Source organism: Pimephales promelas, chromosome 25 (assembly GCF_988280905.1).
Source record: "Pimephales promelas chromosome 25, fPimPro1.hap1.1, whole genome shotgun sequence".
NCBI classification, from domain to species: Eukaryota; Metazoa; Chordata; class Actinopteri; order Cypriniformes; family Leuciscidae; genus Pimephales; species Pimephales promelas.
Genome location: NC_142793.1, coordinates 22763804 through 22835892, shown reverse-complemented (window position 1 = coordinate 22835892; position 72089 = coordinate 22763804). Strand labels below are relative to the sequence as shown.

Below are 72089 nucleotides of genomic sequence, written 5' to 3'. Positions count from 1 at the left end.
GGAGTAATATATTAGGGGTAATTATGGACTCTGGATTTAACTTAACTTAGGATCAATTGCTAAAGTCAAGCACTTTCTTTCCAGGGAGGATTTGTAAATTGTGGTTCGTTTCATCAAGGATAGATTACTGTAATTCGTTATATATTGATCTCCCCCAGATTGCAGTTGGTGCAAAATTTTTAACGGGAGAGAGAAAGAGGGACTATGTTACCCCTGTGCTGCATCCTTACACTGGCTTTCTGTTAAATTCAGGATTTATTACGAAATTCTCCTTTATGTTTCCAAGGCACAATTAGATATTAGTGATCTTCTTATCAACTGCTTTTAAAGGTCCCTCGCTGTACTTTTAAATCGAAAGGAGATTGTGTTGTTTTCTGTGGTAGACCCAAACTCTTGAATAGTCCCCCATTCCACATGAGGTCAGCTTCATCCATTGGCACTTTTAAGTCTTATTTAAAGCTGCAGTCCGTAGCTTTTTTGGGGGGTTAAAAATTATCCAAAATAAATATTTGAGAAAATACATAACCAGCCAGGGTTTCAAAACTCGATTCAAAGCGGTAAGCTTCTAATAATGTTGTTTTCACCTTAACCCTAACCCTAGCATTTGAATTAGTTGTTTGCTAGGTATCGTGTAATATTACATCTTGGTTTCAAATCAGTCATTGTCATAAAGCACTTTGGCAACGTTTGCTTATTCTGTTCCTTTGCGTGTTTTATTTATAAATGAATTTAGTTGGAATCATGAAACTTTTGGCTGACAATAAATCACATTTGAGAGTAGGCATTGGGTCCACCCTATTTCACCACGGTCCACTACACACTAACCTTCCTGACACTTTTGTTATGAGAGAAAATGGAAATGGCTCCTGGTTCCATCTGGGATGTGCTTTCCTTGTGCACTCATGAGGAATATTGTGTCTTTATCTGAATTGAATTCAGATTGAATCTACATGCTTGTATACATGTCAAGGACCTGCGAGGTTTATACGTAGAGAATACTGTACCCTGATCCCACGACTTTACCTCTGATGGAGGGACAGCTTCACTCGGATGAGTGCGGTCGCCATGGAGAACGGCTAATGTAATGTTTTCCAGTCTGTACCGGTCCTGTTTCCATTCTGGTCTGGCCTGAGTGACCCTCCGTAATTCTGTGATGCTTGGTGCGCAGGTGGAGATATTGTGCTCTGTTTTGTCTGTCTTCATTCTTACTTTTTCTATGTATTATATGTGTTTGAGAGCCCATTTTTAGTTTAAATATAGGCTATGTGTGTGTGAATTTTAAGTAATAACAAACCAGATCTTTATCTTTTCTAAAGGTACCGTCAGCGCTAAGGTGTTCTGGATGTGTGCTTGCTTTACACATCAAAAAAGCCAGTCCCCATGACCTCTAGATATGGCTGGGGCTTGAATGTGTGAGTGAAGGAATGTTTTTCTCTGGCCGTTTTATTGCCTTTTCTACTCAAGCCGCAACATTTTAGGTTTTGTGCTTAAAGACACCAACCAATTATCATTTTTGCAGTTCTATTTGGTGCCACCGGAGGCACAAAAAGGTACTTCATCTTGAACTCAGTGTTATGTTAGGCCTGCATGATTTTGGCAAAAACATAAATTGGGATTTTTCTGATATAATTGCAATTTAAAAGGTGATGTGCACAATTTTGGCCAAACTTTTGTAAATATATATCAATATTACCTTTATAAATGTAAATATAATTAATAATAATGACAATAACGACAATACATTTAATTGAAATATGTGAGTGTTCAGGATGAATTATTTGGGGGGGAAAGCTAATTGTGAATTTTCTGGTAAAATTGCAATTTAACATGGAAAAAAAAAAGTCTAGGATTGCTATGCTTGTTTGTAGTGATGCGTAATTTGGCCAAAAAAATGTGTGATTATATATCAATAAATAATAATTATTATTATAATAAAATAAAGCAAAAATACTTTTATTTTTAATATTTCAGTCTAAAAATGTAAAACTGAGAGAAAAATACCAACTGTATAATTACAATAATAATTTTTAAGTCCCTCTAGCGTTCTGAGCACTGTTGAATAGATTCTTAAACACCTCTGATTGGCCGTTGATTCGCTCAACATATGTCTCTGATTGATTTTAAAATGTTAATGTTAAAATATTTGGCAATTTTGGTTTCACTTCACTTCAATTGGAAATATTTTTAAGTGAAATATCTTGAGAAATGTCCAAACTAATAAAAGTAATGTAAAAATGCTGGACCATTTAAAAATGTGTGTGTGGACATACGTGCCTGAGTGCGTGCCGCATGTTTTAGCCTTTAGGTCGCCGTGTCTAATGGGAAAAGACCGGCGCTAAATTGGAATCAGAAGGTGCTCTGAATGTTTGGGTGGGTCTGCCCATCTTCAGCACTTAGACTCACTGTAAAGATAACAGATATTTAAGTAACCAAACGCATTGAAGCCTGAACACCCTGATTTGCTCGACCACAAACGACTCGACTCACTTTTTGTCGTTAAACAAATGTCGAACCCTCTCACAGACAATTACGGGAGACGTGCACAGGAAGCGTTTTAGACAGTCGCCGTCAAATTTACGCTACATCAGAGATGGTTTGTTTGAAACGGGCGAGAAAACTGTAAACCGACGCTGGGATCAGTGAGAAATTGACTTCTTTGAGAGGTTGACTGAAAGGTTACACAGTGTGTGTGTGGCGTGGTTGGATGAGCCACAGGAGAGCGAGAAGGTGACAGAGACTGTTTGAAGAGTTCACTGAGGGTATTGCTTATGGAAGGTGCTGTTTGATAGACAAAAGGAGGGTTGAGTGAGGAGTGCTGGATCAAGTGTGTGTGTTGATACTGTAGCTGAGTGACATGTTTTGTTGGGGGAGGTGAACCGGTGGCTTCGAATCAGTCAGTTGCGAAAAAGGAGACCGTGTGTGAGAGAGAGAGAGAGGAGAAAAGAAGATGATCACGATGCCCCCATCTGTTTGCCACATGCAAACCCCTGCAGCAGATCCATAAATCTCAGATACGCTCAACAACCCGAGGTCACATTCCGCTGGTCTGAACGTGCGAGGATCCCTCACTACAAATGTGCTTTACTCGTTTGTCCTCATTGCACTGAAACATCACTAATTAGATCTTCAATGGAGTTGTCTACTAAGATTTTTTTCTCCTGAGAAAATGCTCGAGTGTTTCAGAAGAGATCTCAATGTCTCAAACTGTGCTCAGGTTTACCAATATACCCAATTTATGCAATAAGATCAGTCAGATAAATACTGTATAAACCAAAAAAATATTATTATGTGCTCTGTATACTACATGTTATTTCCCTTTACTTTTGTATTGTAGATGCTATTCACATATCAAGTTTAGATTTTTCTTTATTTAAAGAAAGTAATATTTTTTAGCAAACGAGACATTTTTTTAAATCTTTCTATTCATCGAATGGTCTTAAAATATTAAGCAGCACAACTGTTTCAACATTAATAATATTAATATACGTTTCTCGAGCGGCAAATCGTCATATTAAAACGATTTCTGAAGGATCATGTGACACTGAAGACAGGAATAAATTACATTTTAAATAGAAAACAGTTCATTTAAATTCTAATATCATTCACAATATTACTGTTTTTACTGTAGTGTACTCAGCCTTGGTGAGCAGAAGAGACTTGACCCCAACCTTTTGGATGGAAATATGAAATGGATTATATTTATATTTAGCCTAGGGATGTTAATTTAAACAAATTCGCATGATCGATCGTCGTTTAAATGTATGATTAATTAATCGTTAGCCTTAATAATGCAATGTGTGTCCACTGCAGTGGCATATAGACAACAGCATGACAGGGTGTGCAAATGCTGCTCAAAACGCATGTACAGTACTTCACCAAATGAGTGAAAAAAGGGGTTTTAGTCTAAGTAAAAGGTTTAGTGGTGTTTCCCGGGTTGAGCATGGCCTTGCTTAATCGATACGTTTTATCAGATAAATTATAATTGAAAATTGATTGATCGTTGATTTAGTCTGGTCTTGTTTTCCTGCACAAAGACCAGGGAATCATTTAAAATAAGATCAGTATTTTTATTTATTACACTTTGAAGGGTTCTTGAGTGACGTTTTTGTCTTTGTCGTTTATCGTTTATCATTTCTTCAGATCAGTGTTTTGGACTCTGGTTTCTTGAAAGCTAATATTTTCTATTTCTGAAAAACTAGAGAAGAAAAAGTTCTTTGTGGAACATCAAACATTGATTTTTTTTTTCTCCTCACATTCTCAAAACTGTTTTGGAGGTGTATCCCATAACCCCCTGCTGCTCTGCCACACTGTACACCCCACACACACACACACACAGCCCCGGGGTCAAAGAGGTCGTCACCCTTTCCTCCAGCGAGAGTGTGCGGGTGATTTGGCTTTTCCTGCAGCGCACTGATGGCTGCTGGCAGTCCCCCCGCGAGCACGTCTGTTTTGACAATGGCGTAATAATGCCAGCTGTTTTGTTTCTCTCTCTATCTCGCTCTCATGTGATCGGGAGCCTCTGTTGACAGCTCAGACGTTTCTGTCGGTACTGACACTCTCCCCGCTGCCACATGTTTACACACATATCCAGCCATAATGACAGCGTGCCAGCGGATTCCTGCGAGCATGTGCGCACATATGTGCATCAACCGTCTGCTGCCGTGCAGGCCACAAATCACGCCTGAGCTGTGGTTTCCCATTACTTTTATATTGTAGATCCGTATCAGTGAAACTCTTCTATGAATACGGTTAGGTGATATCTGTATCTTAAGATGGATCTGTGTTGGTGATTGTAATCGGTTAATTGAAATAGACACACTGGCCGTGTTCCACATCCTTAAAGTTTTCCTTTCTAAGGTAACTCTTTCCTCAGGGGAAAAAAAAAACAGTGTAAAGTGTTTCAAATAGCTTGTCTTATAGTTTATAATGCAGAGACAATTATAAATATAGCCTAGCTGCGGGCAGCAATTATCGAGGTTAAGCACATGCATAAAAATATATTGTTTTATTTAAAAAGCATGTAAATCTTAGAAGTAAAAGATCATTTACAGCCAATATAGGCAATTTACCATAGGAAATATATGGTTTTTGAAGATTTTTACTATCCCAAGATATGGCATAGCCAAACTGAAACAGAGACAGTTCATGAACCCTTTGCCCTTAAAGCGCAAATGCTTTCTCACTTGAAAGCAGACACATGGCAGTTTATTGTAGAGTAATTAATTATTTTGTGAAGATTTGTGAAGTTATTAGATTAAAAAAAAATCTTTATGGACATAAAATTGCAGTTGGCATTGTTTTAATCTAGAAATGCACTGCAGCTTAAGCCACATTTCAAATCTGAAGATGATGCGTCTAAGAGTTTTCTGGAATGTTTTCATGTGATTTTATTTTGAGAAGACTCTAAAATGCTCTCTGATGTTTATTGTACTCTTCTAAGCACCCGTTCAGTGAATTGTCTCTAATGTTTTGTGGTGCAAATTCAGTTACAGTCTTCCCTGCACACATTCACACCTCTCCGGCCTGGTTATTATAGCTCTAATTAATCATTATAATCACTGACAACTTTCTATCTATTCACACTATTTTAATCCCTCATTTCTTTAATCAAACTTCTCACTTCTTTGAAAATGTATCCAATGCCCTTGGAAAAAATACTATTCATAAAAATAACATAATTGCTCAGCTATGTGACAGGTGCATCTTAGAGCTACCTAGCATCTTAGCATAGCACACCATCAATACATGACAATTTATGAGATTAAACCCATGTTTTTGCTCCAATGTTTTGTTCGCAGTGACTGAAAGTTAATGACACAACAAATCATGTTCTCCAACTTGAAATATTTTTAATAAGCTTTTTTGAAAGCTTGTGAACATTTAAGTCAGAAACAAAATTGTTGTTTTGCCTGGAGATGAGGTTCAGATGTCTGCTAACCATCTGTAAAATATTATCTGCAGTATGATAGGGCTCTGAAAATTGAGCGTGAACAAACGCTTTATTGTTTTCAAACCTCAGCTGGCATAAGCCGAAGTGGACAAAATGTTACATCTCTAACGTACAAGTCGGAATGAACACTATAGCTGACTTTTAGAAGATGTTTTTAGAAGTCTAATGCTTAATATGTCTCTCCAACGGACCAAAAAATGGGAACATCTCTCCATGCAATTTTGTGGGATGTGCATCTGAAAAATTACAGCTTTACCACCAAAGAGAGACAGACTGAGGGAAAAAAAAATCTGAGGCCTAAAATTTTGTTAGATGGTAAGTTAGATATCCTGTCTTTAAGATGTGGAGCCATATATTCCAGACTTTGGTTTGATTTCATGGAAATGTAGATCAATTGAAATCATTTTGGTGAAAAGGGGGAAGAAAACTATATAATAACATGGTTGCCAGCGCTGATTCACCTCTAATTTCATGTTCCCATTTAAAAGACAAAGTTCTCTTGGTTGCAGTTTGAGTTGTGGGTGAGAAACCTTATCCAATGAGGAGACCCAAACCTGACGTCACGGCCCTGCTATGGGGTCGGACGGATCTACAAATGCAACGAGTTGATTGAGCGCTAGTGAAAATTTGAAGGGTTATAGGAAAATTCTTGTTATATTTGTTCATCACGGGCAGATGAATGGACAGTTCGGGGTCTGGCCCGAGACAGAAGAAAAGACGCTCTCGCCAATTAGCTCAACATGGCAGATCTTCAGGGAAAATGCATTTTTAAGGACAATTTAACATGGAACAAGGAGCTATTTTGTCCTCATTTGTACAAAATGGACGCCATTTAAGATAATACAAATTCTGTCGTTATTTACTCACCCTCATTTATTTAATTTTTTTTTCAACACAAGAGACAAATCTTTGTAGAAAAGTTCAAGATCTGGGAACTATTCAAAATCACATGACCCACATGAGTTCAGTGTGTTGTTGCTTATGCATTAACTGCCAGGCCACATCTCCGCCAAGCTTACATTGTCAAAAAAATGATTTATGTTGCATATTTTGTCCTTTCAATAATTCATCAGATATAATTGACACACAATCTGAGAATACTTCACATGCTGTATCAGTCAGGATGGATCATGTCAAGCTAAGCTGTGGATTCAATTATTACATTACTTTAGTCAGCCCAATTGATCCTCAACACTGCTCGCATTCACACTTTCATTACAGGCCAAATGTAATGTAGACCACAACAAATAGTTTCTGAACCTCATCAATAGCATCTGCCTCTAGATTTTACTGTGAGTTACAAATATGAGGCTAACTTACCCTCATGTGCTGATGAATTTCACTTCCCTTATGTTTGAGGAGCCAGTGACTCCAGTGATGTATGTTTTTGAGCTACTGAAAGAAAATCTCTAAACAGAGCATGTTAGTAGAGGAAAACAGTGCAGATAATGGGTTCCTTGTGTGAGAACCGCAAAGTGATAAGGTGCAAAACATGCTTGCATTTAAGTGGTTTGACATTGGTGCATGCTGTCATAATGCTAGCTGTCAACTGAGATATTAGAATAATCACAGTTGGAGTATTTTGATGAGAGCGGTAATAGTTGTGACCAGGATGTGTTGTGTAACCTTCAAAAAGACCAGTGTTCATCTCTTTTCTTTCTCTCTTGGTCGCAGCCTCTGTCCTCCCTTTCATCCTGAGCCAAAGAAAGTCTTTGGACATGTAAGATGAAGGGGGAGAAAAAAAAGGGAATAGTTTCTACAGGAATATGGCTTGTATTAATCTAGAAATATTACTTTACCTCATCTGAACCAAATTATAGAGTTGAACTCGGTGTCCTTTACGAGCCTCATTCGGGCCATCTGGGCAAGGATGTGCCGGTCCGCTAAGACTGTCGCCGGAGAGCGTGGAAAACCTGCGGCACTGCTTTGGGAAATGCTCTTTGGAAAGGATGGAAGTCAAAGAAAAGAAGGTTTTTGTTGTTGTTATTTCACGTGGCCTCAAGGGTAGTGTAACTTGGGCATTTTCCAGATGATTTCACAAAGTTTCTCGCAAGTAAATCATATCTGCTATCACTCTGTATGTTGCCTGACTAGAGGCGTTATTATAACCCAATTAAATGATGGCATTGTTGTTATGAGCAGACTAACTAAATACACATGATGTCAGTTATGTGTTATGACATCCGAGAGTATGTGTGGATGAATCTCTCAAAAAAGTCACATTTTACCCCCTAAGTGGAAAATAAAACCTTTTTTGTAAATTAAATTAGCATGAATTAAAGCAAGTACTATAGAAACACTATAATGGCACTGATTCATTGTAATAATTGTGCTGAGCACAAAATAATATATGTTGAAGAATGTCGGACTCGGTAACCAGACAGTTGATGAACCCCATTGACTTCAATGGGGCCCATAAACTGTTTGGTTACCGACATTCTTCAACATACATTATTTTTTGTTCAAAAGAGGAAAGAAGTTCATACAGGTTTTGGACCAAGTTAAGGGTGAGTAAAAAATTACAGAATTTTTATTTTTTGGGGTGAACTATCCCATTCTCCTTTGTTGGTTATTCTTTTTCACGTTATCCCCTATCATCATCCCTGTTCACAACCTACAATAGAAAAAAGTTATCCACCAGCATTCATTCAGAAACTGTTTATGTGCCATTTACTCACCTGAATTGTGCCATTCATCCATTTGTTCAATAAACAACTGTTTTATATTAGATGTCTTTAACTACTTGCATAAAAACAATTTTTGGTACAATATACTTATTGTCTTCATGCTGTAATCAAGGTGGGATACGGGTAAGTTTAGAGACAGGTTTGGTAGTATTGGTAGGTTTAAAGGGTTAGTTCACCCAAAAATTAAAATTCTGTCAGTAACTATTCACCCTCATGTTGTTCCAACCTCGTAAGACTTTTGTTCATCTTCGGAAAACAAATAAAGATTTTTGATCTTAGAGCTGGTTCACTCCTCCATAGGCTTCTATTGTAATGGAAACCTGCCCGGACCAGCAAGTTAGTAAACACATTGTTAAAATAGTCCAAGTGACTACAGTGGCTCAACCTTAAGTTATCCAGCAAAGAGAATAATGTTTTGAGCACAAAAAAAGTGAGTTCACATAGTGTAAAAGCGCAGCGCTACATCAGAACGTAGGCTCACTATTGGCCAGCATCACACTCATGACCAGCGTCGGCCAATAGTGAGCCTGCATTCTGATGTAGCGTCATAATTTTAGTTTTTGGGGTTTTTTTGCGCACAGAAAGTATTGTCCTCGCTTGATAAACTTAAAGTTGAGCCACTGTAGTCACTCGGACTATTTTAACGATGTTTTTACTAACTTGCTGGGCCGGCAGGTTTCAATTACAATAGAAGCCTATGGAGGAGTGATCCAGCTCTCAGATTTAATCAAAAATATCTTCATTTGTGTTCCAAAGATAAGACACTTCACATAAAGTGGGACCACAGGTGAATAGGCCAATATTTAAAGTAATAGAAATCAATAAACACTTAAATGTGTATTTAAAATGTTTTCTTTACACAGGTCTGAAAGATTGACCAGAGCATGAAAACCCCCAATGGTTTTGCACTTTATTTTGCAGGATGTGTACTTACACATGAAAGTTTGAAAGAGTAATATAAGTTAACTACATGGGTTAAGGTTAGGTGTAGGGGTAGGTTCAGGGTTAGTACACAGTTTATTGTAATTACTATAAGTACACAGTATGTACAAGGGGAATAAGACTGTAAACTAAACTTCTACCGTTCGGCCAGTGGTGTCTTGTCTTGGAGGCTGTAAAGGGGTTTCATTTTCTTCAAAAAATATATTTAAGAGTGAAATTAATTTTGGTGTGAAATATGACCCACGCCTGCTTGCTTGACAGGTTTCGTGAGATTCACCCAGTTATTAAATCTTACTTGTACACAGTGATGTGCTTCCAATTTTAAATGTATAAGCTGTTCCACAAATTATGTACTAGAGAATAATATAACGGCCTGACAGAGAAGCTGTGGAATTTAAGGTGTGGTTAAAGGCCTTTCTTGCGCGATGGAAAGTTAAAGACCTTTTTGTCTCTCACAAATATGAGGTGTCTCGTTCACACATGCCGCGAAAGAGATATGAGACTTGAACTGACCTTTACATTGCCTCCAGTGCCCGTGAGAAATGAATAGTCGTCTACTGAAATGAAGGGTTGACTTATAACTTCAACGGTTTGATGAATTTAACTCTATAGACGTGGTGCCCCCATACGGGAAAATTCAGGAAGAACACGGGCGGTTTTATGCACAAATGGGCATTATTTGCACGTCTCTTGTTCCCATTCAAAGGACAGGGCACTAAATATACACTCCTATGCCTTCCCAGGCTCCTCTGGGCTCTGGAAAGGCAGCCACTGCATGGGCCTTTGGCCAATGACATTGCCTCCGACCTCTTCAGAAAGTATTTTTAAGGTCAATTACAGGGTGCAGTGACTTCAGATGGTAGATTGCAGCTTAAAGGTCTCATATTAAAGGTTTATATGGATGACGAGGTAAAGCAGCCGGCAGGAACCCACAGACCATTGTTACCACATACCCACACACAGACCTACTGGAGGCGGTGTGTGAGTTCATACACATCCTGTAGGATTCACATCTATATACTTCATGAAGTTTTTCGGGAGCATGATGCCACAATGAATCTGTCATCAGGTGTGATGTCACAGTATTACTCGCGTATTGTCGATAAAAAAAAAACTTGGAGCAAATTCACGATTTTTTAAGTAAGTTGAACATAATTATTTAAAGTTTAAAAAACAATCTTTCTGCAATAAAAAGTACACATTTGTAGCTCTTCCACTCAGTGTGTAATTGTTGAATGGGTCTGTTGTCTTGTCCTTAAGTTCACTCCCAACAACAGGCCGTTTCTTTTCACCCTCCGACTTGTGAGTACAGCAGATGGCAAATTGGCTCAATAAATGTTTTGGGGTATGTATATTTGGGTGTGTGTATGTACTTGTCTGTCATTCAGAATTTTTTTCCTCTTGTGAAGGCACCCTCTTGATTTGACTGCAGTGGGTGTGGTGGCATTCAAAGACACACTGTGTGTCTATTATTTCCGTGGGCTCTAATAAATCCAAGAAAACTTGAAATGGATCCAAAGGTTAACACGCTCCTGGCTTACTGCTCACAAATCCCATTCTTTCTCTTTGCATGTTAGGCCACACACACACACATCTGCAGTTTACAGAGCTAAGATTAGCAGCTTTTACAAGCCCAAAATAAGAACCAAACTGCTTAAAATTATCCTGAAATCTCAAGTAGTAATGGTTTCACACAGATGATGCAGCCTAGACTTCACTAAACGAGACTGAAGGAGTTAAAGAATGCATCATTGTTGTTGTTTTTTTTCATTGTCATGGACCGTTAGTAAGGATCCCCTCATCCCCATACAGTCAGTCATGAATGAAAATAATCCAATTCTTAAAGGAATAGTACAACCAAAAATAAAAATCCATTATTTACTGCTCACAAAAGGCTAAATCTAGTAAATTACCCAGTAATCATTGGTTGCACTTTCAAAGGTCACAGCACGGCAACAACTGGGTCAAAGTTGAAATTATTTGAACTCTGAATGATTCCATACAATGCTTGACCTGCGACCCACTGTTGATACTGCTGTAGCTTGATCTTTTATTGGCATATCGGAAACGTGATGCAACAATGAATATATAATGCATTGACTTTTGTGGGTTTTTGTCCATGTTTATTAGCTATTGAGGTGTGTAGTGTACTCCTAATGTATTTTAGCATTTATATGCATTTAAATGGTAGGTTGACTCATTCCGCACTCATGGGTATGTCCAAATTGCCGTCCAACCAAATGCTGCCAAGAATGAAATGCCCCTCCACCTCATAACTCAGCTGCCTTGGTTGAATCTTGCTTCCTAGCGTTATGTAAAAAATAATAATAATAATAATCAATCTTGGTGTTCTCAGTCTGAAAACAGACTGCAATTTCCATCACCAAGACTTTGGTGAATGCAACCTTTAGAATGTGTTCCTATTTGAGTCACGCTTGAGTGAACTTTTTCCAATAATGCGATGGAATTATGGGTAGTAAAGAGAGTGGGTCTGTCTCCTCTAAGCATTATTGACATTATGGTTTGGTTAAGTCTAATATCCACACTACTGAGACTAAACTGATCCTGTATGGAAATAGTGCAGTGTGTCTGTGTGTGTGCAGAGTGCTCTGGAGTGAGTTTGCCGTCGGGTGAGGTTACTATGAAAACGCCAGTGAAGACAGGAGAAACCCTGGACTGTTGTAAATAGCAGCAGAATGCAAGATGGTCTGTCATGAATGGGCTCTTTTAGAGGGGGCAGTGTTGACTCAACACCCTTTCCCAACTCTCAATCTCACCGACTCTGTACAATATGCTAACATGTAAATGACCCTAGAAAACACTGTACTGTTGTGGAATGGAAATGCCCTGGTTAAGTTTAAATGATGCATGTCAAGAAGTCCAGTGGTTTATACCCTGTAATACTCTAATAAATGAAAATCCAGAGTAATCTCTATAATAAAGCAAAATTCATGGCTTATTAACTTTAATATTGATTTTACTTGGACTGCATCAATAATGCATTTGCTTTGCATCAACTCTTGCCAAAACAAGCTGGGCAGTTTTGGCACTGGCCAAACCAAATCATTACTGTGTATTAGAGGTCCTGGTTTTCCACTTGAATGTGTTATATTTGAGCAAAATTTAAATTAAACTGAAGTGTCAGAGAGGGTAAAATGTGTCCAATTGTTGTAGCTGCACTTCAGCTGCATAATCATTGGATCCTATGTCAGCTCTTAATTCTTATTTTCTTTAGACAAAACCGAAATGCTCCAAAAGAAACTCGTGTGTTGTGGTGCATTAGCGGACTTCTTAAACTTTAGCTGGAGATTAAGGTGGAATTTCCGTATTACTATGTGTATATGCACAGGATCATTCTCTCTTCAATCTTGTTTTGATTTTTTTTTCCACGCCTACGAAGAGCCTCTAGAATGTCAATAAAGCTTCACCTTTTCTTATACTACTACTCATTTGGATTTAATGAGGCCTACGAGTATGATTTCTAAGGTATTCTTAAAAACACCAGGAAAGCAAAATTAGATATTTTTTCTCTCATGTCGGTTAGCCCGGAGGTCACCTGTATTATGTGGTAATGTACTAAAAATTGACAGCAATTTAGGGTAATGATCATCAACAATATGAATATCCATTCTGAAAAACACAGCAAAAAATGCATTAATTCCACGTTGGTCCAGGCTTGTTTAACAGCAGTCGTGCCGTTCTCAAGTTAAACTGAGCTGACTTGATAATCCACCCGCTAATTCCCGTTTCCCATGCTGGAGACCAACAAACAAGCATCCCAGCATGGTCCCAGCATGCAAAACATATGCTGGTGACCAGCAATGCTGGATTTATTTTTTAAGAGGGATGATTTCTTGGTAACATTTTACAATAAGGTTCATTAGTTAACATTAGTAAATGCATTAACTAACATGAACTAACAATGAGCAATGCATTAGTTACAGTGTTTATTAATCTTTGTTAATGTTAGTTAATACAAATACAGCTGTTCATTGTGCGTTCATGTTAGTTCACCGTCCATTAACTAATGTTAACTAATACAACCTTTGATTTTAATAACGTATTAGTAAATGTTGGAATTAATATTAACTAAGATTAATAAATGCTGAAGAAGTATTGTTCACATATTGTACATGTTAACTAATGTGGTTAACTAATGTTAACTAATGAACCTTATTGTAAAGTGTTACCGATTTCTTAGAATCTGATATTGTCATTCTGTTTCCCAAAAGATGCAGGCAAATGGATCTTTTTAGATCCATTTGATCTAAAAAGGATCTATTTTGCAGTCAATGGATCTTCTTTTACTAGTGAACAAGCTAGTTTATACCACTGCAAAATCTAAATAACAGACTGACCTGCATTATAATTACCTTTATTCGAGGGCGAGCCAAACTAGCCATCAGGCAGCCATAGGCTGTGTAAATGTGTTACATGATGACGTAGCTACGTCACAGAAATAACGGCAGCCATTTCTCAGGCAAGTGTTCTCTGTTGGAGCGATTCACTCCCTTTTGGCATGGTCTTTGTGCTTTGATAACTTTCCAGATTTGTTTACATGCACAAGCAGCTATTTCACATACTAAAGTATAGGTAAAATCATAAAACGTATAATAGGTAGTGGATTGTTCAGTATCTGTTGCATTTTAATAATAGCTAGTTTAGGGATCATTGGTTATAACGGTTTACTCACAGTTCATTGTATGAATAACTTTGTCTGGCCAACCTATTTGTGTGGAGTTTGTTAGCTGCAGATGGAGCTAGAAAGTCCATGTGTGGGGTGCTGGCATAAAGAAGTAAACTCAAACACACTTGATGTTACTGGCGCAGCCAGCTGTGTGAGGTTGGATAGGCCTCAAGGGCAAGTTTCCCAAAGGCAAGGGAGGACATTTGATGAGATATTTGGGTAATTACACTGCAAGACAATTAATTAGTTTGGGTCTCCAGCCGTGCACCAGGACAGACCTAATTATGTCAAGCCGGCAAATATTTGAGGCAGGGGGCAACTCCCTGAGACCATAGCAACCCACCATAACACGCTTAACAACCTCGAGTAAGGGTCAGGTTGACAGTTTGTTTCTTTGGATACTAATACAGCTGTTCTTCTTTGAGTGTAGAGAGTAATTACCGTTGTGCAAGAGTCACATTAACCAAATGCAGGAAAAGTTATTCGTTTGGCTTAAGTGTTTCTGATTTCTGCCCATTGGAATTCCTTCATTTTTGTTTCAAATTGTTTGTCATCCCTGATTTGTACTTGGAATAGTAGACTTGGATCCCGTGGGTGTAGATGATATTATGGACAATAGAGTGTTGGGAAATGTTGTGACACTAGGTCATTAGAGTTTTGTTAAGCTAGCAACAAAATTGTCATTTTATACAAGCTTGTATTAGTCATCAAGATGGGCTCAACTATTGTACTTGTGAAATAACATTTTGAGCTTTAGCTTATACAAAAATTCAAAAGAATATCCTAAACAAAGCCTTAGTTTATCCGAGATTCCTGACAATTTGTTCTTTTCTGCCACGCTGGTATCTGGAAAAGATCTTGAGTGATTGTGCTCGTAATCTCTCTCACATCAGGGTGTCTCTGATGTCATGAGCGTCCCGTTAGATTTATTCACGCAGTGAGTAATGACCTGCTGAGAGAGATTCATTTCTCCTGACATTACACTGGTTACAACTTGCATTGATTTGAGGGTATGGGGCAAATATCACATTCAACAATGCATGCGCAAGGTTAATGTTGTGAAAGAAGAGTCTACTAGGTCTTGAGTTTTCAAAGCTGTCCTGGTGAATTTCCAGCTCTCCCCTATCTTACAAACCCAACTCAGGTCTTGCAGTCTCTACTAATGAGTTGACTCAACTGATTTGACTGAAGTTGAATCTAGTGCTGTGTTGAAAAAATCGATTCACCAATTCTGAATCGATTTTCATATTAATTTCTAAAGATCGATCCGTAGCTCAGAGAATCGATTTATTAATAGGCCGCCTACATTTTCCCCGTGAACTTTAACTTGCCGCGAGTGATCCCCATGTGCGCATTGAAAGCTTTCACTCAGCGCGCACATTGTTACGACAATGGACTTTGATTCGTTAAACCGTTCATTCAACGAACACGTTCAAAAAAGCAGATTCATTAAAATAGATGTAATGAAACAACTTCAAGGTGTTAATTATTTTAAACTTTGAGTTCCACTTAAAGGGTTAGTTCACCCAAAAATGAAAATTAAGTCATTAATTACTCACCCCCATGCTGTACCAACCCCGTAAGACCTTCGTTCATCTTCGGAACACAAATAAAGATATTTTTGATTGAATCTGAGGGCTGGATCACTTTTCCATAGACAGCCTGAGGGACTGCCTCTTGACGGCCCAGAAAGTCATTAAAAGAAAAGGTTTAAATATTCCATGTGCCTACAGTGGCTAAACTATAACTTTATCAAGCGACGAGACTACTTTTTGTGCGGCAAAAAAACGTAAATAACGACTTTATTCGACTTTCCATTACTTCCTTATGGGCGCATGCGCGAGAACTGAGACGAGACCGTTCTTCTTCGACTACTTTTTGTTACCGGCTGCTCACCGCTTAGGAGTTTTACCGCCCCCTACCGTATAAGATGACGTACTGCTTGTAAACAGAACGTTTTGCGCCTCCGGCTATATCAGTACGTCATCTTATACGGTAGGGGGCGGTAAAACTCCTAAGCGGTGAGCAGCCGGTAACAAAAAGTAGTCGAAGAAGAACGGTCTCGTCTCAGTTCTCGCGCATGCGCCCATAAGGAAGTAATGGAAAGTCGAATAAAGTCGTTATTTACGTTTTTTTTTTCGCACAAAAAGTAGTCTCGTCGCTTGATAAAGTTATAGTTGAGCCACTGTAGGCACATGGAATATTTAAACCTTTTCTTTTAATGACTTTCTGGGCCGTCAAGAGGCAGTCCCTCAGGCTGTCTATGGAAGAGTGATCCAGCCCTCAGATTCAATCAAAAATATCTTCATTTGTGTTCCGAAGATGAACGAAGGTCTTACGGGGTTGGAACAGCATGGGGGTGAGTAATTAATGACTTAATTTTCATTTTTGGGTGAACTAACCCTTTAAGGCTCAGCTGAGCAGCAATGCGTCGCATGGGCAAATGGCATTGATTCAATGCGTGACTCACTGATGTTATTTCCCCGCGGTTTCCTCGTGCTGTGGGATGCTGATCAGCGCTGCTGCTGACGCGCATGTATGGTAAATACCCGTAACGTGAACGTTAAAAGGATAATTCGACAACTATTTTGCGTTCCTTTGACACGGCACGGCAAGCTTTACACGAATACATATGACTTCAAAGATAGACGCAGGTAATCGCACGCGCTCTGCCGATCTCTTTCATTCACTGTCTGTGCGAAGCCTCTGTAGGCTACACAGATCGGATCGAATCGGATCGAATCGAATAAGGATAATCGATTCAAGATCTTGAGAATCGGAATCGAATCGATTCTTGAAATTTGAATCGAAACACAGCTCTAGTTGAATCAGGTGTGTTAGATGAGGGATACATACTGGGGGTCTTCCAGGACAGGTTTTAAAACCAACGACCATGTGTGATTTACTGTGCAGTAGTCAAAGAGAGTGTGTTTTTGTTATAAAGTTTGCATGCAATGGCAGATCCACTACTTGTCTTGTTTTGTCTATCCCAGTGAACGTCTTGTAAATGACATAACTCATCGACTTAACATCTGGTCAAGTAAAAAAAGCGTCAAACACGTCCATTCGCAGTGGTGTGTGAGATGGAGTGTGCAGTATTTATGTAAACATAAACTATTAAACATAATAAATAAATATATAGGCTTTTCATTATACCATCTTTTTTGCTTAAGACAAAGGTGGTTTGGTAATCTTTATTATTTTTGTGGATTAGCTTTGTTTTATCTTTGACTGCCATCCCTGAAACTTGCACTGCAAACTATTTGACTGAAAGTCTTTCCTATAAATGCACAAGCTGCACAAGTGGTCCTCTTGTGGTGAGGAGAGGAATTACATGCAGGATTCCTGCTGTATTAAAGGAAGTACAGACGTAAGATGTGATTCCACTTGAAGCCTTATTTGTGAAGAACAATTCTATATTGTAAACTCTCCATGTTCTCTCACCATTCTCGGGTTTTGTTCTTCGCCTTCAGATTTCACTGCATGTGCCACAACTATAAACAGAACATTGACAAATCTGTCAGAGAATAAAACAGAACATAAATCATAATTATATCTCTCCCTTCATATTGGCTCTGAATTCATGTCTCTTTTGTTCCAAAAAGTTATACGACTTAATTTTCATTTCCATGACAGCGATGCAAACACACAGTTGTGTGTGTTTAGGATGAAAAGAGCGTTTTGCAAGGCACTGACACATCACGGTAGCAGAACATTTCAACCCCAGACTTCGTTTACATACCGTAACTCAATTAGGACAATCCCAGAAGTTTAAACGTTCCCTTTAAAATAGCCCTGTAATGCATGCACACTGAAATAATTGGGCAAGTGAGCGTCTAAGAGGGTTTTTTTTAATTCCGTTTGCCATGAATGCTGCCATTGATCGTGTCTTTTCAAGGCAACCATAATTTCTCCAATGAAAATTTCAATATGAATAAAAAAGGTTTTGGATATGCTAAAAATATAGTCTGAACTGTCATGCTGTGCCTCATAGTTGAGGAGTGTGAGCACACTGGTCTGGTTTGGCTCACACTCCCATTAGGGCGTGTACATATGTGTGTGTGTTGTGGCATCGGAGCTGGGATTGTAGGCAGACTTCATGCCCAACCCCACTTATAATTACAGACGGCATGCAGCTCTCCTAAAAAGAGTGATTTTCTCGACTGCCATGGATAACATTCACTTTGGCAACAGTGAAAAGCAAGAGACAGATGACAAGAGGGAGAGGGGAAACTTAAAGTTGACTCATAAGTAATGCAAAATATCCTCTTTTTTTTAGGACATTGGCACCCGCACAAATGTGTATGCGCTCCGAGCCGTGCCTTCCCATAAACCGACAGTCCGTTTGATGTCCCGTTTCCTACAGCAAGCCTTAATTAAAGTGAGTTCAACAACACTGATCAAAAAGTGTGTCTAGCCCCTTTACTGTGCTCCCTTCGACTGGATCTGTCACAGCCTTCTCTCTCGCTGTACTGGCAGTTGGTTGTGGTTGAAGGTTTGCTTTGGCAGAGCACTGGCCTTCTCTTGGCTGGGACAAAGTTTGCGTCCTGCTACTGGCTAGGAGGGAGAGGGAAGCGGCGGGGAGGGAAGAGGGGAGAGGCGGAGGCGTGGTCTCCAGCTGGTAATGAAGACTTCTCTTTTCATCCTCAGAACGTACAATCGGAGTGCCGGGACTGGGGGCTGCGCTGCTCCATTGCACTCTCTCTCTTTCTCTCTCTCTTTTTCTCTCTCCTATCTCTCTCTCTCTCTCTCTCTCCCTCTCCTCTGGGTCTAAACGTGCAGCACAGGAACTGCAGCGGCAGATATGAACCTCTCACTTTCCCAGACTTCACAAGCATGTAGGTAAGAGTTGCTGCTGTCATTGTAATGCTAATGTTATTATTGAAAGTAGCCATTTGTCTGTCTGGCTGTCTGTCTGTCTGTCTGGCTGTCAGCATGGGGGGTCTGTGTCCACACACGCTGACACACACTACCTCAAATTTATACACTTTTAGGCAGCCTTTTAAACACTTTTCTCTACAAAACCATTTTATGTCAAGATCTATAAAAGTAGGAGCAATACCAATGACTTTATTTATGGTTGTGACAGCATAGAGAATAAATTGATTGATCAATGCTGAGGTATTTAGTGTATAGAAGTATGTTAGGAGTTTTAGCTTACTTGAAGAACAAATGTGTATATATGATGTCTATTTTAGATATGCGTGTACACAAAATGTGTGGAATGTTAATGTGAGTGTGTATACACACGTGCACGAGTATTGATACACCGTCAGGTGTGTGTGAATGAATTTGCATTAGCATGTTTATGTGTGTGTGTGTGTGTTTATTTGCTGTGCTGAAGGCCAGAATTTTGCTGAAGGCTTTTCAAACTCATCTGTGTAAATAGAGACTCTGGGATGAGGGGAGGGGACGGCCCATCATCTGTCTCTCAGCCGCTTTTCTCCTTTGATCTGAGTCCTCTGGACATGTCCCTTATCCCTGCGGCCCGCTCCAGATCCGGACCGGCCAGCTTTCATCCGCATTCTGAGGAAAATCTCTCCATCCGTGCACTCGTTCACCTCTAGTCTGAGTGTCTCTACGTCTGTCTGTCTGACTTCTTTTTACCTTTAGAAAGGCCAGCTTGACCTCTCACTCGTAATGCATCCGTCCATCACTCCACCCGTCCGTTCGTCTGTCTAATCTTCTGGCCAATTCATCCCTTCATCTCTGGGATGAATACAGCAACCCCCCCCCCCCCCCCCCCCCGCTCCCCTCTTGGGGTAATGGCTCTTTTTGAAACCTCCCCCGGAAAAATCTTAAGCGAGTTTCCATTAGTTTTTGTGCAGGGCCATGAGAATTATGGTTTCCCAAATGTTCTTCTGAATAGTGTACAGGAGCCTTGGCTAATTGAAAAAACACGTGCAGAGCGAAGGAGACGGACCTACTGTCACAAATGAACTTTCCAGAGCTGGCAGTGGAGGTGGAGAGAGAGAGAGAGAGAGGGGGAGATTCATGGTTGTGTTTGGCTGGTAAAGTTTTGGTAGTTTCACTTGAGGGACATGCAAGGATATAAACGGATGTATGGACAAAATAGAAGGACTCAAGTACAGAGTGACGAATATTCTGAGAGATAAAGTGACGTATGGACCAAGGGATGCAGCATGAAACCATTAACCATAGCTGGTTCGTCCTGTCCCCGTGTCTCCTGCCTAACTGTATTACTGACAGCAGCTGAGAGAGTTTGGAAAATGTGTCTTCATCAAGTAAAGAAGTTCCTGTCCAGAACACTGTAGAGAAGGAAGTGGTATTTGGTTACTAAGCCCCACTAGATACCAGTAAAAACTGTAGTAAAAAGCTTCTGGAGTCAATCCACCCATCCAAACCATCGAGACTTCCCAATGGCCCCAAACGCCAGGTCACTGCAATGCAGAACATACCAGAGTCAATCCAGCCTGTCCAGACATGGTCCACCGTCTTCCATAGGCTTATATAGGATTTGTGGTATCTTAACTGCAAAATGCCAAGCAGTCTCTTGGGCTACATCCAACAGAGATTCTTTGTCTCCTGTTCTGTTTTGTAGAAATCTATATAAAGTATCGTCCCAAACAAAACAACGGGGGGTTAGGGAGACCCCTGTCAAACAGTGTCTACTGTTCTCTGTCTGTATTCCTGCTGCATATGATTGTTTGTTTCACACATTCCTTGTTAACGCTGTTACCGGGGGTCTACAGTTGGGTGGGCGCAACAATTTAGTCTGACCTTTTGACCACCGCCTGACGATTTGTAACTCTAACCCTATCCTGCGAGGATTCCTGAAGTCATTGCATTTGTGCACGTGCAAACACATACAAACTCTGAGCCGTAATGGAACTAGCAGCAGAGCTCTTAACTTTAACTGCTCAGGAGATCAGCAGTTACCTATGCATCATTCCCTTAAAACAAATCAAAATTGCACGCTCCTTATTAGAATTTGGAAAACGTTAGGCACTAATAGTATTTTATCCTCTATTAACTCAAGTGGTGAGCCTTATAAAACCGGTCTTGATTTAATGTGATTAGAAAAACCTTCCAAAGAAACGATTTGCGGATTAGGTTTGTGTCAGGAAGGTAAGCATTATTATCATTTGAACAAATTCTTAACTCAAACTATTATGCTTCACAAGGTAACTTTTTCAAGTGATCATACTTATCCTGTTCAAATGGCAGATAATCCAGTAGACTTGAGGGTGGCCTGAGAGAAATCCACTTCTTCCGAATCAGCTCAAGTAATGTTGAGGAAGGACAAAATATGTCAATATGCTCAGCAAGGAAAAATATGTCAGAGAAACAGTAAAATTGGGGTGTCTTGATAAATACAGGAAAGAGTATTACTTGGATACATGAAGTTGACTGATTCCAGATATAGGCCTTTGAAGTGTATTTTGTTTTGTAGGTGATTTTTCACAAGATATTTGTTGTCAAGCCATCTTTATTTATATAGCGCTTTGAACAAAGGATTGTTCCAAAGCGGCTTCACAGTGATAACGGGAAATCAAAGTAACAGAGATTGTTTTGTTTTTTTAGCAGCTCTAGAATAAAGTTATTTTCCAGGTCAAGTTTTGATTGATTCACTTCAGTTGCAACGATCATTAGATATTAACTTAAGGGCCGCTAACACGACCCCGTTTTAACAGAAAACTCTTAAGTTCTCGCTGCGCAAACTTCAAAAATGCGAAGGACTGCGTTGTCGTCATGTCCAGGCGCAGGTCCTTCATCAGATCTGGATACGGCCTGGATCCGGCGGACTGCGGTAAACCTTTGGATAAACAGAGAGACTAATATTAGCATAGACGCCATTCATCTTATGATGTAACGAGTACATCAGGATTTATGGGAAGTGTTCCTGGTTCCGGCTGACCTAATCTATGCAGCCGAAATTGAATTATAGAAGTCTATAGTGTTTTATGTGTATGCTAGGTCAAAAAGATGTGTTTTTAGTCTAGATTTGAACTGACAGATTGTGTCTGCTTCCCGGACAATGTTAGGAAGACTGTTCCAAAGTTTTGGTGCTCAATAGGAAAAGGATCTACCGCCAGTAGTCGATTTTACTATTCTAGATTTTATCAGCTGGCCGGAATTTTGAGATTACAATAGACGTGAAGGACTATAATGCGTTAAGTGCTCGCTCAAGTACTGGGGAGCTAAACTATTTAGTGCTTTGTAAGTAATCAGCAATATTTTAAAATTTATGTGATGTTTAATGGGCAGCCAATGCAGGGTTGACAGAACCGGGCTAATATGGTCATACTTCCTGGTTCTGGTAAAAACTCGAGTTGCTTCGTTTTCAGCTAGCTGAAGTTTGTTTATTAAGCATACTAGCCTTGATTTCATGAACGCATGAACTAATTGTTCCACATTTGTCAATGAGAGCATATGGCGTAATTTAGATATATTTTAAAGATGAAAAAATGCGTTTTTCAGATAGTATTCTTGTGACTTTCAAATGAGAGATTGCTATCAAAGAGCACACTCAGGTTCCTGATGACAAAGACTTAACAGAGCAGCCATCAAGTGTTAAAGGGATACTCCACTTTTTTTTGGAAATAGGCTCATTTTACAACTCCCCCAGAGTTAAACAGTTGGGTTTTACCATTTTTTTTAATCCGTTCAGCCGATTTTCTGATATTTATAAGAATATCAGTAACCAGACAGTATCTGGTCTCATTGACTTCCATTGTAGGAAAAAATATACTATGGAAGTCAATGAGACCAGAAACTGTCTGGTTACTGATATTCTTCTAAATATCAGAAAATCGGCTAAATGGATTCGAAAATGGTAAAACCCAACTGTTTAACTCTGGGGAGTTGTAAAATGAGCCTATTTCCAAAAAAGTGGAGTATCCCTTTAAACTGTATTCCAAGTTATTGAATGAGGAAGTTTTTTTAGTCCAATCTCAGTCTAGTTTTTTTTAGTCTAGTCTAGAATCTCAGTTTTTTCAGAATTTAGTGGTAGGAAATTACTAGTCATCCATTTTTTTTATATCAGCTATGTATTCCGTTAATTTTGTGAATTGTTAAGTTTCATCAGGGCGTGAAGAAATATAGAGCTGAATATCCTCAGCATAACAGCAAAAACTAATTCCATGCTTCCTAATGATATCTCCTAAGGGTAACATGAACAGAGTAAACAGCAACGGGGGTACGCCATACTGAACTTGTGATTGATAAGACATCTGTGACTCTAATGAGAGCTGTCTCGGTACTATGGTACGGTCTAAATCCTGACTGAAAATCCTCGCAGATATCATCTCTTTCTAAAAAGGAACATAGTTGTAAAGATACTGCCTTTGCTAGTTCTACAAGGGACAAGGGATATGGCAGAGCATGTAGAAAAGCATTGTGGGAAATCTGCTTTCAAAATGTTTAACAGGACATTATAATCAGGGATGTGTTTAGAGTAGTGTGCAGATGCAGATGAAATGACAGTTTAGGGATTTGGCGAGTGTGTTTATGTGTGGACGTGTGAAAGTTGTGGTACTACTTTTGGTCAGTTATGCCAAAGATATAAACATAAATATCCCTCTCTCTCTCTCACACACACACACTAAACAGACCCATCACAGAAAACGTTCTGCATTTTTACATTTTCAAAAAACACCACTTAGAATGATTTATAAGCTGTTTTCCTCATTTGGACCAAAAAAATGTCCCATAAGGAAAAGTATTTTGTATATTGACATCTTTGTGGGGACATTTTGTCCCCATAATGTTGGTTTTACAGAGAGAGAGAGAGAGAGAGAGAGAGAGAGAGAGAGAGAGAGAGAGAGAGAGAGAGAGAATTGTGTCTGCAGTCAGTTAAAGACACTTTTTAAACCCAAGCAGAAAAACAAACAAACAAATACATTTTTATGTCAGAGAGGACTGCTTTGAAAATGTGTCAGCTTCATGACTAATTAGTAATGAATTAGTAGCGTTTGCTTTGACAAAGTTTGTGCGACAGACATGAATTAAATTTAAAATGTTGTAGCGTATTGAGGAGTGTTTTATTACTTTTCTAAGCATTCAGAATGGTTAATGATAAATGGTTGAAAGAATTCCATAAACAGAATAAAATTGGACCTGAGCAATATCTACTGTAGACATGGAGGTGTACTTTCAACCCTCTAGCAACCAATCAGGATCTGCTAGCAACTCATGAAAGAGGTTATTCTTAAGAAAATCTATTTTTCTTTGCAAAAAGATTATAGTGCCTTTATATTCAGATTGGTATTCGATTTATTTATGGATAAATGAAATGTGACTATGTAGATTTGTACAAAAGTACCAGAATAGTGTTGTCAAAATCTGAACTGTTTGAGGTAGTTTAGTAATGTGTGTGTGTGTGTGTGTGTGTGTTAGTATTTGCAGTTTGTTGATGACTAAGATAAAAAATGCTGGGTTGTTTTAACCCAATTTTGGGTAAAATATGGACAAACCCAGCCGTTTGGGTTAAAATGTAATTTAAGAATATAACCCAATGGCTGGGTTTGTCCATATTTTACCCAAAATTGGGTTAAAACAACCCAGCATTTTTCAGAGTGTGAGGTAGATGAGATGCTATTTCTTTCTCTCAGGCACATGGCTGGGGGTTTACACGTTCAGAAAGGTCTGTTTGAGGGAATCTCCCGTAAACTAGAGCTTTGCACATCCCCAGACACTCTGGCACTTGTCCAAAACAGCTGGCTGCTTCCCCTTTTTTTCATTTCCACTCTCTTCCGCCACATTCCTCCTCTACTTTGTCTCCCTCCCCCTGTTTTTTTCTTCTTTTCCATACGCTTTCCTCTCTCTCAATCACCCTTCTCCATCTCCAGATGTGGCATTGTTTAGACACGTTTGTTTTGCTCAGGCAGACAGCTGACCTGCCCAAAGCTGATGTCATAATCTATTCGAAGAAGAAAACCACCATGAGCTTTTTAAAGGACTCCCTGTCATGTCTTTTGTGGGGGGGGGGGTTCTTTTTGAAGATCTGTGGAAATGGGTCAGCAATTTTGATTAGCTAAATGAATAGTGGATTTTGAGTCACTTTGCCCGTCTCAAACCACTGTACTGTACTGATCCCAACACCTCACACTGCAGAGGAATGTGCTTTAGTTTGAATAGATGTGTTTGTTTGTGTTTGTACAGACTATGCAAACACTTAATTCAGTATTCAATGATTTGTTTACACATACCTTCATATTTCTTGGAGAACACTTGTTTGTTAGATTGTATATCGGCTATGCATATATACGCATAGAAGTGTATATTTATATTTAGTCTAAAAAAGTCTTTGGCATTTGTTTTTGCTACCTACTTCATAGTTTAAAATCTCTCTCTTAGCTGTAGTCAACATTTGTCTTGTGATGCTGCATTAAATTTTAGACAAAATGACATGTATTGTGACAAATATACTTTGGCGAGGTGGACATCGCCTATCAGCCCTACTGATTTCAACTTGTGGAAAAAATGAATATAAATATTTAAGGAATATTGTCTGATAAACGTTTTAAAATCCCACTTAAGATTTTTAGAAATGAGTTGCTTAAATTGACCATCGTCTTGCTAATAGCTTTGTGGAAGGGACACAATTGCTCACATTCTTTGGAAATATCCCTATTACGTATTAATATGAAATCGTCTAATCTCATTTTAGTCTCATGGTTTACCTTATATTGCGGGATTATGTATTTGTGCTTAACTTAATAACATGCTAAAATCAGAAAATTTTGTGTCCTTCACCTGAAAAGTTATATTTATCTGGAATATGCTTCACAAAAATCATTTACTCAACCTCATGTTGTTACAAACCTGAATGACTTCTGTGAAACACACAAAAAAACAAAAAACAAATTATGATTAGACAAATTATGATATTTTTTTATTTCTGGATGAATGAGTTGTCGATGAAGAGGCTTTTTAAATAAGTGCCGTAAAAGGTTTCATTTAGAAGCAAGCTGCCTATGTAAACAATACAAAAGAAGGCAGGTCACTAGGTTTTGCATGTACCCACGCTTGAACCCATTATAGTGCATCTGTCCTGTTCAATGACCTGAATCTGGCCTTGTCTGTGCCACCAGGGCGGTTCTTAGATGTGTGGGTAAACCACTGTGGCACTCTTCTTACCTGTAAATGCTGCATGGAGCCCAGCTGCTATAGTCAGGCCCTGATGTCACATTCCCCATGGGTGCGCCCAGACGCTGCAGTGTTTGTGCCTCAAACACGCATGTTTGCTGGGTCGGAGTAAGCATAACCGGTTCAAACGACTTATTCAGGAGTGATCCGTGGGAAATGGGAGACTTTTTTTCTATGCACAGATCAATATGGTTATTCAAAGGTCTGTAAAGTTCTTGGAAAGGCAGTTATCTAGTGAGAAACATCTAAACATTTTAGCTAAATTAGATACACTTTTGATAGCTAGTTAGCTTCCTGTGTGTGATCCAGAAGGCCACGTCACCTTGACCTCGAGCATCAGAAAAAGCAAATATGTCTGGTTTCACAGTACTAGTAGTGCTATGTCATCGGTTTCTATTTGCGAATCTTTTTCAAAGTGTGCTCAAGAACTGTAATACGTTTGTTTATATTGTCTCTCGAAAGCAAATGGAGTGTGTCTAGTTTAGATAAACATTTTGGTTTATCTGATGTGCACTGTGTATGTGGTCTTCTTGATGTTACCGGTGCTGAAATGTATCCGACAGCTGGTTGTGACTAAGGCACTACATTTTTTTTTTTTTACTTACTACCATCTCCTCAGCATCAATGCCACACACACGCACTGCCATCAGTGGGGTTAAAGATAGCATATGGTTCTTAACAGCTTAGTTAGCTGATGAAGAGGTCAGGCGTATCTATGCTGAGCACTTCCGGCTGGACGTCTTTGTTTATGAGGCTGTGTAAACACTGGCACACACCAAATGAGACAAATGAGCACCACATAGCCATTTTGGCAAATGTAGTACACACCCTCGAGCAGCTCTCATTCATAAACATTCACACAGTTTGTGAGGAAGCAAGGGGTTGCAAACGAAAAAAAAATCCCAGAAAACATCCCTTGATGCATAGCAAAAAAACACTTTAATTCTTAAGGCATACACTGAAAAAAATAATATGCTTTATCTAATCAATAAAATTGTGGCAACATATTACAAGCAATATTATTAATTAAATTGTACAAATTAGAATTAATTAGAATGTTAATTTGATTAACTATTACTCAATTCTAATTTGTTCAATTATTATTTTTTATTAAATAAATAAAATTATTATTTATTATCAATGTCTCACGTCAACAAATGTCAGTAGCTTTATTATAGAATAATTAGAATTTCACATTTTTGGAAGAAAACAGTGATAGTTACCTGTAAAGAAAACACAGCCACATGTGTTGGGCTCTGCAGTTGCTAAGGTGGTCTGAGTGGTTGCTAGGGTATTCCGAGTGCTATTTTGGTGCTTTACTTCCCTGCTCAAGTCAAAACAAGTCTTTGATATTCCTCTAGATTTTATTTTTATTTATTTATTTATTTTTTGCCATTACATCGTTTGCCGAATGAAATATGGTAAGTTTGATTGCTTAGAAAAGTAATTGCAGATAAGCCACATGGTTTGATGTGCAGGACAAGTTACACCGAATTTTGACACGGAGTTGTCCAAATGTCATACGAGACATTCGGTAGCAAGTTAATGAGATGTCCTTGAGCACAAATGTAGATTCAGATTCAGATTGTTTGAGAAATTGCCAATTTCAGATGTACCAGAGTAAACATTGCAGAAATAAAACAAAATGTGATTGTCACTTAGTGTGTAAGAAGGTGTCTCCTGGCCAGAATAGCTAATTGTCCAAAATCTGAATACACAAGAGTCACTCACATGAGAGGCTATCTGAGATAGAAGTGTGCAAAAAGGTATATTCGATCAGTCGCGCACAATTCAATCATTCATAAATGCAGATTCTTGGCTGAAGTGAATCATGCGTCTATGACTTAGGTGATAGATTTGGAGCGTTAGTGTAGCATGCTTCATACATCAGCGCCAATGATTTTGCGGGAAAGACTCAATCCCGGACTTCCCTCTCCTTTCAAATCTGTTTTTGCACCTCCATCTCAATACTGTTTCATCTGTCCATCACTACTTTTATTCATGCATTCACCTGTCCTGAATGCCTGAGAGTTGCTGTCACCAATCTTGCTCCAACACACCTGCCTGGAATTTTCCAGTTATTCTTAAGACTTGTATTAACTGGTTAAATTGTTTGATTAGGGTTTTTGGATTACCTGTTCATCCCACTAATGCTGCAGAAATTGCTTCCAGCAGCTTCATTGCTTATTTTCCATTTCATGGCAAGAAGTTTCTTTCTTAGGTATGTCAGTTGCTTATATATTGACAAATCAAAATGAATGGTTTCTATTAGCACAAAACTTCCTGAAATCAGAATGTGGCTGATTTGGGATTGGTAAGCCACCAAGGACCCACTTGAGGTTATAGTTAACAGTTACTGGTCAACAGTATTTGCTGCCTAATGGATCTGGAATGTGTTAAGAACATTAATGGCATGAAGAAATAGGCATGGAAAGAAAACGAGTTTACATAACTGTTTCTATGACATTGCAGGTGTAGAAAAGGAGGAACAGGTGGTGGGAGAAAGAGAAAAGAGGAGAGGGACAAAGTAAACAGGTCTGGTGGGCAGAATACCAGGGACGGGAGGGGTGAAATTGTAAAAGGAAAGGTCAACAGCAGAGGGAGGGAGTGTCGGCCACACGTGTCACTTTCTCTTTTACCTAAGGCTAATGTGCACCCCTAGATGCTTTTATGACAAGTACTAACAGGTTCTGCTTTGGAAAAACCCTCATATTAAAGTCCCATATGTGGAGTGTCCTGAGGTAGACTGACCAGGTAATGAGGTCAAGGAGTGTGATTCTTCACTCTTATACTTCTTTTTGCGCACAATGAAATCAAAATGGACAATTCTTATTTTTTAAGGAATAAAGCAGTGGTTATTATAAATGATTTAGCTGTGCAAAATAAATCACATACTCTCATAAACTCCCACTGGAGCATCTCTTCTCTGATGACGTGTTCACCACTTAGACAATAATCCCTTTATTTTATCCTGTCACTCACACGAGGTCGCAGCAATTAGCAAATGATGGTCCAACGATCCAAACAATTACCGACGGATAAAATCAAGTGCCGCCGTACATTTTTGTCTTGTTCAAAATATGTTAAACTTGGATGTACATCACAATAGGGAAGATAAGATGAACACGGTTTCTGTAGGCTTTTTTTCTGTTTACTCTCAATTATGGGACAGTTTCTGTTTTCAAAGGCGACTTATAGACCCCTTTTGCGCCGACGTCACAGTTACGTCACGGCGCTAGCTGGAGGCAAAACAAAGTGAAAACTGGAGGCGGTCAATGCAAAACAGCACAGATTCGGCTACATAATAAGGAGCTTAAATAATTGTTACTATTATTAAATGTCATCTTGTTGTGTTGTTTGGTGCAAGAATTGATGAAAAATGAATATGCTGTGTCTGGAACTTTTATTTCTAGAAAATATTCACATCATTAAAATCGCACTGTAATGTCACTCTTTACATTGTCGTGGTCTCGGCGCTGGCTCGGCAGAACTGCGGATCGTACACACAAGTCTTGTACAGGACCATATAGGCATCTAAAGATTTATATGCCTCAGTTTCTCTTTACGATCGGTTTCTCTATAAGGTAGGTGTAGAAGTCAGGCCACTCAACCGAGGTAACGTACGTTAATCCCGTCAGATCATCCATGCATTGAGTGAGCGTATAGGCGGCTACAGGTCGGCCAATCTGGTTCCGTCCGTTAAAAATAACTTTTGGAAATAACAATCGCGGTCCTGGACACTGAGTGACCTTACGCATTAAGATAATATCGCATTTTCTCCAGTCATTGTTAAAAAACAAGCTAACAATCCTTGCTAACTCGCGTTAGTGAAGCGGCCAGATGGATCTTTCTGCCTCCACCTAAGCTCCGCCCACGAAAAAACGTCACCATGTTTCCAACTGTAAAAGGGTCTATAAGGATAGTCATTGTGTACAAAAATCCTAGAAAAACATTACATTCTCTACTCTGCCTCAAGTGGAGACATAGTTGGCACACAGTATTTCTCTACGGTCAGTTCACTTTAGGTCAACAATTGCCATGGCTTTGCACTTGTGTAGTTTTGCATCTTTCTGGCCTCAACATTCATTCAAAGTTAAAGCTTTGGGCTTCCCATTCTTTTTAGGCGGTACATTCTTGTACATCCCAAACCAAGACTCTATCTGTGATCTGTATTGAAAATCTTTAGCATCTTCTTGGCTTTTGTTAAGGTCAAGAGCTTTTAATGTCCAATCTCCATAGTCTGGTTTCCTATCAAATGTGTGGCTCTAAATAACCAAGGATATGAGGGGGAAAGCCTTTGTTATATGAACCATCTGTGACTTCTCAACACAGATGGCTTAGGATAAAAGAACGGGATTCTTCCGGACACACATGGGCATCAAAACTTCCTCATCATGTGATGTTGGTATGGAAACTTAATAGCTATCTAGAGGCTTCTGCCGCAGAATAAACTTTAATTTGTGAACCCTCAACATCTGATCAGACATCAATCTACACTAGTGCAAAGTGATGAGTTGATGACTGCGGTTGCCCCACAATCTTGTGTTTGTGGGTGTCCATGTGAGTGGAGTGTGTTTGCCTTTAGCTGTTTTCTGAGACGGGACATTAAGATTAGTCCCAAAGACACATTGACGTCCATTTATGGAAACTTATGTTGAATTTGGTGTGTTTGCAGGGCCCCTAGGAAGGGAAGATGTTTACCTACTATAATTAAATCATCTCATTTGAACAGCTTAATCATGTATTTGTTGGATTCATAGAAGTGTTATGCAATTTAGGCTAGTTTATAGTTACAACTGTATTTGTCAATTTACATCAAAGGGAATCCTCTAAACGTCTTTAAGGTAATGTATGTGTGAAACAGAGCTCCAAGAATGTGAACTACATAAGTGCTTTAAAAACAGCCAGAAAGGTGAAACTCCTTAGACATGGTTCCCGACAATGGGATTGTTTTGTTCACAAAGGCCTCTAATAGGAATGTTTAAGCGTGCTTAAAAGGTTTTGTGATGTGACAGCTGCCATGATGCACCTGATCAGGGGTGGGTTTTATCTAACACACACACAGTATACCCTTACACACTCTGAGTATGTTAGAAAGTCAAGGCACCTTTATTTATATAACGCTTTATACAAAACAGATTTTTTTCAAAATGGAAAATTATGCATTTCAGCTGAAGTCAGTTCAGTGTTTATTCAGTTTCATTGTAAAGATCAATTATTTAAACTACAAAGAAGTTCTGCAAAAAAAAATATGCCATCCATTATTAATCATCCAGCTCGTCAGATCAATAATATTGTTGAATATTAAGAGTTATTCTCTGGTCAACGAACGAACAGTGTGAGCAAAAATTCAGATCAGGATCGGTAGCAATAATAAATTCATCCAATTAATTTTGAATTCATTACACAGAGAGATCTCCTATAATCCATCTCTTCTGCCCTCCATTACTTTGTACACATCCACTTCAATACTCAGTCTCTGTGACAGACTAAAATATGGTGGTGACAGGAAAAAAAGGTCCTTATTGGTTTCTCTACTGCTGCTTGCTGACAGCTAGTTCCTTCAGAATATATATGTATTACACACACACACCAATTGGCTTCATCACTCCGTCTCCTCTCCACCAATAAGCTAAGTTTGGTGGGTGTTCTGGTGCAAAATGGCTGCCGTCGCATCATGCAGGTGGATGAGGAGATTAGAGCCAGACGATATATCGGTAGACCGATATTATTGGCCGATATTAGGCATTTTCCAAACTATCGGTATCGGCAGTTATAATGGCTGAAAAATGAATATTTCAAAAATAAAATAAGAACGGACGAAACACGTTTGAACCATGTCATGAGTGTTGGAGTTGTATAGTTTGTCCACCAGAGGGCACTCTACAACGTTCCTGTTGGCAACACTCGTTGAGTTGGTCACGATACATACATTGCTTGAATAACAATTAAAAGAACATCCCCATCAGTTCTCTTAACTCAAATAAGCATGACAAAATTTGTGACTAATCATCTCCAGTTTAAATAAATAAAATATCGGCCGATATATCGGAATATCGGATTTTAAAACCCAAAAATATTTGCATCGGTATCGGCCTTCAAAATCCTTTATCGGTCGGGCTCTAGAGGAGATTCCCCCTTCCATGTAAAGCGCTTTGAGTGATGAGAAAAGCGCTATATAAATGTAATGAATTATTATTATTAGTATTACATTATAAAACTACTCAGCATGGCACATTAAAATTATTTAGATGAAATAACTTTTGCCCAGTGTTGACAAAGTAAGTGGCCATTAGAATTATCGCTTGCTGATTGTTCGTCTGATCGACTGCCAATGCAGTCTGGGTGTATCAGACGTCTGCTTAGTCTTAAAGCTGTCATTTAAGCTGCCACCTAGTTTATTATTTGCACTGCAGCAAAGCAAAGCAAAACTCAACTGTAATGATTATCTCCTAAAATGTGGGGGGTGGGGGCCGTTATAATGGCTGCTACGCCCCTGACTCTATCCTCCCTCTGATTATTAAATAGCATGCTAGCAGTCGCCTATTTTATCCTGCCCCTATCATTATAAGAGATATTCACCGGTACTGCTGAGGCGGAGTTTTCCACTCTCTCCCGGGGAGTGGGGAGCTCTGTGTGTTGCACTCAGCAAAATATTGCGGCTCATTCCCAAATAATTGCAGTGGGGGGAGAAAAAAAAATTGGCAACATGTGCTTTCAATTATTTGCATTGAGTTGAGTTTCGACCCCTACTTTTCATGCAGAAGTTGATTGTGATTGGCAGGTTATCGTTGGCGCTTGTGAATCATAGGGCAGCTCGCTCCGCTCGAGCCTGAACCAGTAAGCACTGCTACTGTAGCTGCAGTCTGTGTCCCAATAAAGTGTCACGGGTCAGGGCGAAAGAGCCCTGTAAAAGGCAAGGGAGCGTGTTTCCCCTTTTGCTGCACCTGGAACAGGAGTTTTGTGAGATGTGTGTGTGAATGCAGAAGGCAGCTTCGGCATCACTTTCTGTTCTTAGTGTGGCAAATGGCAATATGAGCGGGCCTAAGCTCGCACAAACACAATGTATAATGTTATTTAGTGTTAAAATTGTACTGGTCCTGTTACCAGGGTCACGTTTTGATTAGTACACCGTTTTTTTTACGATTGGTAATTTGAGGTAGCCTGGATGCCAGCCCGAACTCCGCCCACAACATTTTTTGGTCGGGAAGTTCGGTCTGGACTCGATCCATTGAGGAGTAATTATGATCAGGCAAAAAATGATCGGGCCAATCAAATTGCCAGGGCGGGCTTTATACGATGATGGACAGATGATCTGCAGGGACGTAATCATCACGTTATCAAAGAGCGCTTGTCAGAGATGACTGCAGCTGGAGAATTGAGATGTATAGATTCCACTGTTGCGTCTTTTGTAAAATAAATCGACAGCGCATTCATTTGAATAGACAAACAGAATACCGCAATCAAGGCATTTGTCGATCGGAAAGATATATTTGGCGTCCTTCCAACATGATTCGGGAAAAAGTGTAACTTATCAGCTGGCTCTGATGGTCGTTAAGAAGATGGGACGTGATGAAAAGCCTGTGGTCGTTGTGGTTTCACCTTTGGTGGCACTCATGGAGAAGTAAAAGAAAGCAACACTCGTTATTTAACTTCTAAAATAAGTAAGTTCTGTATTTGAAAACTGCGCTATGCAAAGGAGTTGACTTAAGCCGCCTTTCCACTGCACACGATTGTCGCATTTCGCCCCCTAGTGTCAGTCGCACGGAACTTTGAAATTGGTCGTGAAGCAACCGTTACCCTAGGATATTCACAATGGTAAAATTAATGATTTTAATAAATGTAATGCATGCATGAATATATCTACACAAAACAAATGACCCTCGATTCATCTCAAATAAAAATATAGTAGTATAAATATTGGTTTAATAATTATAAAATATTTTTTCTGCTATAGTTAATTATAACCAACATTTTACAGAGCGAGCGTTTACAGAACAACATTAAAGAGTTAAAATATTGGTAATTCTAGTTTTTATTAGAATACATCACTTCCGGTTGGCCGGTCGCATACGGTCTAGCCGCAGAAGTTCAGATATTTCAACGGATTCAAAGCTCAAAACGGATCCGAATTTTCCGCATACGCATATGATCGGAACTCCCCGCAGTTCCCGTACGACTCTCCATTGGAAATGAATGACTTCCGGTCCGACGGCTGTCGTTTGTCGTGTGCAGTGGAAAGGCGGCTTTACTGCGTTGCTCTGATTGGTTGTAGGTTTACCGACTATCCAATTGAGTGCAGAGGGTTTTTTTTTTTCCTGGTCCGGTTACGACACGCCTCATAATCAAAGCCCAACGAAGGAGCTTCAGACTCATATTCTCTCTTGAGGCCAAAGTAGAGTAGAAATTTATTATTATTGTTATTACAATTAACCGGTAGAAATTTGACTATTGCCTCTACCGCGGTTACGCTCATGTGATCTTATCATTTGCATGCGTTTTTTAAGCATTGCATTTTAAAAATGAGTGATTTTAAACCGTTAAAATGGTAATGCCGCACGGGTATTCATAACGGTGTGCATCAGAGCAAGCGTTTTCAATTAATTCCTACGAAAGTTGAGCTTCAATAGGAATGAACTGAAAACGCTCCGTGCCAGTGTACACGCACCGTTTCAAATTAGCGTCAATTCAGGGCGGCAATTGTTTGAATGGTGGATTCATTATCATTCTTAATGAAAAACACAACAACTAGAAAAACTAATTTTTTGCAGGTTCCCTATTAGCATTGTGTTTAAATCCAATATATTGCCAAATAGGCACTATTACAATTGGCTTTGATAAAAATGAAACCTGGCTCCTGCAACTGATCTGTGCTGCATTGAGAAGACACGTTCAGTTGTAGTGAACTAAATTATTTTTATTACTATAAAAATATCTAAATGACGGTGCACACATTTAACCGGTGTTGCAGCTGAACAACGCAGCAAGCCTGATGATCTCAAAAAATGTGTACGATATAAAAACCTTATTTAAAGCAAAAATAACTATATTGTTAAATATATCATTATCGTGAAATGATATTTTGGCTCATATTCCCCACCCGATAGAGTAGAAATTTGGTGTGGGTTAGTAAGTAATCACCGAGCAGCCACCCAGAAAACCCAAGCAATACCCTGCCAACTGGCCAGAACATTATGCATATTCTGAACACCTTAGAGATCATTTTCTCCGTTGTTCGTGTTATGAGTGACGAAGGGATACAGATCACTCGACAGATGCAAGCAGGGGTCTTGGCAGCCGGTTCGCTCCGAGCAGAGTATTAGGGTATCTGGGGGTAAGCATTACATCAGATTTAATGTGGCTGAGTAAGGAGAGAGAGGGAGGAAAACAGGAATGTGTGGAAAATATGGAAAGAAAGTGGATAAGAGACAGAGGCAGAAAGAAAAAGGGAAACGTGAGAACCACCACAGAGGCCCTGATCGCAAAGGCAGAAACAGACAGAGTGAATGAGAAAAAGAAAGAAAGTTATTTTTTTTAAGTAAATTAATCTCCATTCAGTCTAAAAATAGCCACCCTGCTCCGTGCCAGCTGCCCACTGGCATGCCTATTAAAGTCTGGTCTCTCTGATTGAGCGTCTGTATGGTGTCTGTGTGCCAGTGTAGGGGAGAAGCCAACTAAACATTTTTCATTAGCATGACAGAAGCTCAGCTGTTTTCAAAACGCTCTACCTATTCTAGTAGCATTGCTACTTTCTCCAGCAAGCAATTTTTGCATTATTTTCCCACACATTTACTGCATGCAATAATCAAACATGTCCATCTCTTTATTATATACAAATAATATTAATTTTTCAGGTCAAAGTCAAAGGTTGATAGATTGTAACCGATATCATTATTAGTCACCATTACACCATTAATTTTGACCTTATTTTTTGTGAGTCTTTATACTCTTGTAAAAGCACCTAGTGCTTAGAAACATGCAATAACAGACACAGTTTTATTAGACCCAATGGCATAGCCATTTTTCTCTCTATCTCCCTCAACCTGCCATTTCTTACATCCCTAAGAAGCTATGAATCTTAGGCCACTCGGCTTTCCCTCTGTCTGGTTAATTTACTACAAGCCATGTGTCTCTTTTCTTTCTCCTCCCCTGTTTACTCCCCACTAATAATTTTCACAGCCTTTCGGATACTGAAGAACACCCTTGGAATACACGTCACATTTTGTTTTTGCCCTCTAGCCAAGCAATTTAAGCATTGAATTGGCTCATAGACCTTTGTGAAAATCTGAGGTCACACATCCAAAAGCTCAGGACCCCGTACAGGCATAAACATGGCCGCCCCCCTGGGCTAGTATCTGGAGGAAGATAAAGACAGATAGAAAGAAAAACAGAGACGGGAGAAGAAAAATAGCAGACAAGATAATGATCTGGATGACATTTTGACCGTAAAGTGCTATCTTGATTGTAGCTTATTGAAACGCAATAATAGACTTCAGACTTGAAATCAACTAGTCAGTGGGTTGGCTACATGATTAGTTGACTCATTAGCTGTATGGTTATATTTTTATATTATTTGCCATTCCATTCCAACTAACAGCGACCATCAGCATATGCCAGAAAACCCTTTTTAAGTTATGGATTTGTAAGTTATGAAGTAGGTTAGTTGGGCCTAGTTTTATCTAGCCATATGCATTAAAATTCTCTCATGAAAAGAGCATTTTGCTGCTACCACCAGGGCCTTAGAATAATTCCAGGAAGTTGAGTTTCCAGCAAGAGCAAGCAGGCGTAATGAATATGTAATTGCAAATCCAGAGAAATTCTTTTTACACACTATATTCTATAAACAAAAAAATGAAAGGTAATCTGATCTTCTTCCTCAAGCCTAAACTTCTCACCACCTCCACTTTTGTCCAGTAGCTCAAAGATGATTTAGAGTTGGGTTGGATCGATACCAACCCTTTGACGTTGACACAGTCCTTTTTTTCTTTTTTTTTCTATAGTGTCAGTATACCGTGCAACCCTATTATAGAGGGAGACCGACTCTGTCAACAAACTACTCAGAAGTCCTGAGAAAAGTTCCAGAAGAAAAGCAGAAACTAAAAGCACAGATGGTGACATTGAATTGTGGTGAGTAAAAGAGAGATTACCTTTACCTATCAGCTGTAAAGTGAAACAGAAACTAATTCTCTCATGCTGGGTTAGGCTAGTTAGTCCTGGTTAGGATGTGATCCTGCTGTAATAGCTAAGATCATCCAGCATTGTCTTTCTTATGAAGCTTGTTAACTATGAAAGTCCTTCTGGTCAGTCCAAGACTTGTTGATCCAAAATAATGATATCTTAAAAAGGCACTTTGAAAACTGATTTTACACAGATCCAATGAAAGAACTCAATACATTACCCATTAATAACTATCACAAAACACTAACATCTTTAAATTCTGAAGAAGCAAATGGCCCCAGTGACATCAAAAAAGTATATGGTTAAAAATAGCATGCCATAGATGCTGATTAATTTGGGTACTGTAGGAGTCGAGCCATTTACAAAATAAATACATTTTGCCAGCCTATACAAAATGTTTCAATAGAATAAAAAGAGACAAGGGAGACTAGAAAGAGACCATTAAATCACACTGCTACAACTTTTGAGAGCAGTGGCACTAGTGTTGTTGCACCAGCACCTGATTTGGTTGCATCGGGGTAGCAGAGTTGGTAATAATATAACATGTTTTGTCTCTTGGACTGCTCGGCTAGTATCAATACTTCGGGAAATTAGTATTGGTACCGTTCCGATATTTTAGTATCGATATTTATCGAAATATCGATATTTTTGACAACACTAGTCTAAATTAAAAATATAACAAAAGTTGCTAATACTATACCATTTAGTCACAGTCTGGAGCCCTGAAACTACATAGAGACACATGGAACATGGGAAATAAAAACAAAACAGTTTAAACCAAAGAAATTTTAAGTTCTGCTGGAGCCTAAAATGAGAAGATGAATTGGCAAAGTATCTCAATACAATTGGAAATACCAGGGCAAGACAAACCATGACTAGGCAATCTAAAAACTATTTGTGGTGAAGCACAAAACACATTTTTCTCTTGAAAATGTACAACAAAAATAAAAATAAATTAACTTTATTTTCGTAACATCCCCATCATTTAAATATTTTACTTATTTATTTATTTATTTATTTATTTTTAGTAAATTTGTACTTTGTACTTGGCTTGGCACTATACTCCAGCAGTACACCAATAAAACCTTTTTGTTGAGAGGGACACAGAGAAAGACAGAGTGGAAAGAAATGTTGAGAGAAGGAACACTGGATCTACCCAGGTTTCTCCCTCCCTCCCTCTCCTTCCCACTGACCTGCATAGCAGTGCTGGCTGCCTCTCTTGCACCAAGCCCAACATTCCAGCCTCAACAGGAGCTGCTGAGGTGAGGACTCCTCATTTCCTCACTCTCTCTCTCTCTCTCTCTCTCTCTCTTCCCCCTCCTCACTGTCCTCTGTGTGGTGCTGCAATTGCCAGCAATTACATTGGCCTCAGACGTCTGCTTAGACTTAAAGAGCAGTGCTTCGGCTGCCAACGACTCGATTACAGAGGATGCAATTACCGTGCATAGCCTGGCTTAGCCTAACATAGCATTGCTTAGCTGATAAATGTGTTTAATGGCATTAACGCAAAGTACGTGTGCTATGCTAACACTCCTTGTCTTCCAGACGCGCAGGTCATAGGTTCCACTTTTATAACGGTGGAGTGTAATTCTTCCCACTATAAGAATCTGTTGGTTTTTTTGTTTTGTTTTGTTTTGTTTTTTTCAAAACGGAATACCATCCGAACGGATCAACCGCATCACAGGTGGGGAGGAATTACAGAGCTGACTGGCACTGAATGACTTGCTCAGACGCGGTTTCACAAATTCCTTGACAAATTTGCAGAGAACTGATCCAGGCCCAGCTTTGAAAAGACTATATGTGGTAACATTCATCAAACCAAAGTGAAATATTTTCACAGAATATAAACAACCCCCTGCAAAACCACCCAAACCCCACAGCAGAGATAAAAGCTCATACCAGTATCTTATGAAGCAGTTTTTCCTGTCCCTTTTTAGGAGCCTTTGGGAAGGTACTTTTATTCTTACTGCATGGTTGCTGGACACTTTAACATTTTTGAAACCTCTCGAAAAAATTTTACGAGCTAGTATATCATTTTAATCACCTTCCCATTTGGAGTCAGAGTGCCTGATAGAACTGAGAACTGAGACTTTAGTTGGGTCACTCCCCTAGAAATTGGATTCTTAAAAGCCTTTTTTTTATATTACTCCCTTCTTAAAAAGAGTACAAAAATAGACAAACATTTTCAAATTAGCTTTGAATAAGAGGTTTGAATTTGTAGTGTACTTCTTACTATACCCAGACTGCAACTACACTCACCTAAAGGATTATTGGGAACACCATACTAATACTGTGTTTGACCCCCTTTCGCCTTCAGAACTGCCTTAATTCTACCTCGCATTGATTCAACAAGGTGCTGAAAGCATTCTTTAGAAATGTTGGCCCATATTGATAGGATAGCATCTTGCAGTTGATGGAGATTTGTGGGATGCACATCCAGGGCACGAAGCTCCCGTTCCACCACATCCCAAAGATGCTCTATTGGGTTGAGATCTGGTGACTGTGGGGGCCATTTTAGTGCAGTCAACTCATTGGCATGTTCAAGAAACCAATTTGAAATGATTCGAGCTTTGTGACATGGTGCATAATCCTGTTGGAAGTAGCCATCAGAGGATGGGTTCATGGTGGCCATAAAGGGATGAACATGGTCAGAAACAATGCTCAGGTAGGCCGTGGCATTTAAACCATGCCCAATTGGCACTAAGGGGCCTAAAGTGTGCCAAGAAAACATCCCCCACACCATTACACCGCCACCACCAGCCTGCACAGTGGTAACAAGGCATGATGGATCCATGTTCTCATTCGGTTTACGCCAAATTCTGACTCTACAATCTGAATGTCTCAACAGAAATCCAGACTCATCAGACCAGGCAACATTTTTTCAATTTTGGTGAGCTCTTGCAATTTGTAGCCTCTTTTTCCTATTTGTAGTGGAGATGAGTGGTACCCGGTGGGGTCTTCTGCTGTTGTAGCCCATCCGCCTCAAGGTTTTGTGTGTTGTGGCTTCACAAATGCTTTGCTGCATACCTCGGTTGTAACGAGTGGTTATTTCAAAGTTGCTCTTTTATCAGCTTAAATCAGTCGGCCCATTCTCTGACCTTTAGCATCAACAAGGCCTTTTCGCCCACAGGACTGCCGCATACTGGATGTTTTTCCCTTTTCACACCATTTTTTGTAAACCCTTGAAATGGTTGTGCGTGAAAATCCCTAAGCAACTGAGCAACCGCTCAAAATTGCTTACATCACTTTTCTTTCCTATTCTGACATTCAGTTTGGAGAGTCCAGGAGATTGTATTGAAGCAACTGCCCTGTGATTGTTTGATTAGATAATTGCATTAATGTGAAATTGAACTGGTGTTCCTAAAAATCCTTTAGGTGAGTGTATATTTGCGTGTGAAGTTAAAGCTGTTTGTTCAACTGAGTTAAGGAAAAATTGTAGAAAATTTGAGGTGTAGAGACATGAAAGGGATCTATTCTGGATTTGGGCCTGACTGTTGGCCTTTAGCTGGCCCAGCACCGGCCCCACCCGGCTCAACCAATTAACTGTCGTTGGTAAACAACTTAATTGCCGTGGGATTCCAATCCTGCCAATGCTATAGCAGACTTAGGGAATGGCAGAATGTGGGTAGAAGCGAAAAAGAGAGGCACAAAACAGCTGTGCAACAAGGGTGACTTCTTGACCCGGATAGAGAGGTGTAGGGATACACGTAATTAAAGAAAGGCGAGTGAGAGCAGTGGAATCACAGACCCTAGTTTGTCCTTGCTGCTGAGCCCTGTAATGGCCTGTGACAGCGTTTCCTCAGTGACCCTCAAGGCAAATGGTTTATTCATCAGCGGCCCTCCAGGGTGCGATCCCTGCGTGCTTTGCTCACATGGAGAGGTGATACATAATTTACGCCCTGCATTCCTCACTTCTCACTTTTGATTGGATGGATACCCGATCTGTTTGTCTTTTAGAAAATGTATTTCGTAAAGACCCTGCACATAAACCTTAACATAACGAGAAGAGAACTTGCAAGAACATTGCAGAATTCTAATAACAAAGTTGATCCTGACCTTAACGAAAGATTGTCAACTAACTTGCTGAGATCAATATGTCTTTGTGATGTTTACTGCATTTTTTTTACTGGGTTGTCTGTTTGTGTTTTTTATGCCAGCCCTTTAACCTTATGACCTCATCCTGACTGTTCGTCTTTTGCATTGGATAACATTTTCAACTCACTTTTCCTTCTATCTTTCTTTTCCTTTGTTCTGGTGGTATGCAGTAGATGGAGAGATTGAGAAAGAATGTAAGGATACCTATTACCTGATTATAAACATTAGCTCCTATGGCACATTAAAAAATGAGTATGTGTTGTTGATTAACAGGATACTTTCTATGTAAAATGTCTTTTAATAGATTTGAAATATACAAGCTGGTAAGATTTGGGGTTGGAGCAGCCTGGCAGGCAACCTTTATCCAAAAGTTCATCAACATATCAGTCCTGGCTGTAAACGACCTTGTATTTTTATTCGAGTTTTCCCCAGATTGACTGATTGTTTTCACACTGCCATATATGGAAGCATTTAACCAGCTGTAGGTGTAGCTGTAGGTATGAGTAAGTTTGATTTTGTCATCATGCACAGCTGGTCTGGACTATGAGGGAAGAGAATGGGAAGTTATGAAACCTCCCTTGATATCGACTGGAGTCAAGAGCTTGAACAGATTAGTGTAGTGTCCAGCTATAAAAACAGGCATTAAAAGAGAGGGAAAGTATGAATAATGTGCAGTACACCAGGATTACAACCTGCTGTGCAGGTCTTTTTGTTGTAAAAAAGGGTCTCTTAACTCTCACCTGAGGCCCTAGAGTCCTTATCAGCAAACAGCTGCCTTGACTATACTCACTCTTGCATGGAAACTAAATATTACATCCAGGCTTGTGAAGAAGTAGATTTTGTAATTATTAATCAATTGGTCAAAGTGTTTGTTAAAGGTCCCGTTCTTCGTGATCCCATGTTTCAAACTTTAGTTAGTGTGTAATGTTGTTGTTAGAGTATAAATCAGTATTCAGACTATAGCTTTAAACAGACAAGCAAATAGTAAATAACAAAGCAGAACAAATAAATAAATTACAAGCAATAAACAAAGAGTGCTTCAAGTTTCTGAACGCTTTCCAGTCAAGAGTAGTTTGACTATTAGTTATGACATCATATACAGCGGCAGATCTAATTCAGATGTTTTGTCCTGTCTGTTTAATCCCTTACTGTGTTTTCGTTAATTAAGCATCATAAAAGCATTTTGAGATGCAAGTTCACTTAACTACTTACTCAGAGCACAAAGCCACATGGCGTGCACTCTTCGCGAAGCGCATGTGAGCTTTTAAAAACAGCTGTCAGTAAGTGAGTTTCATGTATAGAAATAGGGTTACTGCATTCCAAACGGCAAAAACAATGCCTTTGTAGAGCATTTGAAAAAAGAAAACAATGAAAATTGCAAAAGTATTGCCCTTGTAATTCACTTCAACCTTTTCAAACTTTATGGAACACTATTTTATGGATGGTTCGAGGGTTTTTGTGTGGAATTGAAAGCAAGCAGACTACAACTGTTTACTGCTGTTAACTAAACTCAAAATCGATTCTGAATTGCAATGCATTTTTTTTTCTCCAACCCTTACAGACCACCAGACCATACCACAAAATGAAACAGTTGAGTGATGCTTAAAACTATGCATTAGTTGTGGCATGCGTAACACGAAAACTATAAATTAGCAACTATTTCTTCGTTCAATCTAGCTCCAGGCCTTGCTTTGCTTTGGCTGCTTCTCTTGAACCACCAAAAGTCTACAGTGGTCTAATAGACAGAGGACACTTGTTGCAGCTGGGCATCAGGTTTATACTCACTATACCTAAAATGAGCCAAAGCTGCCCATGACGAGCAACTCTTTACAAGAAGCTTTTATCTGAAAATATAACCACATACAGTAAACTTATTAAAATGATCATTCCCCTGAAGTGTCTTGATCAAGGACCCATGGTAGCTCATGTCTCACTTCCATCAGCCTTCAGCTGACCAATCTTGAGCACTAAGCTGAACTAGCCCAGTGTATTGTGTCTAACCCAGGAAGATGCAACTGAAGGGCCACTATTCTTGAGTTTAGCTCCATACCTAATCAATCCAACCAAAGTCGTCAGGATTACTTGAAAATTGCAGGCAGCTGTGTTTGAATAGGTATTAGGGTTGTAACGGTTCAAATTACTCACAGTTTGATTAGCATTTGAAAATTCAGCTTTGATTCATTGATCTATTTTGGTTGCGGCATTTTTGAACAACAAATCTCCACATTATGTAAGAGTATTGCTACCTTGGACTTCTCCACTAGAGAGTAGTTTTATATTCATAGTACTTTATGCTGTTAGCATAATGGGGATACATATTTGGTTAAGCCAAACAGAGAACTGAGAATGATGGGAGTTTTAATGGGATCTGATCAATCCAGTCACTCTGTCAATAAACAGGTCCACACATGACTGACCCCAGCACAGCCCACCTGAATGAGGCCTCTGCCAGCAAACTTGGACCCTGCTGACCCTAGACCAGTGTGTGAGAATGACTACTGGGTCTGTCTGTGTTGAGTGGACCATCAATACCAGTTCTGTGCTACAGAGAGTGGATCAGTACCAGTTCTGTTCCAGAAGATCTCAGTTGGTCGTACATGCTGTCTGTGGCCAGACTCACAGCTATGAATGGCCCCATGCAGCCACTGTACAGAGCGTCATTCTTCTCTCAGTGATGTGGGGCTGACATCCAAGGGGTAGCCCAGGGAGGAAGCCAGCAGTGCCGGGTGAATATTTTCCTATCCCCCCCATCAGGGGCAGCCGTATCGGGTGCTGTTTTGTGTAAATGTGTCTTAAGCTTTAAGAAATCTAAGCTGTGTCCATTGACGGAAAGTATGGCAACTGTAGTGAAGGAGCAAAAAAAATTGCTTCTTTCTCAAAGCCCCCACTTTCTCTCTTACTCTCATTAGATGAGCTAAGTAGAGAAGGAAAAACATCCAGGCTCTCGACAGCCTCGTCATTAATGTCCCTAGGTTTGTTTGTGTTCCCAGTTATTCACCCACTTTGCCATTTCCCCAGGAATCTAAAACACCCCTGACTCCCTGTTCCACCTGGACAAGGGCCTCTGCGTGAATAAGGTGTGCCCCACTATCACAGTCTTGTCTTTAAAGCTGTGGTTGGGCCCAGATGGTGCTCTGTAATTCCAGAAATAGCTTCTGCCAAACTCTGTTACCACACCTATCCTACCGCCCCCACTTTTTAGTGACCACCCATTCACCCCAAAAGACCACCAGGTGTGGAGTGACCTGATTCAAGTATCAATCCTCCTCGACTTGCCCCAGACATCTTGATAGACCTTCATGGCCCCTTCAAGACCCCTCACAGTGACTGACACTGCACATCATCCTCTTGACAGGATTTTTTATAACACGCACACTGAGGAGCCAAGCGGTGCCTCAGAGGCCTCAGATCAGAGACAGAGGAAAGTCAAGCACATGCTTGCTCCTGAACCTCAGGGGCTTTCACAGGGAAATATTTGTGAATTTGAAAAATAAAGTCATCCTGGAGCAGTGGAGGAAGATGAATGGGGTCCTGTGCTACACTGCCGGGCGTACTGAACCCCTCTGTTTTGACTTTTTTTCCTCTCACTGGCCAAGTGGGTACACTGGGCTGCTTGTGAGGAAAGGGGGCGGAAGCAGGAAGTGGCTGTGTAAGGTGATCTTGCAGCACTGCACAGAGACTCTTTTCAACAGTGGTCTCTCACTCCATTGCAGCGACACATCAGGCAGTCCTCTGGCCACATAAACAGCAGCTCACACCAGGGACATCCCAGCATGCACCAGCACCCCACCGCGAGCCTCAAAAGACTTAACATGTGAGAGAGAGAGCCATTCAGCTGTAGAGCTGGCAAACTCAGTCACCAAAAGTTTACAGCATAACTAGCACCATGTAGCCCAAGACTGGTTGGCCACTGAAGCTAAGCAAGGCTGAGCCTGGTTAGTACTTGGATGGTTAGTACTTGCTGCTGGAAGAGGTGTTAGTGAGGCCAGCAGGGGGTGCTCACCCTATGGTCTGTGTGGGTCCTAACGCCCCAGTATAGTGATGGGGACACTAGACTGTCAAAGAGCACTGTCCTTTGGATAAGATGTTAAACTGAGGTCCTGACACTCTGTGGTCAAGCCAAATTTGCCACTCTACCCCTCTGTCCATCATGGCCTCCTAATCATCCCCATTATACTGGTTATACTCATTATACTCATCACTCTGTCTCCTCTCCACCAGTAAGCTGGCACAATATGGCTGCCTTCGCATCATCAAGGTGGATGCTGCACATTGGTGGTGGTTGAGGAGATTACCCCTTCCATGTTAAGTGCTTTGAGTACCCAGAAAAGCGCTATATAAATGTAAGAAATTAATATTATTTATTATTAACTACCCCTACTACCCTTAAATTCTGTTGCGAGCTTAATGTCTGTCTTTTACTCAGACTAGACGTATAGGTTTAAACGTCTCATAACTGTGTTTCTCTACTGCCTGTTTGTATTTATACAGCATCTGTGCAGCATTGAATGTATAAAAATGGTCACCAGCTCAACACTTTGCAAAATTCCATAGTTTCAGTATGATTGAGCCGTTTAAAGCATGTTATTATTTCTAGTAGTGGCCAACAACATTCGTCTGAGGTACTTTGTGGTTCTTTCATTGAATATATACATGTGGATTTGTGCATATATGAGGGCTGGCCAATATTGCCAAAAAATCATATCCTAGTATTTTTTGGTTAAATGGCGATATGGGATATATATATCTTGGTACGTTCTACGTTTTTCTATTTGGATAAAGAAAATCTGTATTTATTTTAAAAATATATATATATATATTTCACATCCTGCCCAACAATGTTGATATTGAAGGATATATTGGAAACAAATATAGTGAATGTAATGTGGGCTATGCAATAAAAAAATGGTTAAAATTCACATTGCATTCTAAAATTGTAACATTACAATCTAAAAACACAAAGAATGCTTTTGTTTTTAAGTTGACTAAAGGCTAAACTAAAAATTAAAATAAAATTACGTTAGCCTGCATTTGATTGCCCAATTATTATGGTAACTCAACAACAATTGTTTTAGCGATATGTATATTTTAGTCAGAATTATTGTGCTACTATTCTATTGTGCTCGTCTGTTTGGCAAGTTTCACGGAAGCTTGAATTTTAGCGGAGATTCACTTGCAGAAGGCCCGTCCTCTCCTGACAGTGAAATGGACATAGTTGTTTGACTTTCATACCTGTGCAAGTTAAGCTCAGAGGAAAGCACCGCATCTTAAACGCATTAAACAGTGCAAGTAGCCTTTATCTGTCAGTCAGCAACAGTATCTGACAGGGCAAGCTGCTTTAAACTTGTTAACTATATCTTACCAGTTATTTTGAAGCCCTTAATATAAGCTTGTGTCATGTTTAGGAAAAATTGTACTATGTAGCCTACTTTCACTGCAGCAGCTCAGACCGTGTCCTTCGCTATTTTTCCGATGTGCTCATATCAAACCACTTTATCGATATCAACGGTATTGCCTCGTTTCTAAAAAAATATATTGATAAATCGTACAAACCCGATATACTGCCCTGCCCTAGCGTATATTCACAAATTACATGTTTGTCTGTGCCTAAATTGAGATTTGCTATTCAAAGTTCAAAAGACCACCAAAGCTTTCAAAAAGTCAAAGCTTTTACCATTATAAGACACTGTTTCAGACAGAAAAGCACTCATAAACTTTCCAAAATAAACCAGAATAAATTGTATTAGGTGGCTGCATTGCACTTTTTTGTCATCTTCTTCCAATAAAGCATCACACACTGACTGGTATACTTAGAAAAGGCTGAGCTGTAATTAGGTAATTTGGACATTTCCTTTAGACTATTTAAAGGAGGCATGCTTAAGGAAAATGTGGGTACAAACTGACTCACCCTATCACTGCCTGGAATTCCCTTCTACTGTTGGCTAGTCAACTACTGTTCTTAGGCCTGCAGGAACAATTTAAATAGAATGTGACTAAAAAATTGAATAATAGCAAGTGGTTAAACGAGGCTCTCGTCACACCGACGCCCATCCTTTATTTTAAGTGAGAGGCTGCTTTAAATTCCTCTCCTTAACGGCTCGTTTTTTCAAGCATTCACCTTCAGGCATCACCTTAAACTTCACTTCACTCCCTTCCCCTTCCATTTAACCTGGGGTAAGAGTTACTGCTTTTAGATGGAAAAAGTGTGAAAGTTTAATAGAAACCCAATGGTGAGCTAATTAAAATGACATTACACTTATGTTGCTTGTAAATTGTGCTTTAAAATTTCAGCCCATATCCTGATACGTAGAGATGGTGTTTAGTAAAGTTGTACAGTAATTAGGTAGAACTCTTTTAGTTTGTCAACAGCTGACATGAAGGATTGTAGCTTTCAGCAGAAGCCATAATATGGAAATACTACGTATACTGTAGGATTATTGAAAGATACTTTTTTCACTACCTGTCCCCCTCTTCCCACATCATTAATCAGAGTTGATGGTGCTGACTTTATAGGAAATGTCTGACTTCCTGTTCATCAATCCTTTCAGGTACTATAGGAAAGGCATAGAATCTGAATGCATTACTCATTATGCTGCGTGTACATATGTGTGTGTGTTGTGGAGCTACTGTGTTATGTGCACTGTGATATGTCGAGTTGTGTTGTTTAATTTCAGACTTCACTAAATAACAATTGGGAAGGAATAATAATAATAATAATATGTTCTTGCTCTCATGATAGTAAGGCTGAAATATGCTAAAAAACATTGGAGCCATATGTAGCATTTAACATTTTCTATTAACCATTTATAAGCCCTGCAAATTCTGCCTGAAACGCCTAAAAAAGACCTATCCAAATTAAATTGCATGCTGTTCTTGAACCCTTGGAAGTATTTGTATACTTTTGGTCTCTTTTGAAAGGGGACACTTTGAGGTTTGTTCCTAAACAGTTAGAATCACTGTAAGTCTTACTGGTTTTGAGTAATAGATCTTTGAAAACACTAAAAAAGGGTGAAAAAATTTCCGCCAACATTTTTTTTTTGTAAACAGATGCCTGCAGATAATTATAGCTGTGAGGTATTACCTGGAATACAGAGTGTGATCACAGCATGAAGCCTTACCAAGCCCAATTTAAAATTTTAAAACAATAGATTAGAAAATGAGTGTTTTACCCATGTTTATTCTAAGTGTATGTCTAGGCGTTTCCCAAAAAAGGCCACTTGGAGACTCCAAATGACCCTTTGTTACCACAGACACATAACATGCTGCTATTCATGTCATAATGTTGGGCTCTAATGAAACGTTACACTTAGAGATATTATAATCCTTCCAAATTCACTGTCAATAATTGCTAACACATAGTAAGTGAAGCATAAAAACATTATAGTGGGTTTTTTTTTTTCAATTCTTGAAACCAAACTTTCTACAAATAAAGAGACAAAACAAGTTCTATTGAATTTTGAATTGAACTTTAATATGTTGAGCTGTGGTGTTCATGTGGGACATGCAGGTTTAAATCTGGCCGTTGACATATTTCAATCCCCTTCCTCCACTCTTGTCTAATAGAACCTGTCCAATAAAGAGAGAAAAGCCCAAATAAAGGGTCTGATTTAAAAAAAAAAAAAAAACATCCTTTACAGTGATGTAATTTGACTGCTTATAATTGTGGTTTTATTTGGGGAAAGGTAATTCCCCTTTTAGGCGCTGAGTGATTTGCCCTGCCACTCTCCCTCCGTTTGGCCCTAACTGAACCTAAACGTCAGTTGAACATACAGCGTTTAAGTTGATACAGGCACTGAGCCGAAGAATAAGGGAGTTAAGCTCATGTGGCGCTGGGCTGTCCTACGTCTTTGAGAGCTGCTGAGAGGATATGAAAGAAAAGTGGAAGTAAACGGCAATCGATGCCAAACTTCTAGAACTCGCTTATCTTTGGCTTCGGCGAAGCTTCTAGAGTCATGTCCATTGGCCAGTGTTTTACCTCAATCTCTCTAAGCAAGATCTTAGGCTGAAAGCCAATCATCACAATGGAGAAGTCTGATTTTAGCTTTATTTGAAGAGGGTTTCTGTGTAATAAATGATCAACTATTAAGAGAATTTCCTCTGAAAACAAAGGTCTATTAAGAGGTGGAGAGTATATACACATTATATATGAATGAAATAGCTGTAACATATTAATGAATAAATGCTCAAATGGATGACTTATAGTACCTTATCCAGTTCAGAGCATTTGGGGACATTTTGGTCATTAGCAGCGATCATGTATCACTTTCGTCCTTTGTCCTTGATTAAGTTTATTTTACGGTTAATAAACTCCTCCAGTCTGGAAGAGGGAAGAGCAGTGGAGGTTGATATTTTAAAGAGCTTAATTAGTGCTAATAATGTTCAAGGTTAACAGGTTCATAACGGAACAGGAGCCTGACCCCCTTCTCAACTTCTTAATGTCCCATTAGTTTAAACATCTATTGTTCACGCAAGACACTTTCTCACTAGCTTTCTGCACGACTCATGAGTAATGTTCCATATCCTTGTAGGCCTACTGGAAATTGTGTCAAAAATGGGGATAATCTCTTTTTAAACTGCCTGCAACAAAGATTCCATCATGTTTATGGAATGCTGTGGTTAGCAATATGGAAACAGACTGGGTCAGAAATTACATAAAATGTAAAAATGGTCTGGTCTGGGGTGGAAAGGGAAAGTTTGGAGGGGGCATTAGGGGAGCTTCTGGTATTATGCTCCCGTCTACCCCCACAAGAAATGCATCCAATCTAAAATTCTTCTCCACGCTGCTCAGCACATTTCTGGAAAGGACGGTTATGAGGTAACCGTCTAGCACAAATGTCAGCAATCTTGTAGCATCCTGAAATATAACCTTTAAAAACCTTGCCTGATTGAGAGCGGAGCAAAATCGTACATACTTCCTTCTGGTACCCGTTAGCTATCGTGCGTGGCAAAATCTAAAAATAAATGGGTTTGCGAGCTACTGCAGCTGTGTTTACTTTCCAAGCTACTATTAACGTTCTTTACTATCTGCATATTAAACATCAATTTTGACCAAATGGGAGTTATTTTTAAGTGTCACAAGAAATTATACTGGTTAATTCACATCAGTGAAAAGTGCCGTCTCTCATCGTTGATTCTTTGATTGTGTCTAAAAACTCAAGCAAATTGCTTAATAGATATTTTCCAAAAATATATATAAAAATAACTGATTCTTTTGAAGGTTGGTCTGGCTAATAGTCCCCTTCTCTGGCAGATCTCCAGGTGTGTGGGCGTAAACGTTGGCACTCTGTTAGCCAGTCACTGTGTCTTTAGTGTGAACAGTGCAGACTTAAAGGGCAGAGTGGTTGTTTTTTCAAAATTAATATAAACTTGTATGAAAATATTTTATAAAAAGTTCATGCAGGATTTAAAATTGTTTTGAAAGACATAAGGGCACAAATTTTATTAGAAAATGTGACGGTTTCCTTGACCGTGTTGAAAAAACGTTTTTTTTTTTTACGTCACGAGAGGGAGTCGAAAACACGATGGTCACGGATCCGTCTGAGATCACTCAATCTGTCTTCGTTTAATTCATGAACATATCCTACATAAACTTGAAATGTAATGCATTTATGTGTTTGTCATTAGTCTGGTGCCAAAACTTATCATTATAAATATTAATATAATTCATTTTCAATCGGTACAAAACCACTTTAATATTTGTGTTCGCTCATTGTTTCTACATATTAAGTTTGTATACAGTAAGACCGTTTTATTCATGGTCTCCAAAATGGGGCCATTCAAAGCCTTTCAAGTCTCCTAATGGCTGACTCAACACATGCAGGTAAGGGTCCAATAATTTGCTATTGCCTGATACATGCTAATAATCAGTTCAACATTGTGATCTGAGCATAGCGTTATACATATCGTTGGCTAATGTGGATATAGCTAACACTGGTTTCTCACCAAGACACCTGCCCGGTTCTCCTCTGACTGTTCTGTCTAATCCTGGCCTGTCTCTGCTCTCTTATAATTAAATTATATGGCTGAGGTCCGTCATACGAGTAAACATTTACAATTTCCTAAGTATCCGAACTGGCATTGTGATCCATTGCTTTCCTATATTGTTTACTTTGACCACACTCCCTCCCGTTATGTCACTTCCGGTTTGGCGGTTTTCAGATGCGGAAGTAAAATTCTCTCACAAAAACAACTTTAGAATCGCTTTTCATAATATTTATTGACTCTAACCTGCAATATGCCCTTTAAAGCGATTTAACTGCTACCTGAGAGAAGAGAGGCAGTCCCATTATCCCATGAGGGTCTGTCAAAATCCCCCAAGCCATTCAGATTCTCTCTTTCTCTTGTCTTCGTCTCTCCCTTTCTCTTGTCTTTGAGAAGATCTTAGTGAGCATCTGGAAAAAGCCAACAGTGTCAGGGGGGCCAACCAACACTCCTTATTGGCTTACAGGGAGATACAAGGAGCCTTTGTGTTTTAAGGTGCAGGGATCTAGAGGATGTGCTGTCTTTAGCAGAGCTGTCCCAGATGGACCCTTCTTTTTTTTTTTTGGAGCTTTGTCTGGAAGCTTGCTCACCATTCCTATAAATGCCAATTGAACTCATGTAGAGCTCCCAGTAAATGGCAAAGATATACTTGGAGTGTATGGCTCTGGTCCAAAACCAAGAAGCTACCTATAGGGAGCATTTTAAGGCAACAAGGGCACACTAAAACTGTAAAAGCGGTTTCAGAAAAATTCAAATTCACTCATATATCCTTCACAGAATTAAAGCAGCTCCATAATGCAGTGCACAGAGCTCAGTGAAAGAAATGGCATGCTGAATTATTAAAGCGCTGCATCATTAGCATAGCAGTGTTGAGTCTATTATGTGTTTCACATGAAGAGCCATTTATGTCAAGTATGATGCACAGATTTACTACCTTTTTAGAGCATTTCAAATCAGTCACACCTGTCTATGTAGTGTGAGTGTGTGTGGAGCTACTTATGAAGAAAAACCTCTAGAATGTGATTGTGTGAAAGCATAAAAGATGGATGTTGTTATTACAAGCTTTTCGTTTTAACATGTCAGTGTCTTTGTCTTTTGTGTGAGACTTTAGTTTTCCTTCTCAGTGGAAAGGAAATGATAGTTTTGGCTTCCTATAACATTGTTCATACGTGCTGGCTTGGAAATCGGGGTGCAATCAGGTGTGAATCATGTGTACATTTATCAGAATTTAGTCTCAAGTTACACACAGGAGTAAAATCAATATCCTTAGTAACAAACAAATCATTCCAGGTCCCAGGAGTTCACATTTCAAGGTTATAAATATGAATTCTAATTAATTTACGTTTAAGTAATGGACAGGTAATTGCTTGGGTGCCATATGCCGTAATAAATGGAAGGATCGCCAGGGGAAAAAGACAGGAGAGAACTAATGGAGGTTTAATTGGAGATGTTAACTGACAGGATGTTTTCTCAGAGGTGCAAATGGAGTGTTTTATTGTGGCTCAGACCAGTACATCCTGCATGGGAGGAAAAAAAGATATCCCAGGATATGAAGGTCCTCTCAGACATTTAACCTGCTTAGCCAAACACACCAAAACGTTAATATTTGAGATTGTGTTCACGTGCCAAGATATATTTATGCATATAATCTGATGCACAAACAAAAATAACGCTCCCTCTGCCCTGAGCTGCATGTGATATTCAACCATATGGAGCTTTTGGTAGTGTGTGGGCAGGCTGATTTGACACCAGGGCTGTGGAACACACAAGCTTGCCTTAATTGACTTATAAAACTGCCTAAAATGCTGTTTTATGGAGCCATTTTCAGACAACTCTCACGGGATTTCATATCAAGTCATAGTTTGTAATAAAATGTGTGATGGGCACACTTTATTTTCCTGGCCAAGTTCTCATAAACTTTAATCTCTCATGAGTAAAAAAAAAAAGTTGGCTAACCAAAGAGATAAAGTGTCACTAAATATGCACTTTAAATAGCATATGGATAACTCCATTAATCCATGGTCTGCGTGTGGCAAAGACCGGCTACAGGAATAATGGAGATATAGGGTTGGGAAGTCAAACTGACAGTTATAAATGACCCTGCATTCTTTGTACACTGACAGCTCTGGCTTTGGTGATACTTCTAGTAGGCCCCTGCGATTCCTGCAACTGTGGTCTTTGTTGTCACAGTCAGCTTGTGTTTCCCTCTGTGGCCGTTCCAGGGGGCTGGCCGGCCTGGGCAAACACCAAGGGAGACGTGATGTATGGCTCCCGGCCAGATCAAGCTTAGCCTCTGCAGGGTGCTCCCAGCAGTCGAGTGGAGTTGAGTCATCCCTCAGGCTGCAGGGAAACGAACAGACACACTAGCTTTGACTATGACAGGAGCTGAAGGAGGGATGTGACTTTTCACAGTCCTATCCAAACCCAGGCAGGGCTTGGACTCCAGACCAACCTGCTAAATACCAGAGCCAGGTGGACGACAGGATGGAAGAGATAAAGCCTTTGAGAAGCGTGACGCTAAATGCGGAGCGATTCACTGAAGAAAACGTATCTGTTGAGGTTAGCGGCCGCCTTAAAGGAATGGTTCATATGAGTAGTTCAGGAAATAATTCTTTCAACTGTTGTGGTGACAACTATACATGTTAAAGAGAGAGTATAAAACAGGGAAAGAAAAGAACGCATAAAGAAAGCATACAATAACGTAAACCATTCATGTCATGAACAGTGTTTAACATTAGGTGTTCGTTACAAGCTTCACTTCTTCAATTTTCTTAAACGGGCTTATTATTTATATATATATATGAAGAGCTAAATGTCCTTTCTCAGTGGTGAAACAGTGGAGATTGACTGGTTTACATGGTCAGTCGCTCTTGGGAGTCAATAAGTGTGGTGTGTGCATATATACACTCTAAAAAATGCTGGGTTGTTTTAACCCAACTTTGGGTCAAATATGGACTAACCCAGCCGTTGGGTTAAATTTTTACATTACATTTTTAACCCAACATTTCGGGTTTGTCCATATTTGACCCAAAATTGGGTTAAAACAACCCAGCATTTTTTAGAGTGTATAATTATTTTTTATACAGTGCCTCAGGGGTTTGTTCTTGGTCCCGGTATGTTGTGCCACTCCCTTATCAGTCATACTGTCATATTTTGCCAGTGATGTATTCACTTTACACTCAACGTTATGAATTGCCCGTCTATCAAAATGCTTTATTTGCTAAAGAAGAAGTCTGATGCGTAATTCACATTTTATAACGAGTCATAGTAGAGCTCACCTGGCCAATTTAATGAGGGATGGATCCAGCTCTGTAGCCCGTGGCCATGTCAAGGGAACACAAATTGATTGCACTGATTATACAGAGCATATTACATTTGACAGTAAAAACAGTGATTTTGGAAGAACTCTGTGTGAGAGGCTAAAGGTAATGTACTGACAGCTAAGATGATGGAAGTAAATAGATGTCAAGATGGATTACACAGTTCCCTAAAGCCTTTTTGTCACATGCAAATGTTCATACAAACCATCTCTGAATTGCATATGCATTTATTTGTGTTATGTATGAATGAGATGAAAGGTTAGAGTGAGGTTTCTTTGTATTTGATGCACATTAATTGCTTAGGCCTATAGACAGAGTAGGCATGATTGCAAATTCAACACCGGAAGTGAAAAGTTATATAACATATGATATACCGGTGTGAAAATGTCCTCACTGTGAGCCTGTACCATGCACAGGGGAAAAAAAATCCAATAAAAAATAAACAGCAAAAAGTCATACATTCCTCAATTGCCATATCTGAGATCTTATTTTTGACTACTTTTACTTTTATGAATATGTTTAAGCGAGGGAAAGAAGGCCAAGTATTGATCTGTGATTCTCTATTCCTCCATCCCCAAATGGTCTTAAAGTAAAAAGCACTTCTAGTCTCCCTGGACTTCTAACTTTTTTTTTATCATCTCAGCTGCTGAAATTGCGCAGTTGAAAAGCACAGGATGCACAGATTTTCAGACCAGAGAAATTATAATTTTCTGCCAAACTCTCAGCTGCTTATAGTCTGTCCACAGCCAAAACACTCCTAGCCAAAGTAAACCTGAATATAAGGAATGTCTGGAGAACCCAAAAAAAGGTCATACACAATTTAAAGTATGTTAACTGAATATTTTATGAAGTGGTATCTTTTGTTTACACTTTCAGGTTTTAAATTGCAATTCTTGTTGATACATGTGAATGAGATGGAGATCTGCTATGCATAAACTAATGCAATTCTGCCCTCTTCAGGTGGGAAGTGAAATTGCTTGTCTCAGTTTATATCCCAATGCTACTAAATCAAAATTTTACCACCTGAGTCATATGCAATTGCAGTTCACATTTACTTATGATTGAATTTTATAGTACTTTTGTTAACGTTATTTCTCTGTAGCATTAAATAAAGCTATACATTACTTAATGTGAAATTTAAAAGTGAGAATAAAATTGTATTGTCCTTTCTCTTCTATTTTCAGATCACAAAAATGACATGAACATCCCATCATCAGGGAAATGAAGAAATAAGAGAGAGGGAATCCTGTACATCAAGCTTCTGTTCCTGCAGGTCTGTTGATTCTGACTGAAACACAATGTGTCCATGTCACAGCCTGTGCAGATAAGGACCAGGGTGCTGAACTAGCCACATTGGCATCATGACTGAAGAGACGAAACAGTCCTTGGCTGGCAAAGAGCTGGATAATGAGTCCAAAAAACAGGATAAGAGGGCTGTGGAGCACAAAAGCTTAATAGAGTCCCCTGAGCACTTTCAAAATGGGAGTCTGGAGCCACAGGCTGTGAACAACATTGCTAAGTTTGCAGAAAAAGAGAGGGACAATACGCAGCAACGCGAGGCTGTGATTCGCCCACAGCAGGCTGGAAAGATTGATTTTAAGTCACTGCAGAATCATTCGTTCAATAGCAACAGGACATGGCCCAGCGGCAAGGACAGCCCTCAGTCGCCAAGTGGAAAGAGTCGCAACAGAGACAAGAGTAGAAAGCCAGGGAAAGAGCGTGGCAACCCACAGCAGTTGTACAGATTGAGTATTACTAATCCACGCTCAAATCCCACAATTGGGATAGCCTATCCCCAGCAGAAAATCTCACCTCCAAAGAAGCTCGAGTCCAACAGAGGTCCTGTCTCAGGCAGCTACCGCTTCCATGTGCCAAGTATTCCAGAGCGAGAGGCCGAACTGCAACAGGAAGAACTACAGTTCAGGTGCTTCCATGAGGGCTCACCTAACCTTACTTCCCAAAGTTATACCTCACAGGCTGTTGGTGCCACCTCTGTAGGACCTGCTCACCAGAATCCACCTTCTACTCCGCAAAAGAAGCCCAGCCCAATTGAGAGCAACAGTACACAACCTGCCAATGAAACTTTATTCCCTGACTTCCAGCTGAGTAAAACGGACACGTGGCAGTCTCCAGATAGGACTTTCAGAAGCACAAATAATTTTTCCCTTACTTCACAAAAGCCAAACAACCTTGTGGACTTGAACAAGACCAATGGAAGTTTTATGCCTATGCCATTTCAGTATGGATACCCATTGTTAGAGGAGTCATCCTCTGATTCCTTTCCCAGTGATCGGAATACACAGCCTCAAGACTACAATGATATTTCTCTTGCTTCTAACCAGGTTTCCCATAATTCATTCTCCTATCCATCCTCTTCAGAGGGCCATGAGGCCATGCAAACTAGTGCCCAGTTTGGTAATGACCAGGCAGAGGACAGGCAATCATACCAGTTACATCATAAACCACCCCAGTACATGCAGACACCACATGGTATGTCATCTTCCGTTCCCAGCAATGACGAGAGCTCAGCATCAAGTACTCGGCTAACAGAGAGTGTTTCAGATAAATCTGAGTCTTTTAGTCCATTAGACAGCAGTGACACAGGTTTCGCAATAGTGGGCAAGAGAGGCTGCCATCTTAAAAATGGCACTCCCAGCCAAAGAGTTCTTATTCAAGGCAGTGTTCATCATATAAGAAATATTGCACAAGGTTCAAGTTCACAAGTACATGTAATTAGCCCCCCACATAATGGTGTTCACATCAGCCCAGGGCCTCTTGACAAAAGTGCCAGTAAACACCACGGCAAGGTATCACACCCCTGGGAGGGCACAAACAAAACCTTTCCACCACCACTCATAGACCAGACCTCCACGCCTTACCCCTTTCAGTACCAATCTGCACCAGAACAAAGACAAAACACTGGCATTAATGGCCGAATGCCTTGGCAGCAGATACGCTTCACAACTGCAGTGCCAAACCAAAATAGGATTGATCTCTCCAGGCAGTTGAGCAATCAGCAGCTTACTTTTTTGATAGGCCAATCCGACTGGCACGATGACAATAAGCCACACAAAAACATCAACCATAAAGATTCAAACAACTTTCTCAACAAAAAGAAAAACAATGCGTTCTCAAACCAAAAGCAGGACAGCGTCAAGCAAGGCTGCAACACAATTCCACCGAGTCATTTTACAAATAAGCTGGATACAAATCAAGGCCAGGTGGGTGATGCCAATAGTAAGTCATTATACTTTGGTATTAACCACCCAGTGCCAGTGGCATCAAGAAACTTTAGCTACCATCCATTACATGTAGCATCCTTAGGGATGAAGATGGTGTCACCATATGACTCTCCTTCACGTTCACCCACTCAAAATCCAGCATCCAGCAGTACGTGTTCATCACTCTCTCCAGCCTCTACAAACTCTATCAACAGTAACTCTGATGACTGCCAAATTTCAAAGGTTCTGTCCCCTCAGTTTTTTCAGCAGCAACAGGATAAAGTATTGATATCATCTAATAACATGAACAGTAACCAGCATCTCTACCATTCAGAAGCTTCCAGAGACTTGCACTATAAACAAGAAAGAGCCAAAGAAAACACGGCAAGTTTCATGGCACACAACAGGCATTCAAAGTCCAACATGGACAATGGAAAAGGTTGTTTGGAGACCTACAGAACAGAAAACCACCCCCCACCTCCATACTCTGCCCACCAACTCGCCACATCATTAGTCTCGGCAAACCTTGACCAACTGGATGTGCTTCTGACATGCAAGCAATGTGATCAGAATTTTAATAACCTTGTCTCTTTTCTTGACCATAAGCAATACTGTGGACAGCATACATTTGCACAAAATGACTTAAAAGATGTGCCAAAGGTGGAAGAAATAAGGAAGTTTCAGGCGAACCACACAAAAGCCATGTCGTCTGGATCCAGTTATGCAATTTTGCGAAGTTCTTCAGATTTGCATCTGTCTCTGCTTGGACTGAACAAGAATGGGGAAATAGTGCCAGATAATGAAAATAAAGGAGACATAAAAGATGATTCAATGAAACTGATGCTACCATCTGCACCCTTGCCAGATTTAGAAATGGAAGATCCCAAATTGGACAGCCTTATCACAGAGGCTTTGAATGGACTAGGCTATCAGTCAGACAATGCAGAAATTGATAGCAGCTTTATTGACGCATTTGTTGATGATGACCTCACCACTACTAAATGTACATCAACCAGACAGGCTTTGACTACCAAAGACTCCACAATATTTGAAGGTAGAACTAACAATGAATCAACATCCAGTGAGAGATCTCAAGCTCATTGCAAATATCCTTTTGACTCAGACGGCCTTAGTTTAGACAGCAAACACACAGATATACCTTACAAAGAAAGCCAACACGAGTCGATACAAAGGGAAGGCCTCAAAGCAGAAGTCTCTCCAACAGAGTCCCAGCCACAGGACTCAAATTGCACACAAATGGAGTGGGAAGCAAGAAAGTCAGAACAAACAGAACACAAAAATGATTACAGTTCTAAGTTTCTTTTATCAAGCAATTTTTCTGCAAGATGTGGGCTTAAAAGCCTGCAAAGCAGCACAGCTTTAGTTAAAACAACATGTCCCAGATCCACCTGTGCCAACAAAAGTCCAATGGCTCAGAAACCAATTGCAACAGAAGGGAAAAGGAAAAGGACAGGTGGTGGAAGCTGGAGTAAAGCGCTTATTCACAAAATTGTTCAACAAAAGAACAAGTTGCACAAACTTCATGTAAAGGGCAGTAAAAACATGCAGTTTTCACTTGTGATGGAGAGAGTGACTCCCGCAGTGCAGAACCCTACTTTCAGAGAATATGATTACGTTTCTGACTCAGATGACGACTGTGAGCCTGTAAAAATAGCCAGTCAGGGACGTCTCAGCCAGAGCATTCGCTGCAAGTACACGTACACTAAGGAGTGTAAGGAGAGGATTTGTGCCGACAAGAGCCGGGAAAGTTCATGGAAACAAAGCAAAAATGAGTCCTTTGATCCCAAGAAAGATTTTGATGTCTCTCCATCCTTGGTGAAAGACAACCCTGGTCGCAAAAGGCTACGAAGACGGAGCAGTAGGTCTTCCACAAGCAGTGAACTCAGCACATCAATAAGTATTTGTAGCGATAGCATTGGTAGCCCAAAAAGTATTGATCATACAGATTCAGAGTCTGAGAAAAGAACAGAGGTACAGAGGAAAGATCAAGAAACGCTTGAGCAGAATGTGTACAAGGAATCCCCACCAAGGATACGGAAAGAGTCAAGCACATCACTTGCTTTGACCTTCACAAAAAACACAAAAAGGTACAGCACTGATAAGATACTACTCACTGAGCAAAAGGACCAATTCACTACTTCAAAATGTTCAAGCATTATCTGTAAGACTGAAGAGACTGCATCTGAGCGTACAATGACTAAAAGTACTGTCAGCCTCGCAAGATTCAAAACCACCAGAGTGGAAATAGAGGGAAAAGAGGACCACTATGGTTTTGAGGCAGGAATTCTTGCAACCACGGAAGAGCCATTCAAAAAAGATTACCCAAAAAATGTCACATCACCGAGTCCAATGGAAACGACAAACAGTAAAGATTCTAGCCATTTTTTTACGCTCACAAAAGATGGAGTTGCATCAAAGGGTAAATCCCACAAGAGAACAAACAGTTCTGAATTTTCAGTACCCATTTTTGAGAAAGCCATCAATAACAACACACCAAGTGAAGAAGCCGACCGAAACTCAAATTATCTGTTCTCTGAACCCCCACCTTTTTGCACTTCACTTGTGGACAAAGATTGCTTATCGCCTTCAAAAGTCCATGATGCAGCTCAAAAGGATGTGCAATGTCTCATTCCCTATCCTTCGGAACATGATCAAAGTCTTATAAAATCACCTCTTTCTTTTGACACAACGTCAATGTTTGGCGACCTTTCTGTGGGAGGTTTTGAGAACAATCTTTATCCAGAAATTCAGCTTGTAAAAGAGAGCTTCAGTCCTCTGGAAACCACAACAGATAAGAAGGAACTTTTCGAGTCGTCATTCTCAGAACAGAGAGACTGGAATCAGATGGTTAATGTTAGTCCTGTGCTACCAGATGAGATTTCTCAGTACAAAGAATACTCTGACTCAAATGAGAATAAGACCAATTTTAACTATGTCCCATTTGCTTTGTCAGAGAAATTAACGGACTACGCTCCTAATCTCAGCAACGTGTCTGTTGATGATCTGGAGATAAAGAGAATTGTTACAGAGCTTGAGAGTCAGCTGCAAACAGCCAAGCTCAGCAGCCCACCACCATTAGACAGTGAGCTCACAAAACAGCTTACCATGAGCAAATTCTCTCCACTGAGACTCGACCCTGAAAGTGAAGATGAGGGCAGTAGTTTGCAGATAAACTGTTCCTCGGAGAACCTGGATATTGCCAGACCAGTAGACCCAAATTCAGCTCTGTTCTCAGAACCTGACTTACCATGGTCTAGTCCACTCTCATTTGGATTGATGTGTGGACAGCAAGGTCTTCATACACCAACACATTCATCTACTATTAACACGCCAACTGATTCAGGACATGAACATTTGGATATAAAGGGCAGCATGGTGCTCACTGATTTGAACACAGAAAACAGTTCACCTCTGCACCAAGACGACAAAACAGAAAATAATGAGTGCTTGGACAAGTCAGAAGAGATGCTTGAACATGAAATCTACACAGAAAATCTGATGAAGAGCCTGGAAGTAATCTCAGATTCTTTGTCTTCAGGTTTTACTTCACCCCAGTCATCTCCTAATCAAGAGTGTGTGGTTCCTGAGGATCATGAAAAACAAGACAATGAATACGCAGAACACATTGAGTCTGAATATGTAGAATTTAGAAACACAGAAGCAGAGCTCACAAAGTTCTCAGTGGAGACAAATGCATTTTCAGATAAACTAGAGGAGAAAACCAGTGGCATTTCAGAGTCAGAAAATGAAACCAAAGCCAGTCTAAATGAGACTAGTAATGACGCACTTCATAATGAAGATTTAATAGCTAGTGAACAACAGCTTGCTGAGAGTCCACAAACTGGATGCTGTGTGAACTCAAATGCAATTGACTCAGTTGAGTCTTCACTCTCCAGATGTGAACACAACCATGAGTCATCTGTCAGCCAAACCGAGAATGCTGAGTGTGATACACAGTTTGACTTAAAAGACTCATTGTATATCACAAATAGTCCCAACTTCTCCAAAATTTCACACTTTTCAACATACCCAGCCATACCAAAAGACAAAAACATGCTGTGTGTTGATGATGATTCAGCTGTAATTGCACAGCCAGAACTAATTTCTAAAGGCAACAGGCAGGCGTCTGACAAAACAGGTGGAACAACAGACTGTACTTCTGATACAAACATCCAACCACCCCTTTCAAACATCAAGTCTCCTCTTGGTCAAGCCAATTTGTCAACCCACTCACAATTAAATAATACACAAAGGGTGGCTTCTCCTAAACATCTTCCTGTAGTTCAAGATGAACAAGACTGTACAGAAAGTGTAGAGAGAGCCATGCCTGATACGACATTTCCCGTGCAATCAGAATGTGAAGAGAATCAACAGAAGAACATCGAGCAATGTACTCAACTTTATACTGTGACTCATGCACCACAGTTTTCTCACAACTCTATTCAAAGTTCACTACCAGGCACAGTTACCCCTGCACTGAGCGAAAACAGACAAGACCTGGAAGACGACAACTTGGATCAAAGAAATATTGGCGGGTCAGTCGATACTTCAGCAACACCAGAACTAGATACTTCATTTGTTCCCCATCAGGATTTAGTAAAAATCACAGAGAGTAAAATTTCTAGCTCTGGAACACTGTTGGCTGTTGATGACATCATCTCAAAACAAATTTTTGATGAGACTTCTCTGCATTCTAGGCCATTGGATGGCTCTCAGGATACAGGTGCACTGTATGATTTGAAACTCAGCCCCCTGAATTACAGTGAAACATGCTTCAATGACTACAACTTCACCGCTAAATGTTTAAACAAAGGAAATGACCAGTCTGATGTAAAATCAAACTCCACAGACAATTACATTCTCAATGCCTGTGCTTTCGCTCTTGATAAACCTTTGTCATCCAGCCTACCGTATAATGCAAATGAACCAGAGCCAAATATCCAGGGCCACCTGATTGGACTTGATATAGTCGAAAACTCAATAAATGAAAACATCCAAAATGATATTAAATATTCAAACGTATCAGCTTCCTCCAGTAATTATGTTGAGGATGTCACTACAATTGACTCTGAGCAAGTCTCAAACCTTAACCAGAGTTACATGAATGGTACTCATGTTAATGGTACTCATGAAACTGCTGATTACATGGATCTGCAACTCACACTTCTCAAGAAAGTAGATTCTGAGAAGATAGACAATCAGATGATCACCAATGAGCATGATCCAATGCAGAGGTCCACCATGTTAGATGTTAAGGAGACATCGAAACCTCTGATAACTTGTGAAAAAGCAGTATCTGTGGGCCTTGCATGCACATCTGTCCAAAATGAAGGACAGAGTCTAAGGCCAAGTGAGACAAAATCCTCACCTAAAAAGGGTGGTACACAGAATGCAATTCATGGAAAATTTCAGTGTGAAATATGTGCAATGTTCTTTCGTACACATCCTGGACTTAAAAGACACAAAGCCATGAAGCATGTCGTAAAGACTGAAGGGATTTCGCCCATTGAACATGTAAATATGAGTAGTCAAGTGTCTAAGCCCATTTATAATGCGTCACACCCAACAGAAAAAGCACTGAAAGATAGCATGGATGTTATGGGTTCACATTTAAACAGAAATGAAATCTCAGATGGACAAGGACAGAAAACAGATGCACATATGATTTTCGAAGTGATTCCAAGTGATTCTGATATGCCAAAGATACCAGAAAGTGGTGACACTGATCAGACAACTCTTGTTAATGAAAGTACAAACAACGGTCTCAATACCATGGACACACGCAGTGAAATGTTTTCCCCAAAATTGGTAAAGCAAGACACTTTTTCAGATGAAATACTCAGTACTCTTAAAACAGATATTTTGCTGGCTATATCTCTAGATTCCCCCACAATGGTGCAACAAAACTCTCCTAAGTCACCCGAAAAACAGATTCCCGGTAGCAGTCACAGCTATCATGAAGTCAATGTGAGAGAGGAAATGAAGAGCATGGTAACTATCAGCACTGAGGAGCAAAAGGAAGAAACGATTTCTACCACAGAGACTTCTAATTTGCATATGAAAGGTGACACATATGACATTGACGATGACGTGAAGTATTGTGAAAACCCCAAATATGTTCAGAAGGAAGATATCCACTTTCCACTTGGGGATTCTTCTGTGGATATTAAGCGTGAGAACACATCTTCTCCAACAGAAGACAGTCACATGCTTACTGGTACTTTAGGAATGGGACCTGATCTTAAGGCTTTCTTTGATGATGAAAATACTTTTTCTCAATTATTCCCAAGAAATGATGACAGGAAAAGAAAGAAATGTGCAAGGGTCTATGGTAAAAGCAAAAAAAAGCAAAAACAACTGTCCTGTTTAGTTTTGGACTGTCCTCCCACAGGTGCCTTTATTGACAAGTATGCAGAGCCTAAAGAAAACAAGTTGGGACACACGTTCACCAACGGCACAAATGACCCTTGTGAATATGAAACCATATCAATCGACAATGATGACACGCATGTGACGACTCCCAAAAGCTTAGTCAACGGCTCTATAGAGAGCGCTTGTCATTCGAAAGATGCCCTAATGGATCACCAGGCTGGTTACGAGAAAAATGCAGAAACTGGCATTACAGATTTCTTATGTGAGAATGAGGGCACAGTTAGACAATCCTTAGAGCTCCAGGATGATTCACATGATCTCACTGTGCCAGAAAATACAGTGTCATCAGTTCCTCAGGAAGATTGTAAACCAGAGGCTCCTGATGCAGCTTGCCCTCTCCAACTAGTCTGTGTTCAAGACAATGCCTCTTGTTCACCAAGCATTGAGATACCAAACCATGACTCTACAATTCAGATTCCTGTACCCTTTTTTGAGCCTGAGAAAGATATTCCTTTGGTTGCGACAATTGCGAGCACAGAACTGAAAGACCCTGTAAGACCTTGCAAAAAGCCTATGGAGCGGAAATGTAGGAAACGCGTAGAACCGGGACTCAAACCAAAGGATAAGCAGTACAAATGCAAGGTGTGTTTCACATGGTTTCTCACCTTAGGTGAGCTCGACTTTCACAAGCTCTCACACAATCCATCACCTCCCCCAACTTGCTATATGTGTGTCCAGCGCAAGTTTACCTCCCGGGAACAGCTTAGGGACCATCTCAGGGAGAAACACGCCAAGAACAAAGCAGGTGTTTGGACTTGTGGGATGTGTTTGAAAGAAATTTCAGATGTGTGGATGTACAATGAACACTTGCGTGAGCATGCCACACAGTTTGCACGAAGAGGGCAGTCTCAGAGTTCCCTCTTGAACATGCCTGGGTGTTTCATGCAAGAAAATGCTGTGAAGAACTTCATATCTTCAATAATGCAGCATCGGCACAGCAAACCTGCAAGAGACAATGTTAAACCATCATCTAAGGAAGAGAGAAGAACATCATCTTTTGATGTTAATGGACAAGACCCAAAGGTTCCAGAGGAGTCCTCCACAATTCTGAAGACTAAAACGAGTATTGGGGGTGGAAATAAGCACTGCGCACTGACAACGCTTGAGGTTCTACCTAAAGCAGAGACTTCTAAAAATGCTGAGATGCACCCTAACTGCAAGGACCCTTCAAGGGACTGTCACCACTGTGGCAAGCAGTTTCCAAAGCCTTTCAAGCTCCAGCGCCATTTAGTGGTCCACAGCTTGCAAAAGATTTATCTTTGCCACAAATGCCCAGTATCCTACCAAGAGGCAAAAGAGCTTAAAGACCACCTTAAAAATGAACATGACGAGACGGATGAGCCAGACTCAAAGCACACCACACTATACACTTGTGAACTCTGTGCTGATGTCATGCACGTGATCAAGAAGTCGTTCATCTGCAGTACCTGCAACTACACTTTTTCAAAAAAGGAACAGTTTGATCGTCACATGGAGAAACACCTAACTGGAGGGAACAAGATCTTCAAGTTCAGAGGAGTTGTGAGACCTTGCAAGCCTTTTAATTCAAAAGATGATAAATCTGACACACCACCAAGCAAAAAAAGGAAAGTAACAGAGAGCAGCTTAGACGTCACAGTTTCACATATGCAAGGCATCAAATCACTGTTGCCCATCATAGATGACTCTGTAAAGAACAGTACTGAGGAACATTCAACGCAAACAAACAATACCAGTGTGAAAATTGAAGATGAGGCTGAGGATTTCCCTGCCAGGGATATTATTGAGTGTATAGTGCAAACAGACTCTCCGGAACAGAGTCCTCCATCAACGGAGCCGAAGGAAGAAACTGAAAGCTCTTCTCCATCTTACGAAATGCAAGCAGATGAGTCCGGGGACGTCATTGCAACAGACAAAGGAGCTCTGGCAGAGATTTGTGATGTTAAAATCGAAGATGACTGTTGCACCATTCCAACAATCATAGTTTCCGAGATTACCAAACTTAACGAAGACTCGGTGGAGACAAACCCTTCATCGTGTCTTGAAAATGCAAGTGAACAAGGGGAAATAAGGCACTCAAGTCAATGCACCTTTCAAGTGTGTGCTCAAACAGACATAAATATACCAAAACAAGGCATGCAAGGGTCGTGTAATGACTTTGAACTCTCATCTGCGACGCAGGAGCAAAATAAACAAGATTTCCTGACTCATCACAGTGAACAGCTGACTACTTCTCTGACTAAGCACATAACTGTGGTCAAATCTGAGGAAACTATGAAACAAAGTCTTGAAAATAACCTTAGTACCACTGATTCTGCACATCACACCAACAGCTCCAATACATGTGAAGACAAGGATTCAAGCAAGCAACAGAAGAAGAGGAGAGATCTTAAGACCCCTCACAGCTCTCAGAGAGGGCAGTCTCCAACTGCAAGGGAAAATTTGGGGATTGACCCAAGGGCCAAAAAGAAGTTCAGACCCAGCAGGTTTGAAAATATTGATGGACAAAGGAAAAATGAACTTCCCAATGACTATCCAGTGCTTACATCAGTCAAGGATGACACAGTCAGTAACAAAATTATCCCCAAGCATAAAGTAGGGTCATCTAATCTGGGCCTTCACCTGAAGAAAGGTTCTGTTGATAGTTTCTCGCCAAAGAAGGTTGAGACTGTACGTCACTTCACCGGAGATTGCAAAGGGAAAAAGAACATTCCTAGGAGACCCATCCATTCCCCGTCTTCCAGGATCTCCACCATGAACAATTCATTTAACAAATCACGGTCCAAGCCAGGGGTCAGATCCATAGAAACTCACTCATACCGTACTGCAGAGTCACAGAACAACCTCCTCAGCCAGCTGTTTGGCCAAAGACTAACTAGCTTTAAAATTCCTTTAAGGAAGGACACTTCTGAATCAATTAAGGATTAAATGAATGCTATTAATGAGGAAGTAATCAAGTGATCCACTAGGCAGTGTATTCATGAGACTTGGATTGTATGGCCCTCCTCTGTGAAATAATTTAACTCCTCGTTTAGTCACTTTATTGTATTCCTCTTGTAAATGTGTATTTACGTATATGTGAAGACCAACAACAAAATGTATGAATATAGGATGAATATGTTGGTTACAAATTTATTTTCTCTATTTTATAGTGAAGCATTATCTCTAAGAGACTTTATTTCAGCAACAACAAAGAAAGGTTTTTGGGAAAGAATTTACTTGAAAATGAACTGAGAATATTTGTTTTCCAAATAATGCATGACACTTTAACATTACATGTTCTTAGATGTTTTCCTAGCAACAGGACCAAAATACAGTCTAAGTCTGGATCATGTCAATGTGCTTTATTTTTATTTTATATGCTTCCGAGAATTACTCCTTCATACTCTTTTACTTTACTGTATTGCGGAGACACTCATTAGTATTAGCTTTTGTATCATCACTAATTGGTGCTATGTTATTTTATAATAATTATTTCTTGTGTAATGTGAACACAATGTCTAATAACTGAAGGGAACATGTAGCAATTACACTCATTCAATCATTGCTGGTACTCAGTTTTAGAGGAAAATACACAAACATACTGTGTTAAGATGAATTAAAAAGAGAAAGGGTTTATGCGTGTCCTAATTTGATCGGTTCAGAGGAGGGCAAGGGAAAAGCCTTTTCCAAAACTGTATTTAGTTTGATTTCATCTATAATATGATATGAACTCAGGTGCTATTATTGCGCATGAAACCCTCAAGAATTCTTCCCATGCACTGATGTTACCATACACAAACCCCACACATGATCATCTATATGTCCCCCCAGTTCTTTAATAATGACTATTTACAAGAACAAAAGGTGCTTTTTCATGTTTATATGTATCTTATATTGTATGATATTGTAGGTTGATTATTTCCAGTGCAATGCATAAATGTCAAAGTTCTATTTTAATAATGTGCAAAAGATGAAGAGCAAAATACAAAGCCTACTAAAGGCTTATGAGTGGATCACAAAGTGCATCGTATAAACTTGGTTATTAAATTTTTTTTGCATCAAGTCTTTGACATTCTGGTGGTTTCCTTATTGCATGCTGTGGATCTGTCAAAATGAAAGTGTGCTTAAAACTTCTCACAATACAATGTGAAGTGTGCAATAAGAAATGGAGAGTACAAGGTGTTTTTATTTTAATCAGTCAAGAACTTCACTGTATCCTTTGAATTCACTTTTAATAATCACTTAAATTGACAATGTGAAGATCATAGAGCCATCAAGGGTTGGCAACCTGTTTTTAGTATGGAGAATGACAGCTTTGATCCGGACAAAGACATGTCATCTTCAAAAGCAATTGTGCAACGAATCTCTTATCTGAAAAATAAGGTGGATATTGGGCTCCAAAACGAAGACCACTAGTAAAAATGCTTGTATTTTGCTTTTTTTTTTTTTTTTTTGCTTAAGATTGCTTAAGTTTTTTCTGCTTAAGTTCGTTGAATAAAACCTGATGATTAAGTTATCTTAGCATCTCAAATGTCACAAACTCGCTTATTTGTTTCACTCATTTCTTGTAAAGTATCTCAAAATCCTTATTCTTGATTTTTTTCCAAGTTTAAATTAGATTTTGAATCCTATTCCAGTATGCTCTGACTTTTGAACCCCATTGTGTATATGCGAATTTTAATTCCTAAATCTATTAATTGGTTTTAAATAGTTTTCCATCCAGTAACTCCACACTATGATCTAATGGCAATAAGTCTAGAGTAAACAGTACTGACTTTGCTCAAAAACAAATGGCACATCATTAATCATTTATACGCCATTGCACAATAATAAGATCTTACCGTTGAAGCAAATGCACATCAAAACAACAGGAAATAAAGTTGAACCCTTTGACTAACTTTAATTTGTTGTTCAGAAAAGGACCGACAGACAAATCCTTTCAGGCCGATTTATCACTTTGTGTTTAGTGGCTTGTATCCCTACATGAGCCTTATTCACCTTCACATAGGAATAAAAAGCCATAAGACACAACAGCTGTAATGGGAGCGCCACAGTGATGGTGGCTTCGACTCCTTGGCTTTCAACAAAGACGTAGGGACCCGTATTGGAAGCATCTGGTAGAAGAAAGAGAGGAAGAAAAAGGATTGGTAACTTTAAAAAGGAGATGACAAAGCTAAACAGGCAGAAAGATAGATATGCTAGTGTGAAATTGATATTATGATCTTAGCTATCAGAGGCATTCATAATCTGTCACAGTAAGCGTCAGGAGCAAGACGGCTATATTTCAGTGAGGTCTAATGCATTAATCAATCATACCATGTGATGCACAATAAAGCGTATGTAGCCGTGAATCTTGTAATTGCCACTGATTACTCTTGGGTTTAAGCAAAAATGCTGCGAAACTCATGATTAAATGTTAATTTAATTATGCAAACAGTGATTAGTTCATTTATTCGGAGCAAATTTTACCACAATGGAAGGTGCTCATTAAACTATAAAAAGCAACTGATTACTAATGCGTGAATTTATATGCAAATTTAAAAAAAAAAAAGTGTCACAAATGGTCAGGGAAGCTGATTTGCATTATTGACAATCACTCAAGGAAACAAAACCCTAACTTTTCATTGCATTTTTCGTGCTGTTTGTTGGTGCCAAGCAATAATTGTACATCTTGTCAGGGCTGTTCTGATCATTTCATCTTTGAGCAAAATCTCCAGGGAGACGGCACAGCTTTGCTCTTTGAAGTGGAGTGACATTATCACTGGCTGGCCCTGAAAATAGCATCAGTTTCGCCATACTGCCACTCACAGAGGGCTGAAGATCAGGGCCAGATAGAAATGGGCGACTGGTCAGCGGTAATGACATGGAGTCTAAAGGGAACAGAGGCCATCTTCAATCTCACCTTTCAATCCCAGCAACCCTCAGTCCCCATTCAGCAGCGTATAGTGCCACTCACTGATGGAAAATTACTAGGAATTCCATCACATTGGCCCAATGTCAGAGATGGAGAGTGACAGCGGGAGAAAAAATGATAAATGTGACTATTTGGTTCGGGGAGAGCTTTCGAGCTTCCCATGCCACAACACTAGATTTAATCAGGGGCTGTGGTGTGTGTGTGTGGGAGGGGGGAGATGGGCGAGTCATTTAGCTGTTAATTTATGGCTCATTTGGGGGAAAATACCAGGCTGTCATCCATTTACATCATAATGAGTAAAGATGATTTGATGAGAAGGTTCCCTAGTGCTGGAAAACATGAAATGCAACGCAGGTAATGCCTTCAACGGAGGATGCCCATGTGTAAACCAGCATGAGTTATGATTGTGAATTGTCAGGATCAAGGGCATAAATGAAAAGCCATCACACAAGCCAATACAATACCAAACAAAGGACAGCCTTACAAATCGAAATCAGCCCTACATCAGCATTTAAGTTGGTCTGATTTCCAAACCATTACTGTTTTATGAATATGAAACAAAAAATAATTGGATAACACTTTTTATGATGACTGCATATATAACAATTCATTAGAAAACTATTTGTAATGCTCTAATGCCTAATAGTGTAATTAATCATTTGTATGTTCTGGTAAATTAACCCACATATATTCCATTATAATACACATATTTTATATTTTTTTCCAATGGATAATGGTATAATATTAAGATTTATGTCTAATAATTTAATGGCGAGTGAAACAAAATTCCTAAAACTAATATAACATGTTAATGCAATACTCACTTCACTGAAAAAAAAAAATATGTTCATGATTTTAATCACAATCGAATCAACTTAAATAATTAATGTGCCGTAGATAACATATTTTTTGAGTTTCTGAAGATTAAATCAATCTCCTTCATTGTATTAACTCAATTTTTTCATTTCAATGAACTTAATTTTAAGGCAACCAGGTTACTTAATTATTTTTTTTTTCGTTAAACCAACAATATTCTTTTACAGTGTATAATTAGTGCATAATAAAGTAATGCATTTTACATTACACAGCTGTCAGTATCATAAAATGAGTTTCATGGGCTTCATGTGTTAATTCAATATAACTTTTTTCTTTTTTTTTTCTTTTTGGAAAATTAACCAAATTTTAAAACTGAAAAATTCTACAGTAAAACTTTTAATCATCTACTATAACATTATATGAATTTTGCAAGTAAAAAAAAATAAATAAATTGCCATATAATTTACAATGATAGGTTGTGTACATTAAGTTGACCATGTGAACCATCTACATGCGAGTATTGGCCATGTTTTATTGACGATGAATTGCTATAATGGGATACATAATTGTTATTATGGTAGTTATCAGTAACATAAATAGAAATACTGTTATAAACCATATAATGCTTCAAAACATAAGCAGTCTTCATAGAAAGTGTGACCAAAGATTGTTTTCACAGCTCTACCTATATCTGATCCTCCGTGCTTCGCTTTAGATTCGCATGTCAGCATGAGAGAAACACGACTGTGGTAAAGACAACAAAAGTGACGGTC

At 39.6% G+C, this 72089-nt stretch overlaps 1 protein-coding gene across 1 annotated transcript; it reads left to right on the top strand.

The window, feature by feature from the left end:
- The first annotated feature begins 37384 nt into the window (after positions 1-37384).
- On the top strand, positions 37385-68752 carry znf469 (zinc finger protein 469). The gene is made up of 2 exons (XM_089127496.1): positions 37385-37504; positions 56136-68752. The coding sequence occupies exon 2, from the start codon at positions 56313-56315 to the stop codon at positions 67530-67532; it is 11220 nt and encodes a 3739-aa protein (XP_088983622.1). The 5' UTR covers positions 37385-37504; positions 56136-56312; the 3' UTR covers positions 67533-68752.
- Positions 68753-72089: the final 3337 nt, after the last annotated feature.

Coding starts and splice junctions, on each gene's coding strand:
- znf469 (XM_089127496.1), top strand. CDS start 56,313: ATGACTGAAGAGACGAAACAGTCCTTGGCTGGCAAAGAGCTGGATAAT.